At 37.9% G+C, this 62529-nt stretch overlaps 1 protein-coding gene and 1 non-coding gene across 2 annotated transcripts; both read right to left on the bottom strand.

Moving 5' to 3' along the window:
* Positions 1–9350: 9350 nt before the first annotated feature.
* Positions 9351–9457, bottom strand: LOC140521943 (U6 spliceosomal RNA). The gene has a single exon (XR_011973203.1). It is a non-coding gene; the product is annotated as a U6 spliceosomal RNA (small nuclear RNA).
* A 10852-nt stretch (positions 9458–20309) lies between these two features.
* LOC140524495 (pancreatic lipase-related protein 2-like) lies at positions 20310–48566 on the bottom strand. Its single transcript, XM_072639008.1, has 12 exons — positions 48518–48566; positions 44975–45129; positions 43117–43242; positions 39705–39839; positions 37908–38019; positions 34678–34797; positions 34437–34556; positions 30060–30178; positions 27135–27264; positions 26705–26816; positions 25126–25293; positions 20310–20589 (listed from the first exon to the last, which is right to left on the bottom strand). Exons 1-12 carry the CDS (start codon positions 48564–48566, stop codon positions 20526–20528), a joined length of 1410 nt encoding a protein of 469 aa, XP_072495109.1. The 3' UTR covers positions 20310–20525.
* Between the last annotated feature and the right edge of the window lie 13963 nt (positions 48567–62529).

Genomic DNA, 62529 nt, shown 5'->3' with positions numbered 1-62529 from the left:
CATCATATGCTGTAACTGTTAACTGTGTATAATGTTCTGGTTCTGTTCACTTTACTCAGCATCAGTTCATGCAGATGTTTCCAGGTTTCTCTGAAGTCAGCCATTTCTTATAGCACAATAATATTCCAGTCCATTCATATACCACAACTTGTTCAGCCATTCCCAAATTGAGGGGCATCCCCTCAATTTCCAATTCTTGGGCACTACAAAAGGAGCCTCCATAAATATTTTTTTGTACATGTGGGTCCTTTTCCCATTTGCATGGTCACTTTGGGGTACAGACCTAGATGTAGTATTGCTGGATCAAAGGGTATGCACAGTTGTATAGCCCTTTGAGCATAGTTCCAAATTGTTCTCCAGAATGGTTGGGTCAGTTCACAATTCCACCAGCAATATGTGAATATTCTAATTTTCCTACATCTTCTTCAGCGTTTATAATTTTCCTCTTTTGTCATGTTAGCCAATCTGATAGGTGTGATGTGTTACCTCAGGTTTGTTTTGATTTTCATTTCTCTAATCAATAGTGATTTACAGCATTTTTCCATATGACTACAAATAGATTAAATTTCTTCACCTGAAAACTGCGTCTTCCTATCCTTTGGTCATTTATCAGTTGGAGAATGATTTGTTTTCTTATAAATTTGACTCTGTTCTCTATATATTTTAGAAATGATGACTTTATCAAAGACGCTGGTTGTAAAAATTCCCTTTTTTCTGCTTCCCTCCTAATCTTGGTAACATTGGCTTTGTTTGTGCAAAAATGTCAATTTAATTTAATCAGAATTATCCATTTTCCATTTCATAATGCTCTCTGTCTCTTGTTTGATCATAAATTCTTCAGTTCTTCATACATCTGACAGGTAAACTATTCCTTACTCTCCCAGTTTGCTTATAATATCAGCTTTTATATCTACATCATGTGCCCATTTTGACTTTATTTTGGTAACATGGTATAAGATGTTGGTCTGAGCCTAGTTTCTGTAATGCTATATTTCAGTTTTCCCTGAAGTTTTTGTCAAATAGTGAGTTCTTATCCCAGAAATGGGAATCTTTGGGTTCATGAAACAGTGGATTTTTATGGTCATTGACTACTGTGTCTTGTGTACCTAACGTATTCCACTGATCCACTACTCTATTTAGGCAATACCGGGTAGTTTTGATGACTTGCTGCTTTAAAATACAGTTTAAGATCTGGTATTCCCTATCATTTGTTTTCATTTATTCCCTTGATATTCTGGACCTTTTGTTTTTCCAAATGAATTTTGTTATTTTTTTCTAGCTCTACAAAATAATTTTTGGTAGTTTCATTGATATGGCACTAAATAAGTAAATTGATTTGGGTGGAATTGTTATTTATATTATATTGACTCAACCTACCCATGAGCAATTAATATTTTTCCAGTTGTTTAGATCTGAATTTATTTGTGTTAAAAGTGTTTTGTAATTGTGTTCATATAATTTCTGGAATTGTCATGGCAGGTAGACTCCCAAATATTTTATAATGTCTACAGTAACTTTAAATGGAATTTCTCTACCTCTTGCTGTCGGACTTTGTTACTAATATATAGAAATGCTGATTATTTATGTGGGTTTATTTTATATCCTGCCACTTTGCTAAAGTTGTTTATTATTTCAAGTAGTTTATTGGCTTGATTCTCTAAGTATATCATCATCTCATCTGTAAAGAGTGATAGTTTTGGGGTTTTTTTTTTTGCCTATTCTTGTTCCTTCAATTTCTTTTTCTTCTCTTATTACTAAAGCTAACATATTGAATAGCAGTTGTGAGAGTGGACATCCTTGTTTCACCCCCAATCTTATTGGAAATGCTTCTAGTTTATCCCCATTACATATAATGCTTGCTGGTGGTTGTAGGTAGCTGCTATTTATCATTTTAAGGAAGAATCCATTTATTCCTATGTCCTCTAGTGTTTTTAATAGGAATGGATGTTGTATTTTGTTAAAAGCTTTTTCTCCAGCTATTGAGATAATCGTATGGTTTCTGTTAGTTTTGTTGTTGATAATGGTCATTTGTGCTGATAGTTTCCCTTATGTTAAACTAGCCCTGCATTCCTGGTATAAATCCTACCTGATCATAGTGCATTATTCTCATGGTAAGTTGCAAAAATCTTTTTTGCTAACCTTTTACTTAAAATTTTTGCATCTATATTCATTAGGAAATTGGTCTATAATTTTCTTTCTCTGTTTTGACTCTTCACAGTGTAGGTATCAGTATTGGTATCATAAAAAGAGTTTGGGTAGGACTCCTTCTTTGACGGTTTTCCCAAATAGTCTATGTAGTATTGGAATTAATTGTTCTTTAAATGTTTGATAGAATTTGTTTGTAAATCCATCTGGCCCTAGAGATTTTTCCTAGGGAGTTCATTGATAGCTTGTCCAATTTCTTTTTCTGAAATGGGTTAAGTTTTCTCTTCTGTTAATCTGAGCAGTTTATATTTTTGTAAATATTGATCCATTTCACTAAGATTTTCAAATCTATTATCATACAACTGGGCACAATAGTTCCTAATTTTAATTTCCTCTTCATTGGTGGTGAAAATCACCTTTTTCATTTTTGAAACTAGTATTTTGGTTTTCTTTTGTTAAAAATCAAATAAACCAAAGATTTATCTATTTTATTGATTTTTTTATAAAACCAGTTCTTAGTTTTATTTATTAGTTTTCTTAATTTCAATTTTATTCATTTCTCCTTTGGTTTTCAGTATTTCTAATTTGGTATTTAATGGGTGATTTTAAATTTGTTCTTTTTCTAGCTTTTTTAGTTGTATGCCCAATACATTGATCTCCTCTTTCTTTATTTTATTCATGTAAACATTCGGAGATATAAAATTTCCCTTAAGGACCACTTTCACTGCAATCCTATAAGTTTTGTTCTGTTATCTCATTATTGTCCTTCTCGGATGAAATTATTGATTGTTTCTATGATTTGTTATTTGACTTACTCATTCTTTAGGATTAGATTGTTTGGTTTCCAATTAATTTTTAGTCTTATCTTTCCATGGCCCTTGATTATACACAATTTTTATTACATTATGATCTGAAAAGGATGCCTTTCATATTTCTGCCTTTCCACATTGGATTATGAGGTTTTTATGCCCTAGAACATTGTCAGTTTTTGTGTATGTGCCAGACACTATGGAGAAAAGGGCACATTCTTTTTTATCCTTATTCAGTTTTCTCCAGAGGTCTACCATTTCTAACTTTTCTAAAATTATATTCATCTTCTTAATTTCTTTCTTGTTTATTTTGTGGTTAGATTTATCCAGTTCAGAGACCTCTTGGTTGAGGTTCCCCACTAGTATAGTTTTGCTATCAATTTTTTCCTGTATCCCCTTTAACTTCTCCTCTAAGAATTTGGGTGCTGTATCACTTCATGCATATATATTTAGAAATGATATTACTTTATTGTCTATGATGTCTTTTAGCAGGATATAATTCCCTTCCTTATATCTTTTAATTAGATCTATTTTTACTTTTGCTTTGTCTGAGATCAGGATTGCTACCCCTGCTTTTTTTACTTCATCTAAAGTACAGTATATTCTACTCTATTCTTTTACCTTTACCCTGTGTCTCTGTTTCAGATGTATTTCTTGCAAACAACATATTGTAGGACTATGTTTTTTAATCCATTCTGCTATTCCATATTCCATTTATGGGAAAGTTCATCCCATTCACATTCACAGTTATGATTACTGTCTGTGTCTTTCTCCCCATCCTATCCCCCACCCCTGTTTATGCTTTTCTTTCTCCCTTCTCCCTTTCCCTCAATAGAGTTTTGCTTTTGACCACTGCCTCCCTCAATCTGCCCTCCCTTCTATCTCCTACCTCCTTTTCCCCCCCTTTTCCCTCCTACAACCTATAGGGCAAGTTCGATTTCTATACTTAACTGAGTTCCCTCCTTGAGCCAAATCAAAAGAGAGTAAAGTTCAAACAATGGTCATCTCCCTCCCTTCTTTCCCTTTACTGTAATAAATGTTTTTGTGCCTCTTCATGTGATGTAATTTACCCTTTTCTGCCTCCTCCTTTCCTCTTCTCCCATTAAAATCCCTTTTGCCACTTAATTAGGTTTTTTTTTATCGTCACATCGAACTCACCTTAAACCCATCCTCTCTTTCTATGTGTATCCCTTCTAAATGTCAAAATAAACTTAGAGTTCTCAAGAGTTATAAGTATCATCTTCTCATGTAGGGATGTAAACAGTGTACCCTTATTGAATAACATGTTTTGTTTTGTTTTCCTTTCCTGTTTACCTTTTTATGCCTCTCTTGAGTCTTGTCTTTGAAGATAAATTTTCTGTTGAGCTCTGATCTTTTCATCAGGAAGGTCTGGAAGTCCCTTATTCATTGCATGTCCTTCTCCTCACCTGAAAGATTGTGCTCCTTTTTTCTGGGTAACTGATCCTTGATTGTAATTCAAGCTCCTTTGCCTCATGGCATATCATATTCCAAGCCCTCCAGTCTTCTAATGTAGAAGCTGCAAGAGTCTGCATAATCCTGACTGTGATTCTATGATATTTGAATTGTTTCATTCTGGCTGCTTGTAATATTTTCTCCTTAAACTTATAGTTCTTGAAGTTGGCTACAATATTTCTTGGCATTTTCAATTTGGGATCTCTTTTAGGAGGTGAGCAGTGAAGTTTTTTGATGATTATTTTACCTTATGGTTCTAGGATCTCATGGCAGTTTTCACTGATATAATTTCTTAAAAGATGATTTCCAGGGTCTTTTTTTTATCATGGATTTCAGGTAATCCAGTAATTCTTAAGTTATCTCTCCTGGATCTATTTTTCCAGGTCAGTTGTTTTTCCAATGAAGTATTTTACATTTTCTTCTATCTTTTTCATTCTTTTGATTTTGTTTGATTCTTTTTTTTTGTTTTGGTTTTGAGGCTTCATTATCCCTTTGTTTTTATCTTTTTTTAATATTAATTTTATTTATTTTCAGTGTTCTACAATCACTACCATATAACTTAGATTTTTTCCCCTACCTCCTTCCTCCCTCCCCAAGATGGCATAGAATTTTATATAGATTCTACACATACATTCCTAATAAATACATTTTCACTGTAGTCATGCTGTGTAGAAGAATTAAAATGAATTGGAGAAATCCTATAACAAACCAAAACATAATACAAAAGAAAATGATCTGCTACATTCTGCGATTGAATTCCATAGTTCTTTTTCTCTGGATGTGGAAGGCATTTTGCCTTAAAAGACCATTGGGAATTTTTTTAAGCCCTTGCATTGCAATGAAGTTCCAAGTCTACCAGAAAAAAGTCTTACACATTGTGGTCTTTGCTGTGCACAAAGTTTTCCTGGTTCTGCACCTTTCGCTCAGCATCAGATCATATAAGTCTTTCCAGGCCTTTCTGAAGTCTTCCTGTTCATCATTTCTTATAGCACAATCGTATTCCCTTATATTCATATACCATAATTTATTCAGCCATTCCCCAATTGGTGGGCATCCCCTTGATTTCCAGTTTTTGGCCACCACAAAGAGTGCTGTATAAATATTTTTGTACATGTGGGACCCTTTCCCATTTTTACAATCTCTTGGGGTTACAGTCCTAGTAGTGATATTGCCGGGTCAAAGGGTATGCACATTTTTGTAGCCCATTGGGCATAGTTCAAAATTGCTGTCCAGAATGGTTGGATCAGCTCACAGCTCCCCCCACAATGAATTAGTGTTCCAATTCTCCCACATCTTCTCCAACATTTATCATCTTTCTGTTCTATCATGTTTGCCAATCTGATAGGTGGGATGTGGTACCTCAGAGTTGTTTTGATTTGCATCTCTCTAATCAATAGTGATTTAGAGCATTTTTGCATATGACTATAGATATCTTTCATTTTTTTCCTCTGAAAACTGCCTGTTCATATCCTTTGACAATTTATTAATTGGGGAATGACTTGTATTTTTGTACGTTTGACTCAGTTCTCTATATATTTTAGAAATGAGGCCTTTATCACAGCCACTAGCTGCAAAGATTCTTTCCCAGTTTTCTGCATCCCTCCAAATCTTGGTTGCATTGGGTTTAGTTGTGCAAAAACTTTTCAGTTTAATGTAATCAAAATTATCCATTTTGCACTTCATAATGCTATCTCTTCTTTAGTTAAAAATTCTTCCCTTCTCCACAAATCTGATAAATACTATTCCTTGCTCCACCAATTTATCCATAGTATCAATCTTTATACCTAGATCATGTACCCATTTGGACTTTATTCTTGTGTACAGTGTCAGGCATTGTTCTATGCCTAGTTTCCACCATGCTGTTATCCAGTTTTCCCAGCAACTTTTGTCAAACAGTGAGTTTTTGTCCCAGAAGCTGGGGTCCTTGGGTTTATCAAACAGTAGTCTGTTATATTCATTGCCTACTGTGTCTTGAGTACCTAGCCTATACCACTTGTGTACCCTTCTGTTTCTTATCCAGTACCAAGTGGTTTTGATAATTGCTGCTTTATAATACCATTTAAGATCTAGTAGAGCTAAGCCACCTTCCCCAGTATTTGTTTCCATTAGTCCCCTTGATATTCTGAAACTTTTGTTCTTGCAGATGAATTTTGATATTATTTTTTCCAGCTCTAGAAAATAATTATGATAGTTTGATTGATATGGCACTAAATAAGTAAATGAATTTAGGTAGAATTGTCATTTTTATTATATTGGCTCAGCCTACCCATGAGCAACTGATGTTTTTCCACTTAGATCTGATTTTATTTGTGGGAAAAGTGTCTTGTAATTGTGTTCATATTGTCCCTGGGTTTGTTTTAGCAGGTAAACTCCCAAATATTTTACAGTGTCTACCCTAGCTCTAAATGAGATTTCTCTTTCTATCTCTTGCTATTGGGCTTTGTTACTAATATATAGAAATGCAGAAGATTTGTGCAGGTTTATTTTGTAACCTACAACTCTGCCAAAGTTGTTTATTTTTTACGTAGTTTTTTACTTGAATCTCTGGGATTCTCTAAGTATATTATCATATCATCTGCGAAGAGTGATAACTTAGTTTCTTCTTTGCTTATTCTAATCCCTTCAATTTCTTTATCTTCTCTAATTGCTACAGTTAACATTTCTAGTACCATATTGAATAATAGTGGTGATAATGGACGTCCTGATCTTATTGGAAATGCATCTAGCTTATCTCCATTGCATGTAATGTTTGCTGAAGGTTTTAGGTAGATATTGCTTACTACCTTATGAAGGTTTCCCTTTATTCCTATGCTCTCCAGTGTTTTTAATAGGAATGAGTGTTGTATTTTGTCAGAAGCTTTTTCTACATCTATTGAGATAATCATGTGGTTTCTGTTAGTTTTGTTGTTGATATGATCAATAATGCTAATAGTTTTCCTAATATTGAACCAGCCCTGCATTCCTGGTATGAATCCTATCTGATTATAATGTATTATTGTCATGATAAGTTGTATTCTTTTTGCTAAAATCTTATTTAAAATTTTTATGTCTATATATTCATTAGAGAGATTGGTCTATAATTTTCTTTCTCTGTTTTGTCTCTTCCCAGTTTAGGCATCAAAACCATATTTGTATCATAGAAAGAATTTTGGAAGACTCCTTCTTCCCCAATTTTTCCAAATAGTCTATATAGTATTGGAATTAACTGTTCTTTAAATGTCTGATAGAATTCACTTGTAAATCCATCCAGCCCTGGAGATTTTTTCCTAGGGACTTCATTGATGTCTTGTTCAATTTCTTTTTCTGAGATGGGTTTGTTTAGTATTCAACTTCTTCTTCTGTTAATCTGGGCAATTTATATTTTTTTTTAAATACTCAACCATCTCATTTAGGTTATCGAATTTATGGGCATAAAGTTGGGCAATGTAATTTCTAATTATTGCTTTAATTTCCTCCTCATTGGACGTGAGTTCACCCATTTCATTTTTGATATTGATAATTTGGTTTTCTTCCTTCTTTTTTTAATCAAATTGACCAACGATTTATCAATTTTATTAGTTTTTTCATAAAACTAGTTATTAGTTTCATTTATTAGTTTAATAGTTTTCTTAATTTCAATTTTATTAATCTCTCCTTTGGTTTTCAGTATTCCTAATTTGGTATGTACTTGGAGATTTTCAATTTGTTCTTTTTCTAGCTTTTTCAGCTGTATTCCTAGGTCATTGATCTCCTCTTTCTCTATTTTATTTATGTTGACATTCAAAGATATAAAACTTCCCCTAAGAACTGCTTTTACGGTAGCCCATAAGATTTGGTAGGTTGTCTCATTATTGTCATTCTCTTGAATGAAGTTTTTGATTGTTTCTATGCTTTATTGTTTAACCCACTCATTCTTTAGGATTAGATTATTTAGTTTCCAATTAATTTTTGGTTTATCTTTCCATGGCTTTTTATAACATATATTTTTTATTGCATTATGATCTGAGAAGGATACATTGACTATCTCTGCCTTTCTGTACTGGGATTATGAGGTTTTTATGCCCTAAAACATGGTCAGTTTTTGTATATGTGCCATGTATTGCTGAGAAAAAGGTATATTCCTTTCTATCCCCATTCAGTTTTCTCTAGAGATGTATCATATCTACCTTATCCAGAGATTTATTCACCTCCTTAACTTCTTTCTTGTTTATTTTGAGGTTAGATTTATCACGTTCGGAGAAGGCGAGGTTGAAGTCACCTACTAGTATAGTTTTGCTGTCTATTTCTTCCTACAACTCCTCTAACCTCTCCTCTAAGAATTTGGATGCTATACCACTTGGAGCATACATGTTTAGTAATGATATTGCTTCATTGCCTATGGTGCCTTTTAGCAGGATATAGTTTCCTTCCTTATCTCTTTTGATTAAATTTATTTCTGCTTTTGCTTTGTCTGAGATTAGGATTGCTTCCCCTGCTTTTCTTACATCAGCTGAAGCACAATATATTCTTCTCCAGCCTTTTACATTTACCCTGTGTGTATCCTCCCATTTCAAATGTGTTTCTTGTAAACAACATATTGTTTGATTAAGGCTTTTAATCCATTCTGCTATCCATCTCCTTTTAATGGGAGAGTTCATTCCATTCACATTCACAGTTATGATTACAATCTGTGTCTTTCCCTCCAACCTCTTTCCCACTGTTTGTGCTTTTAGTTTTATCTTCTCCCTTCCCCTCCTCAATAGAGTTTTCACTTTTGACCACCACCTCCTGCAGCCTTCCCTTCCTTCTTTCAGTCCCCCTCCCTTTTACTCCCCTTTACCCTTACTACTTCTTTCCCCCCTTTTATCTTCCCCTCCCCTCTCTTCCCTTTTCCTCTCCTACTGCCTATAGAGCTAGTTAAATTTATATGCTTAAGTTTATTGTTCCCTCCTTGAAGCAAATCAGAAAAATACGGAATGCTTCATGAATTTGCATATCATCCTTGCTCAGGGGCCATGCTAATCTTCTCTGTATCATTCCAATTTTAGTATATGTACTGCTGAAGCGAGCACTATTTGACTGATTCTTGATGTCTTATAGAGTCATTAGCTTCCACTTGCCCAATTCTGATTTTTAACAAATTGTTTTCTTCAGTTAGCTTTTGTACTTTCTTTTCCATTTGACCAATTCTACTTTTTAAGGAGTTGCTTTCTTCAGTGTACTTTCCCCCCATTTTGTCAATTGTATTTTTAAAGGAATTGTTAAGTTTTTCTTCCCTCTCTTATTTGACTTTTAAAGTCCTTTTTGAGTTCTTGTAAGAAGGCTCTTTGGGCTTGAGACCAGTTCATATTCCCCTTTGAGATTTTGGATGTGGGTATATTGACAATGTTGTCCTCTCCTGAATTTGTGTTTTTCTCTTTTCTGTCACCAAGATAGTTCTTTATGATCATTGTTTTTCTTTATTGCTTTTTGCTCACATAGTTTGCCTTTTCTCTGGATTTTAAAGTTCTCTGTTTTGGGGGCACAGGAGGCACTCTCCCAGGTTTTGTGTGCTAAGGACTAGGGGCCTAGTTACTGGTTTTGTGTGCTGGGACCTCAGGTGCTGGCAACTGGAGGCTGGTAGTTTACCTAGTGTTGAACTGGAGTTGCTGGTGGCTGATGTGTGCCTGGTATTGGTGCTTGTTTGCTTTTTCTACCACTCTATGGCTCAGGATCTCTTTCTGGTTTGCTGAGGAGGGGCTTGCTGTTGGCTTACTGGGATATCTCCCATCCTGTACTAGTCTCCTTCAGTCACGCCAAGTGGGACTTTTTTCCTTAATCCCCTTAGCCTCTTGAGCTAAAAGACTGCTGTATCTCATCTTTCTGCTGGCTCTACTATTTCAGGATTTTTTCCTGGGGCAATATTCTCTAAGTTTTTCAAGGTCAATAAGGGAAGGTGAGAGTGACTTACTGCTTACTGTGCCATCTTGGCTCCTGGAAGTTGAAATAGGTGATTTTCACATTTTCTCTCTGTGGGTGGATACCTCTAGAAGCAGCTGCTGCTGCTGCTGTTGCCACAGTCACTTCCAAAGCCTGCTTCTGGTTTGCCGAGGCCAGGGTTGTATTGGCATGCCCTGCCCTGGACTGTGCTTCTCTCTCATGTAGTTTTGACAGGCCACTCCTGCTGACCTTCTAAGTTGTCTGTGGTGTTGGTGGGCTGAGAAGTATGAAAACCACCATTGCTGCCAGTGATTCAGTCCCACAAGGTCTGCTCCAGCTTTGCTGGGGCCAGGTGTGCAGTGGCATGGTTTGCACTAGTCTGCCCTCTTCTCTCTGTCACATGCAACTGACCTTTCCTGTTGACCATGCACGTTGCCTTGGGATTGAAATCTGCCTCACTCTGTTTCTTTGTGCGTTCTGCCCCTCTAGAATTTGTTCAGAGTCACTTTTTAAAGATATTTGAAGGGGTTTGGGGGAGAGCTCAGGCAAGTCCCTGCTTTCACTCTGACAAATATAACTTTCAAATCACACCTGAGCCCCCACCCAGTGTTTCATCTTATTGCTTGCGGTAGCAGAGATACATGTGTCCATGATGAAAATTATTTTGCTGAAATATGAAGCAATATCAAAGAAGGAAAGTAGGTCAAGGAGTCAAACATTCTTTGTACCCACTAATCTATCAGTAAACATTGTGTCTACTATGTGCCAGGCACTGTGCTAAGCACTGGGGATACAAAAAAAAGGCAAAAGACTTTCCTTGTCTTCAAGGAGCTTAGATTTTAATACACAAAGGTATAGAAATCTCCTACATCTCCAGGGACATAAGCATCAAATTTCCCTTCTGTCCCTCTTAACTCTGAAACAGGATGACACTACTGCTTTGCACTCACAAGTAAATAAGTGCATGCTGAAAAATAACCAGCTGTTTTGGATGTGTGTGTTTATGTGTAAAGAAAAAGAGATATACATACATATATACATTCACTATCTCTCTCTCTCTCTCTCTCTCTCTCTCTCTCTCTCTCTCTCTCTCTCTATCTATCTATCTTGGTCCAGATAGGATGCAAGGATTTGTGACACCATGGCTGCCATGTTCATGGTCTCTCCTTAGCTATAGCCCTTCTCCATCTTCTGCTCCTATATTTGCCATAGTACTCATTCACTCTCAAAAATTCAGTGCTCAAATTTATCTGTGGATCTATCAATTTGGTTATTCCCTTCAATGATGCAAATCACAACCCACCCAAATTGTGCCAACCTTATCTTCCTTTCCCCTCCCACTCTGAGATTTCCTGCAGTATAGAGAATATAGTCACTAGCAACTGGACCTTAGAGCATAGCCTGCATCACCCTGCAAGCAGCAAGAAACCTCTGATACAAGACATAAGGGCAGTGTGGTATTGTAGAGAGAGCTGGACTTAGAAGTCAGGAAGGCCTCTGGCTTCAGATCCTGTCCCAAACAATAATTCTTTCATTTTGGTCAATGCATTTATTTAGCCTTTCTAGGTTTCAGTTTTATTCAATTCTAAAATGATTATTTGTAATCGATGGCCTTTCAGGTCCCCTCTCCTGGACCTATGAGTCTTGAAAGTCAAGAGTATAGCTTCTCTGAATGAGAAAGTTTAGTTTGTTCTATGAGAACTGCTCCAGTGGATTTGGAGTGTTAGCTTAGAAGATCTACTGAAAATGATGTGCAAAATCTCCTACTTCAAAGGGCCTGCAGCCATCACTAGGTAACTAGGAGTTGCATTGGATGCATTAGATAGACAAGTTTTAAGGTATCCTGTTTTGAAGTGCTGAGTTTATAGACATTTCAAAAGAAAAATGACATTTGGATTTGATATTCAGGCTCTATCCCAATACTACCTCAGTTAGCCATAACACATAGGAGTTTCAGGCTCCACACACAAAACCAAACCAAACCAAACCACAGAAGGGACAGTCTCATAAAGCTTGAAAACACTGCTCTCCTATTTGCTACTGAAATAAATTAAAGGAGGTACATGATTGAACTTCCCCTGAAGGGGATATGTCCTTCCTTGGATATGGCTGAGCACGTTTTTACAGCTTTTAAATTAGAAAGATTTTGTGCTTCAGAATTTAAACCATGCACTCAGGGCTGTCTTTGATGATGTCTGATACAGCTTCAGATCTCTCCTTTTTCTTCCCCCAAGAGCCAAAGGTGACAAGGGTAATAAAATCTGAATGCAGGTCTTTTAATCAGTTCTTCAATATCATCTAATTTCTCCCCCAGCTTCACAGTTATGATTATCAAGTTCACTGCAAATCTGCAACTTCTTTGTTTAAGCAGTTATGTATCTCAGCTCTTTTCCTTAATCTCCGTCTTTTATGTCCCTTACTAGCCTATAATTTCTGGAATGTTGGCTGTCAGAGAGGAAACCAAAGTAGGTGATTTTCCTGCGTTGCAAGCTATCATTATTAACACAAGCTGCATTAGTAATGGGCTGATTATTGCCACTAAAAACATTTCCATTATCTGATAAGACAAAATTACCTGTGCATCTGTAATGCTGTGGGAACTGACAGGACTTGTTTACAGAATTCCTGGCTCTATCTCTTGGTGAATTTCATGGTATTGTTGAAGGAGTCCTGGGTCTAAACTCTAAGGCTTGGATTTGAATCTCAGCTTTGCCTTTAACCTGCTGTTGTCTTTGGGTAATTCATCTCCTCTTTCAATGTCTTTTTTAAAAATATACATATATACATATAAATTTATTTTCGGTTTTCATCATTCACTTCCACAAAATTTTGAATTTCAAAATTTCTCCCTTTCTCCCCCCTAAGCCCCCCAAGGCAGCAAGTATTCTGATTGCCCTTTCCTCCAATCTGCCCTCTCTTCTATCACCTCCCCACACCCCATCCCCTTCCCTTCTATTTTCCTGTAAGGTAAGAGAGATTTCTATACCTCATTGCTTATGTATATAATATATATAAGATATACATATATATGATATATAATCTTGTTTCCTAGTTGCATGTAAAAACAACCTCTAATATTCATTTTTAAAGCTTTGAGTTCCACATTCTCTCCTTTACCCCCTCCCCACCCACCCTCATTAGGAAGGCAAGTAGTTCGATAAAGGTTATACATGCATGGTCATGCAAAATACCTCCATAACAATGATGTTGTGAAAGACTAGCTATATTTCCCTCTATCCTGTTCCACCCTCCATTTATTCAATTCTCTTCTCTGACCTGTCACTCTACCAAAATGTTTACTTCTAATTCCTCCTTCCCCCAATCTGCTGTCCCTTCTATTATCCCCACCTCTTCTCACCTTCCCCCCTGCTTTCCTGTAGGGTAAGATAAACTTCCATACCTAATTGAGTGTGTATGGTATTCCCTCCTGAAGCCAAATCTGATGAAAGGAAGGCTCACTTATTCCCTTTCACCTTCCCTTTCTTCCCCTCCATTGTAAAAACTTTTTCTTGTCTCTTTTATATGAGATGATTTACTACATTCTACCTTTCCCTTTCTCTTTCTCCTAGTACTTTCCTCTCAACCTTTAATTTTCCTTTTTAGATATCATCCCTTCATATTCAGTTCACCCTGTGCCCTTTGTCTCTGTCTCTCTGTCTCTGTCTGTGTGTGTGTCTCTCTCTACATATATATACATATATGTATCTATATACACACACATATACATATGTGTCTATATGTATCTATATCTATCTATCTATCTATCTATCTATCTATCTATCTATCTATCTATCTATCTATCTATCTATCTATACATATGTTCCCTCCAACTGTCCTAATACTGAGGAAGGTCTCATGAGTTACAAATATCATCTTTCCATGTAGGAATGTAAACAGTTCAACTTAAGTCCCTTAGGATTTCTTTTCTCTATTCAGCTCTGTTCTTTTCAGTAAGAATGCTTGGAAGTCCTCTATTTCATTGAAATTCCATTTTTTCCCCTGAAGTATTAAACTAGTTTTGCTGGATAGGTGATTCTTTCTTTTAATCCTATCTCCTTTGACCTCTGGAATATCATATTCCAAGCCCTCTGATCTCAGTGTAAAAACTGCAAAGTCCTGTGTTATCCTGATTGTGTTTCCACAATACTTGAATTATTTCTTTCTGGCTTCTTGTAATATTTTCTCCTTTAGCTGGGAACTCTGGAATTTGGCTACAATATTCCTAGAAGTTTTCCTTTTGAAATCTCTTTCAGAGATGATAGGTGGATTCTTTCCATTTCTATTTTAGCTTCTGTTTCTAGAATATCAGGCCATTTGGGTCTTCCCTCTCTCAGAGGCTTTGACCCTAAGCCTTTTCTCCCTTATCCTCAGGAGGGTCCCAGGCTTGTGTACAGCATAGTATGGGATTTAGGCTAGAAAGGACCTTCAGGATATTCAACACAGTCTTCATGCTAGTGAAAGGCATGGAGGCCCTAAGATATGAATTGACTTGCCCAGGGTCTCCCAGATTGTATGAAGCAAAGTTAGCATTTGAACTCATCTACCGATTCCAAATCTAGTATTCTTTTCACTATAGTACAGTATATCTATCTGCATTTTGGGAAACTTGGGATCCTAGTCAGAGGCTTGCTGGTTAATGTTTTTAACAACTGACTCTTCACTCCACCCCACTCTGAAAAGTACAAATGACACATATAAGTTTAATTTGTATTATTAACATTTTCTCAACACTATCTTAAGTCTAAACACTCAGTAAAATAACAGATGAAGTCCTGACTTATAGAGTTTGCTAATTTCTGAGAAATAAATGCTCATACTGCAGATTTAACAATCAACTTCTATTAGCTAGGATGAGCTGGTTTCAACACACCCCTAGTCCCAGACTTCTGACTCTAACTAGTTAAGTCTGCATCTTTGTTATGTGTCTTTGTGTTGGATAACTCAGGGTATCAATCTTGAGTGCCTGTATAGTCTGTGGGATGACTGAGGATGCCAATCCTTTGTGCTGGGTAATTCAAGGTCTCAATTCTGTGTGTGTCTCTATATATTGTATTACCCAAATTCCCAGTTCTTTGTGTATACATGGTTCATGGCACCAGCTGTGGGACTTTGTGTGTTACTTAGGGAGACCCAAAGCTCTGTTTCTATGTGTTGGCTAACTCTGGGTCTCAGTCCTGTGCATCTGTCTCCGGACCAGGTAATTCAGGGTCCTAATTCTATATGTATCTATGAGCTGGGTAATTTAGGTAACAGTTAAAGGTACTCAAGTTAAAGATTCAGAAGAATAAGAAACCATAGAATGAAAACAACAAAGATTTTCTATATTATCTCCAGGTGATACATTTGTCAAGTTACTATCTACATGAAAAGGTTGACCACAAATACACCAGTGAAAACTTGGAGGCACCACAACTACCCTTGTTCAAAATAGCACCAGCATTCTCCAAAACAGTTTAACAGGAATCATCTTTAACAGCTAAAGAATGAAAAGTAATGATCTCATGTTAGAAGGGGGAACAAAACTCTCTTAAATTAAGTGCTAGAGTGAAGATACAAAAGTCTCAAGTAATATTCCCTTTGGAGCACCTACGTGGCTCAGTGGATAGAATACCAGACCTGAAATGAAGAAGACCAATCTTGCTTTCATATCTGGCCTCAGACACTTACTGGTTGGGTGACCCTGGACAAGTCACTGTTTGCCTCAGTTTCCTCATCTATAAAATGAGCTGGAGAAGGAAACAGCAAACCACTGCAGTATCTTTGTCAAGAAAATCCCAAATGGGTCATGAAGAGTTGGACAAAACTCAAGAACAACAACAAATGGTTTTTGTATTAAAGTCAACCTAATTCACTAAAAAAGGTATATAGTAATTAGACAGAAACATGGCGCATTTGTCATTGCATTATGCTCTTAGTAAGGAGAGCTTTAACAAACTTATTCTCTATTGTCCAAAATAAGATGCATTGGGAAATTCAAGTTTGTTTTATAAATCGAGTTTTTGAAATAACTCAGCCCCCATTTCAGATATGTCACAGAAATAGAACATTGAAACGTTTAAAATTCAATCAAAGGTTTGTGGCAAGCGGCCTGATATTAAAATAGCAGGAAAATCATTTCAATATATGTTTTGAACATGATTTGTCCCAAATAGCATTCTAATAGATAACACTGATTATATGGTAGCCAACATAATTTATATATCCCCAACACTATGCTTTTGTCAGAGACATTGTTAAGGAATTTGACGCATATGCAAGAGAACAATATATGTCAAGCGAAATATATACCAATTAGCTTTAAATGGGGAGCTGCAATGAATGATATGCGCACATGCTGTACTTATAAGTAATCATATGCGGGCTTAAGTAGCTTGCGTTTCCAAACAAGAAGTCTTTTTATGTTGTCATTTTAAAACTCTCCTCTTTCTGAAGGTCAAGAATAAATAGCACCATTAGCATTAAAAGCGAGTAAAAAGGAAAGTCATTTGTTGTTCATTTAACATCCCATTTTTCTGAAATCGTTTTGTAAAGCTTTCATTTGTTCACTCTTCCCTCCCCGCCCCCGCCAGAGGTTCCCAAGACAAGGTAAAGACTGTTCTAGGTTCTGTTTATTAGAAGTGGATTTTTATTTTCTATTGTTAATTTTAACATCTTGATTCAATGGGATAAGTTGTTGAAATTATATGGCTTGCTGAGGTGACCATGGTGAAGGATAATACTAATAAATACAGCTGTCCAAATCATTGTTAGCACAGTTGGCTCCAGCAGCTGGTGCTAATGAGACCAAGGTTAAAAAGGTTCAGTTCCCATCTGGGCTGGTCTAACTTTACATCTACCAAACAACCATTTCAACAACAACCTGTCTGGCTGCCAGATGCTGCTTCTTCTTCATACTTTTGTTTATAAGGGGATCAGGTGAGACAAACACAAGGAACCTGAGGGCGCCTTGCCAACTCTGTACAGGAAAACAAAATCAACAACAACCACAAATGTCCTCCTGTAAGAAATTATGTCTATGTAAATGATAGCATGGGCTGGCTACGTAGGGATCATAGAACTGAGCTAGATGGCACCTCAAGGCTTATTGAGCTCAACCCTTTCATTTTACAGTTCAGAAAACAGAGAGACAGGGAGGTTAAACAACTTGTCCAAGTTAGGCAGGTGGTGGTAAAAGCAGAATTTGAACCTGGGTCTTCTGACTCCAGGGCCATTGCAGTAGACATAGGACATTTAGATGTAGACAAATTGATTAAGCAATCAAGAAGCATTTATTAAGCACCTGCCAAATGCCAGGCAGGTCCTGTGGCTGGTGCTGGGGATGCAAAGAGAAAAATGAAACATTTCCTGTCTTGAAAGAACTTGCCTTCTAGTGGGGGAGGGAACAAAACATCTACATAAAGTATATAAAAATTTACACAAAAATCCAAGATAATTTTTGGGGGGAGGGGGAGGTCCGAGTACACTAACAGTTTGGAAAATCAGGAAAGGACTGGTGGAGAAGGTGTCCCTTGAATAGAATTTTGAAGGAAACCAAAGAGACTAAGAGGTGGAGGTGAGGTGGCAGTGCATGCCAGGACAGTAAAAATCTCAAAACATTCTCTGGGTCACAGACCTTCCAGGGTACAGACAAAATGGGAAAGAGGCTCGGCCTCAGCCTTCCCCCGCCCCCAGAAAAACAAAATTGGAGTATGAATTCCAACATAAAAGTACTGTCATCTGTCAGAAAAGTAACCCATCCTGGGATAGGGCGTTGTGGATTACATGATTTCCTAATGCAGACCCTGTGGCCTCATCAGCAGTTTACTACCTCCCCCTGGAGGACTCTGGGGTTATATCTTTCCCAATCACATAAAAATTCTAAGCTATGCAAACTCATGCAATTACCTTTGCTTCTCTAAGACTGCAGGTTCCTCCCTTTGTGAAATAGAGGTTGTACCTGCTTCTCTCTCATCCTTCAGAGCTGCTGTATGGAAATGAATCACTTTTGGTCAAAGCAATTTCATGATACTATTTACTAAGTAGTGGAGAGACTGCAATCTGTGTGAATACAGCAAATTTCCACTCAGATGAAGTCATGAATCCTCTAATAATTAAAAAATGTTTTAGGTGAACGTTATCAAAATCAGGATATGTATCAGGGCAAATGCATAAATCAGTTTATTTTTAAAAAGTTGAATAAAATTAATTCAAGAAATCAGAATGAGCCACAGTGATCAACAGTACATTTGGCTTGCATTTCGAGTATAAAAACTAGTGTGAACTTGGAACCAGAAGACCATCCGTCTCTTCCATTTACCAACCAAGCTACCTCTCTGAACTTGTTTCTTCATTTATAAAAATAAAGATAATAATATTTTTACCTTCATGGGGGTAAGCTTTAAAATTATTTAAAACAGGAATTATTGAGAAACAAGTACATATAGTTTGTTCACATATATACTCCTATCCCCATGTGACCAGATCAACTGAGCTCTCACATCACATAATTAACTTCGACCTTCTTCTCTGTTCTTTTCCTTTCAAGGTAACTACCAAATGAGACCATTCAAGCTTTACTTTGGAGTGCTGAATACTCCTGCCCTCTCCAACATCCCTCCCCTATGACAACCCCTCTGTTGAAGCAACGTATTTACTCAGTAGGTGTTCATTGGCGAAAGGACAGTGCTGCCCTTTCTTAGTTTAAATGACAAGATGGGTATTGTTCATGAATTTGGGAAAAGGCCAGGTCAAAATTGCTGGGGAATCATTGAATCAGCCTGGAAACAATGGCCTTAGCAGCCATGTCTTATGAAATCTCATTAGGATAAGTGGGGGTCTGGGCAAACATTTAGCCTCATTGGCCTCTGAAAAGGAATAACCCAGGATCTGTTCTGTTGCATTTTGGGGCCAAAGTCCGATTTTGGTGTTAAAACTAATACTAGTATGAATATTAATGATGATGATATAATGATAACAATAGCTAAAGTTGATAGAATATTTTAAAGTTTGTAAAGCATATCTCATTTAAATCTTTTTCTTGTCTTTTTACATGCTCATACCCAAGATTTAAATATATATAATTTAATTTCATCAAGCCACCTTCCACAGCCCCACCCACACATCCCCACCACTCATCACGCTTCATCTTCCAGAATACCATAGCTCTTTAATCATCTGTCCAGCAGCTCGATTTGTGTCAGGAACAGACTCAGGTTGGCAGAAAATATTTTTTAAATCACCATGGACTGCAATAAGGTGCTTTGAGGATCTGGGCGAAGTCATAGCAGTGCAGAAACCTCTATTTATTTTGTAAATGAGCAAGTAGGCACAGAGTAATTTCCCCAATAAACTGTCTTTGCTCCTTCTCTAAATTATAGGTTATTATTGTTTCATTTAGTACTATGCAGTCCTCAATGGGCCTCAACTCCTAAGGTTTGGGAAAGGTTCTGGGATCTATTGTGGTCACTGTCCACCTCCTTTCATTGTACTTTCCTCCTCCTACAGCTTCGTTATTGTTTTCCCATCACTTTCCATATTGCATTATGAAAAAAACTCCCTGATGGATGTTGCATATGGATGTTTCTGACAGCATCCATTGCCAGAAATATTCATTTAAAAATTTAAAGATGATTAATTCTGTATAGCTGGGTATGTTACTAACATGTTTCACCAGTGTCCATCTCTTGTTAATTTTACATGTTTTGTGTATGTCACTTTTGTGTCCAATAAGGCCCTTTTCACATAAGGCAGCATGTTGCTACCTGCATAAACTCAGTACACAAGAACAGTCCTCAAAGGGATATGGCAAAGGAAAAAGAAACCTGAATGGTGTTAGTCATCCAGTGCAATGTTTGGATCAATTCAATGCAGTCAGAATTTATTAAACATCCATGTGCACTAGTCATTTTTTAGACACTAGAGATACAAAGACAAAAGTGAAACACTTTGTGCTCTCGTGAAACATATTCTGCAACATGCACATGGATGAAATAACAATATATACAAAGAAAAGGACTAATTCAATTCTTCCTTCATACAATAAGCGTTTATTAGGTACCTTCTATGTATGGAGCATTACGGAAGATAGTAGAATTTAGATGAGATGGTTGTTACCTTCAGGAAGCTTCCGATCAGGCTTGTAACCAGACCGATGGGAGGATAGACATCAATATCACATGAAAAGAGGATGCATTTTACAATTTTATCACAATAAAGACATAACAAGACCACCAGGATCCATTTCTAGCAAGGAGAAAGTGTTTGCAGAACATCTTCTTGAACGGTGTCACTACTACAGAAATGATACCTGGAAAGGGAAAAATGAAATTATCAGTGGGTAGCATACCTCTGTCAGCCTTTGTTATGTGCTTGGACTCATTTGTGTTTTGTGGATGTAGGAGGTGAGCACTAGAGGACAGTCAAAAGACCTCAGTTCAAAACTCATCACTAAGTGCCTTTGGGCAAGTCACCGCCTTCCAGGGCCCTCCTTTACTCCTCGGTAAAATGAGATGATTGGAAAAAACCCCATTCAATCAGATCCCATGAAATCCATGTTAACTGCCACCCAAGCCTTTCTATCCTTCCCTTTGGGGGAGGGAGGGTCAGATCTGTGATTCCATTGATGGAAGCAACTCTTGGGATGGAACCTCCTCCCAGTGATTCAGACAACTGTCACTCCTGGAAGTTGCAGGTGCCTGTTCAATTTACATCTATCTAATCCGTTACTGAAGAAGGAAAAACAAAATTCCTACTTCACGTTTTAGGTTCAGTCTCAAGCCAATAGTTGTATGCAGCAGGGATTGAGACAAGGCCTGTGATTTCATTGGAATGAGGTTAAAGAGGCTCCCTCCACCAATGCAGCGCTTGCCTCCTATTCTTTGTAATTTATGGTCTTAGAGAGTCACCTAGAGCAGTGGTGTCAAATTCAATTTGTACATAATGATCCCTGAAGGCTGCAAATCAACTTAGTTTTAAAATGTAATATTATCTGTGCTTTATTATATCTTAACCATTTTGTTGGGGGCAGCTAGATGGCACAGTGGATAGAGTGCTGGGCCTGGAGTAAGGGAAACTCATCTTCCTGAGTTCAAATCTGATCTCAGACACTTATTAGCTCTGTGACCCTGCACAAGTCACTTAACCTTGTTTGCTTCAGTTTCTCAATTGTAAAAATGAGCTGGAGAAGGAAATGGCAAACCACTCCAGTATCTATGCCAAGAAAATCCCAAAAGTGGGTCACGAAGAGTCAAACACTACTGAAAGTGACTGAACAACAACATATCTATTTTGTTAAATATTTGCAGATTACATTTTAATCTGCTTTGGGCCCCACTAGGGAGAGTTATGGGCTGGCCACGTGTTTAACTCCTCTGACCCAGAGTACTGAGATGTTGCACAAATTGTGCAGGGTCACACAGCCGTTATGTGTCAGATGTAAGGTTTGAACTCAGGTTGTCTTGGCCCTGAGGCTGGCTATGTATCTGTTACTGTTGTTGGGATTTAATCATTTTTCAGTCTGCCTGTTTGTGACCCATTTGGGGTTTTCTTGGCAGAAATGTCGGAGTGATTTGCCATCCTTTTCTCCAGTTCATTTTACAGATGAAGGTTAAGTGACTACCAAGGGTCACACAGCTGGTAAATGTCTGACCCTAGAGTTGAACTCAGAAAGATGGTTATTCCTGACTCCAGGCTGGGAACTCTATCCACTCTGCCACCAAACTGCCAGCTAATCTAAACATTAGGCTATACTATATTTCCTCTCATGCCAGTAGGGGGCTGCTCAAGTGAAGTGTTCCTTAAATGGTTATCCAGGACTGGAATTGCTCATTTTATTCACACATTAAGATCACCAGTCTTTTCCTGAGATTTATTTCCCACTTCTCTGAATTTTCAAAACCTAGAGGAGATCAGGAGTACTTCCAGGAAGTCATGTAGGAGGGAAATATAGGGTAAGATACGTGGCAACAGGTTCTTTCTCTCAGTGGAACAATTTTAAAGCCCCAGATTAGATGCAGTCTTGAGTTAGACCAAGGTGGGCTAAGATTGACCAATTGGTGGTAATTAATCCCCTGGGGATTAATCCACTGTAAATTAGTGAACTTCTGAGTTTAAAGTCCTTTTTTGTGTAATATAATACAGGCCTGCTGTGAGTGGAAATTATTTTTTTATGGGCAACTTCATTTACAAGTAAGTTTACAGGTGTATTAGTTTACAATTTACATTGTATTTAAAGGTAATTCATCTGTTTCTTTACATATAACCTCTCATATGATAATCTCCCACTTCCATGCCTTTGCATTTGTAGTCCTTCATGCCTGGAATGCACTCCCTCCTTACCTCTGATTCCTGGAATTCTTGGTTTCCTTCACTACTCAGATCAAGAACCACCTTTTGCATAAAGACTTGTTTGAGTCCCCCACCCTCTGCCCTGATTCAGTTGCTAGTGTCCCCCTTCCCCAAACCCCTCGGCATTCATTTTCTAAATATTCTTTAAATTGAACACCCAAAATTTACAAGTACTGTTTGGTCTTTCTCCCATTCCCCCATCCCTGTCCCCCAGAAAGAACAAAAGAAATACAAAATCCTCATATCAAATGTGCTTAGTCAAGCAAAACAAATTCCCACATTGGCTCTCTGTCTATCTATCTTAAGTGACTTGTCCAGGGTTACATAGCTAGGACTGTCTTAGGAAGACTCTGAGGATCACCTGGCAGGATAAGGTACCAGACACTGAAGTCCTTGCTCGAGCTGAACTGCCAAACATTCAAACTATGCAGAGAGGGCAACTCTCATGGCCTGGCCATGTTGTTCGAATGCAAAATGTGCGCTTGCCAAAAAAACTATTTTATGGAGAACTCGCATGGGGCAGGTGATCACATGGTGGTCAGAAGAAGCGATACAAAGACACTCTCAAGGTCTCTCTCAAGAACTTTGGATTTGACTGTGCAACATGGGAGACACTGGCACAGGACTGCTCAGCATGGCGTGCCCACATCAGAAAGGGTGCTGTGCTCTGAGCAAAGCAGAATTGAGACAGTACAAAGTAAAAGTAGGATGTGCAAACTTGGAGTATCCACCCCAAATATTTACCCAGACTATGTGCGCCCAACCTGTGATAGAGCATTCCGAGCTCATATTGGTCTGATCAGCCACAGTCGGACACACTGAAATTTCACTTTATCATGGTGGTGTCATTTGGTCCTCTTAGAAGACAGACAATAACCAACCAACCTATCTATCTATCTGTCTGTCTGTCTGTCTATCTATCATCTATCTATCTATCTATCTATCTATCTATCTATCTATCTATCTATCTATCTATCTATCTACCTTTCTGTCTGTCTGTCTATCCGTCTTTCCATCTATCTATGTGTGTGTTGTCTTTCCTGTAAAATGTAAGATCCTTGAAGGCAAGGTCTGTTTTACTCTTCCCTTTATATTTCCAGCACTCAATCCAGGACCTGGCACAAGGAAAGTACCTAATAAATGCTTGGTGATTGATTGAACTCTGAAAGGAAATCATAGCCATAGTTGATAATAAGCTTGGGATGCAGAAGAGATGGATTCTCTTCTGGGACACATCCTGGATGTGGGAGAGTGGACAAATCATTTAACCTCTTATTATCCCAGGCAGCTGTCAACAACTTAGTTATACACGTGTGGCCAATGAACATTAGTAGAAAGTTTCCACCCTAGGAGTTCTTAATGCTGATAATATCATAGGATCAGACAAATCTCTCCCCCAAACAAGAGTGTCTATAATTCAGACTTTCTCCAAAGTCAGACTTTACCCTTTCCTCATTATTCACTATTAGTCAAGTTTTACTATAGACATCTCCTCCCTGGTACTTGCACTGGGATTGACTAAACTCATAGAAACTAGCCTAAGACCTGATAAATAAAGCTACAGTTGAGTACCAAAAATTGGTCAACAAAGAAACTGCTCAGGGAAGATCCAGAGTCAGGACACCTGAAAAATTCTATTCTAATGACAGTTGTGTCACAGAACTTCTCTAGGACTCAATTTATCCATCCATAAAAGTGAAAGAATCAGATTAGATGACCTCTGAGGGTCCTTCTAGTTTTGAACCTATCCTTCAGGGAGAATGATGAATTATTTTCCTTCTCAAGACTTTATGTTTTCTTTATTTTCACCTCAAACTGCTATATCTTTCCAAAGTTAAGCCAAAGAGAATTGTTGTTTCCCAACGGAAGAATCTGATCATTCAGAGCCAGGCTTCTAACTCATATTATATTCTCTAATACTATGATCTTTTCACATTACAAATAAATTTGAATAATGAATAATAATATTGTTATGGCACCTGAAATTGGTGTCCTTGACTTCCCAGTGGTGCTTCCTAGACATTTTCTGTAGCATCTATCAGATGGTGTCTCATTCAGGTCCAACCTCATTACTATTCCTTTTTTATTCTACTATTTGTTGCTTTTAACCAACAGCTTCGGTTGAGCCACATGGTCTTAGTGAATTGTCTGTCATTTGATTTCCAAAAAAAAAAAGCAGTAACACAGACAAATACACATGGTCAGAGTTAACTTGAGTTGGGAGAGACATGAGTTTGAATCCTGGCTGTCATTTACTGAATAGCTGAGCAAATTAGTCAAACTCTGGATCTCAGTTCCCTCATCTGTAAAATGGGTCCAAAAATTATTGTATTACCTACCTCACAGGGTTGTTGTGATGAAAAAAATGTATAATTTAAACATTTAACTTAATAAACTTCATAAAAATTTAAATTAGTAAGTATTAATTAAATCAATCAATTAAGTAATTAATAAGTAATTTAAGTATTAATCATTTTTATATTCAAAATGTACATACTCTGTTCCATCTTCACCACTTTGCACTGTGACCTTTGAAGCACCTAATTTGTGCTGGAAGAGGGTGATCGTCTTGTTGTACCAGAGGAATTTCACCTGCTCCACTTTTCCCACATTGATGGCCACATCAATCTCCTTCTTATAATTTGCACCTGGCCTGAGGGAGCCCCTTAAAGTGGAGAAGCACAAAAAGGTCATGCCTATGAACTGCGCTATTAGTAAAACTGGAAATACACCGCTTCCCCAAACTCACTGGAAATGGCTAATCCTGCTGCAGTTATAAATTGGTTCCTGGATATATATTGAATAATTTTATAAGACCAGAAACATATTCACCTAGAACTCAGCTTGGAAAATGATGGGATGCTATTTTCCCTACTGCCTAAGTCTCTCCCTAGTAGTTGATAGCTGGTTGGAAGGGGTATTAACCCTCTAAAGAACCAACACCCAGTTATCACAGCCCAGAGACAGACTTATCTCTGCCTTACATTTTAAAATATGTGGCACAGATCATTCTGGAATCATTTTCATGACACCAAAACTGTGACCAGAAATTTTTTCAGAGTAGAATGTTGACTTCATATAAAAGCGAAAACATGAAATTGAATAAAAATGTAGCTATTTTTCTACTTAAAATATATGAATGCTTAATTTTAAGAAAAATCCAATATTCCTAAATGAGAACTTACAAAATAGGCAAGTTAGAAGGTATTCATTCTAAAGGGATCAACTCCAGGGCTCCCCTAGCATACACTAGGCAAGTCCCTTCTCTTTAGCAGGTTTTAGTTTCTTAATCTATAAAAGGAAGGGGTTGAAGTACAGCATGGGTTCTTTAAGTTTGTTTGTGTCACAAAACTCTTTAGTAGTCTGGTGAAGTTGTTGATGGTCCCCTTCTCAGAAAAAAAAATGTTAAAAACATTTTTAAAAATACAGAGGATTACAAAGGAAAATTATAAAACTTTTTAACATTTCAGTGATGCCTGATTGAGAACCCCTATACTAGATGAAGTCATAGTTTCTTTTCTTACAAGCATAATTAGATCAGGTGAAATGGAACCACTGAAAATTCAGAGGGTGGAGGTGGGTGGATAACTGGAGAGCCATCCAACTGGTGAAAGGGGAGGGGAAGGGGAGATGTGTGAATATAATTGAGATTGAATCAAAAATTTTAACCTTCTAGAAGATTTCAAAGAATTGGATAGCAATCATCCAGGGAATAGGAAGTGTGGAAGCCCTGCCAAGGAGGAAATAGCCAACACATTCTGAGGTTGGCACCTGGGAAAGATTCCTGTAGACTTCATATTGGGTGTTGCTTGTGGCTCTGTTCTTCTAGTTCTAACTGCCTACAATCATCAATTTTCTTCGTTGTTTCTCTGTCTCTACGACAAGCTGGGTTTGAATCGGATGACATCTTCCCTCTCTGAAATTCCATGGTTCCACTTTTTAAAATTGTTTAAAAATTAATTTACATATAAGCTTTCAAGAACATCTCTACAGGGTAAAGCAAAGTACTTAAAAATGGAAAAGAATGACTTAGTATGTAGAGAAGAATGACTATTTTACTTGAATATTAGACTTACTTGAAAATGTCGTATTGTCTTGAATTGCCATTACTTCCATACATAGCAATCCTGATATACCCACTCAGTTTTTCCCCGCCGGAGAGTGTGACTGACACTCTGTATCTCCAACCTACCCAAAGAAAACATATTAAGGTCACCTGTTTATCATCTTGAAAAGAGTACTTATATCATTTCTTATTTCTGGAGTTATATAGGGCTTTGCCCCTTAGTCAACAGACATTTATATATGTATGGATTTTCTACTGATTCATTATGACAAGACTTATAAGAGTTGGATCATAATGATGAACTTATTCATTTCATTACCTTTCCATTATCTCCAAGGGAAAGTCAAGTGAGTAATAAAGGGAGGTGGGATTGTGGCTTGGAAAAAAATAAATTTACTTTCAAGGATTATAAAAATAACAGTAAAAACAAAGAAACTCACGACTAAAGTTACCACTGTCCCCAGTATTCAGGAAAAATGTCTGCCCCAGTGCATTTGTTTTTCCCTTAAACTGGTCAGCATAGTGACCCATCCTTGGACATCCTTCAGCTGGACAAGGGAAACATCCATCCTAGTAGGTGAAAGGAAATTAATTAATTTGTCTATGAAATGTAGTTTGTTGAGTCATTTATTTCACATATTTGGTGATTACCTGCTCTATGTAGGGTAAGATGTGTATAGTACTTTTCCTAATAACAACCCTATGAGATAAGTAGTACAAGTAATATCATCCCCATTTTACAGGTGGGGAAACTGAAGCAAAGAGGAATTTACATGACTGGCCCAAGGTCACATAAAACAGAATTTAAATTCCCTTTTCTCTCTGGCATGCACTATGGACTAATGGCATGTCTAATATCACTGTCCTCATCTGTAAAATGGGAAAAATAGTAGTACCTATCTCATGGGGCTTGAGGGAGAATCAAATGAGATATAATATACATGATGAGATAATATATATAATATACATAAACATCTTACAAAACCTAAATGTCCACTATTATTATTTTTCCCACTGTTATTCAGCCCATTAAGGCTAGACTGTTTTCTGTTCTTCCTGTTCCTCCACACCTTCCTTCTCTCCCTCCACTTTGAGTTACATCTCCAGTTGACCTCCATAGTGTTTCCAACTAGATGATAAGCTCTATGAGAATAAGAATATACCTTATGCTTCCCTTACATCCTTCATAGTGCCTAGAACAGTGCTAGACCCAGTAGTCATTCTAGCAACACATCTATAAGCCCTTATAAAGTGCCAACTGTATTTCAGTACTATACTAGCTGCTTGGGATATAAATGCCATAAATACCTGTTGAGTCATTAGATAGATGACTTATATTAACTTTGATATGCACACACACACACACACACACACACACTCATACACTCAAAGTGGCTGAGTAGAATCACTCATGGTTTCGGAGAGTGAAATATAATCAGAATGATGGAGACTTGAAGTCATATAATATGGGAACAGTTGAATAAACCAGCACATTTATCTTGAAGAAAAAAAAAAACTTTAGGGTAGTTGCATGGTTCCTGCCCTAAAGTACATGAAAAGCCAAGAAGTGGAGGAGAGATTTGACAGATTCTGTTTAATTTCAAAGAGCAACACTGGAAAAAGTGAGTGGAATTTACAGGGAGGCATTTAAGGGTGAACAAGAAAGTATTTGTAAGGACTGATCAAAGCTGTCTAGAAATGGATTGTACTGCCACTGGAGAAGTTTTCTGTTACTGATGGATAGGCTGTTTGAGCACCTTTCAGGGGCAATGCTGAAGGGATTTTTGCATTGCATGAAAAGCTTAACTAGAAAGTCTCTAAAGTTAGTTCAATGATTTGGTGAAAGCCAAAGACATCTGGGAAATGGAAAAATGTGCCTTTTTTCATAGAGTTGTCTTTTCAGTCTTTTAGAAATAAATGTTAAAAATCAATTTTAGAGTTGACTCCCATCATGTTGTCAGAGATGACTTTGATAGAGTTGGTACCTCTGTGACCTTTGACTGGCTTCTTTTTTCTCTATCTGTCATAAAACCAGGAATTCTGATGCCCAGGGCAAAGTTAGTAGGAGTAGAGGGTGGTGGTAATATAAAGGGATAACCTGTCCTCTAGATATTTTGATCTCAGCTGAGAGAATAGCCAATAAGTCCTACTTCTCAAGCCCTGCAGAAGGGTAGAGGAAAGACAGAAGGTGAAAAGGCACATTGATGGGGGAAGGTGGGCCCTGTATGACCCTTAGGTATAGCAGACTCAAGATTATGAAGAATGGGAATGGTGGCCTAGGGGACCACATGAGGAGGAAGTAGACTCCATTGATGTCAGCACTCTGGGGCCAGGTTCCATTTGTTTAGCTATAGTTATGAGTCAGCAGAGGCAGCTGGGTAGCTCAGGAGATAGAGAGCTGAGCCTGGGCTCAGGAAGACTTGAATTTAAATCTAGACTCAGGCATTTACTGCTGTGTGGTCCTGGGCAAGTCGTTTAACCTCCGTTTGCCTTATTCACTAGAGAAGGAAATGGCAAACCACTCTAGTATCTTTGCCCAAGAAAACCCCATGGATAGTACTGGTGTGCTATGGTCCATGAGATCATGATGAGTCAGACACCACTGAACAATAAGACGTTAGAAGTCTACCACCTCCAACTTCATATTCATAGCCAATTTCCTTTGCTGCCACACTGGGACTGGGGAAGTTTGATCCTTCGTTATATGATGCTTTTTTGAGTTCTTGTCTTTATAATCATATGCTTTTGAAATTTTTCCATACCATTATTTTGCTTCCATCAGTCAAAATGATGGGGTCAGTGACTGCATTATAATTTAGAAATCTTTTGTTTTATTTTATTTTTTGTTGTTGAGACTTGTGTTGAACTGTGATTTCATTAAAGAGGGAATGCTCTCCACCAGTGATGAAGCCTGTAAGTCATTCTGTATTTCATAGTCTTAGAATTAAATGACAAGATCATGGTCTCATAGCTCCTATATATGTCAAAAATAGCCCTTGAACCTAGGTCTTTCAAAACTGGATCTATATCCCAATTTTTATAGGAAACCTTTCCCGACTCCTCTTAATTCCATTGTCTTCTTTCTCTTATTTCCTATTTTTCCTTGTTTTGGATATGTTGTGTATGTTTTCTCCTCCATTAGACTGTTAACTCCTTGTGGGCAGGGGCTGTCTTTTGTTTTTTAGCACTTAGCATAATGCCTAGCAAGTAGTTTATTATATTATTAAATAAATATAATAAATATTCATTAATTGTTTAATCTAAATCCAACTCATAATTGTTTCTGTTCTTTGGTAGAACAAAATGATGATCGGTGAAGGTGGTGTGTCTTAGTGTGTCCCAAAATGTGAGGATAGATCACTTACTGAGTTGAAAACCTCATAGGAAGTACAGGGATAACCAAGAAAGCCATCAGGTTGGAGGATGCTTTCAGCGTAATATTTATAGCTTCGCAAGTGATTGCAAGCTGCAAAATCACGTGTCCCTGGGGAGACAAACTTCAATTAAACTCAGCAAGAATGCACTTTCATTTTCCCATTAAAGAATTTGCCCAAGGTAGTTAGAGGTCGATATTTCGTTTGTTTTTGTACTTTGAATTATTTACACAATTCCTAGGTCAGTGTCAGGATTTTTATATATGTTATAATAATTGTAAATTATAAGATTTTTTCTAATTCCTTTACATTCAAGTGTATTTTCAGAATTCTTCACCATTGCTTAAGGGACCTGTAACTATTTCTAGAGCCTCCCATCACTTGAATTCAAGCTGTGCCTGCTCAAAGCTAAAATCACCACTTGAAAAGTAAAAACAGCCATCAAATGGGTTGTTTTGTCTACATGACAGCAAACAACTGGTTTGATTGATTTTTCCACCACTAAATGGACTGATTTGACCAATATTTTGATATTCTGTACATACAACTGCAGTTTAGGAAATTCATTCATTCAACAAATATTATCAACCATCTATTATGGAGAGAGCTTCAGAAGAGATAAGCAGATGTGGGAAGTGAACAGCTAATTAAAAGGATGATATCTAAGAATGGGACTTAAATGTCTCAACTATAGCTAAAAATAGAGACATGGCAGGCTCACGGCCAGAGATGGAGAATACCTAGAAGGGTCTGAGAATATGATTCCTTGGAATCATGTAAATATAATAAAAAAGGGTTTAATCTGAAAAGGAAGGAGGAGGAAGGAGAGGAGGAAAATGAGGAAGAAGAGAGAAAACTGCCTCTCTCTTTTACTAAGTGTGTGAGTGTGTGTGTATGTGTGTTGTGTGTTACTAAATCAGTTATCATAGAGGGTAAAGAAAATATAGGAAGAAACATAACATTAAACATGCTGAGCAGTTCAGTCATTCATAAATTTTCAAGAATCCAAGGAAGGAGTCAGGATGAAACTTATAGCCTCAAATGTCTATACACAAATAAACAAAGTACAGGTAACTAATAGGTTGAACTAGATATCCTAACATAAGAAAACAACTTTGACATCATAATTATTACTGAAATTGTGTAGAATAGGACATCACTGAAATCTAGCTCAGGAAGGACATGCCTTATTAAATTATATAGGTAAAAACCCAGTGATACAGATAAACATGGGGTGGGGCAGAGTTTTATTGTAAGGAAATCCAGAACCTAGACAGAGGAGAGTTGGTGGAATCTTCAGGGTCCTTGGGTTATAGGTTACACCTGCTAGCCCTATTGTGGCATGAATCTGGACTGCTTGTTTAAAATACTTATAAGTTCCAGGTCCAGAGGAAGGTAGTTGCCCAATAGCCTAGAAACTTCCAGAGCTTTTCCTCTTTTTGTACCTCAGGACATAAAACAAAGCCATTTAAGAACAGAATCACTGTAATTACCGCCGTAGGGTTTTTTTGTTTTTGTTTTCCTGTCACTTTCCCTAATCAAATTCCCGTTATTAAAATTATTTTATAATTCCACTTGTCTCTTAGAATGCTAGAGCTAGAAGAGATCTTAGAAATTGTGAAAAAGACAGACACCTTAGAGTTTAAATAGTTAGATCCCCTCATTTTACAAAAAGGGAGACTGAGGGGAAAGGAGATCCAAAGAAACAAAATAATCTGTCAAAGGACAACCTAATAGAAAGCAACATGGTCAGGTTATAAGAATTTGCATCACAGGTATGAAACAAGAGAGGCATATTTAGATGGCAGTTGATCTGAAAAAGATACAGGACTTCGAGTGGGATTTGAGTTCAAAATGAGTTAATAGTGAGTCCATAGGCGTCAATATCATCCAAAGAAGGTGGGGAGCTCTTAAGCTACATTGTCAAGCCAAGGGTTAAAAGCATTCAGGGCATACATCCAGGTCACGTTTATTGTGCTCTGCTGGCCTGATCACATTTCTGGGCACAATATTTTAAGAAGGCCCCTGGCTAGATTTTTGAATACCTGAGGAAAGTTATCATTTCTTCAACCTTTTCTCCCTAAGTCTTCTTCGCTCTGAACATCTTCAGTTTGTCCCTTCAATTCTCATATGATATGTTCTTAAAGTCCTTCACCATTCTGTTGGTCTCCTTTGGACTCACTCTAACTTGCCAAAGCCCATCTTAAAAGATGAAAGAGGAATTAAGCTAGATCTGTTTGACCTTAGAGGGCAGAGTTAAAAGTGATGGGTAGAAGTTACAGAGGCAGGTTTAGGTTTGCTGTCAGAAGCACTTCCTAACATCTCTAGCTATTCTGCAGTGGAGTGGACTGCTCTAAGAGGTGGTGGGTTTCCCTGATTGGAGATCTATAAGAAAAGGCTGGATGACCACTGGTCAACAGGGTTGCAGAAGGAATTCTTAATCAGGCTCAGGGTTGACTTTATGGATCTTGAGCTTCCAACCTTGAGATCCCACTAACCTGAGAATCTAGGTCTTCCAACTCTACCTTTAGGGGATCTTTCTGACTCATTCCTTTGAAAGAAGCTGCCAAATAGTTATTTATCCTGGATGCAGGCCACACCTGGGAAACATCCCAGATACTTAAATGGGATTTCTTTTTCATCATCTAAGAAAGGATACTTAAACACCATCCATTTTCACAGAAAAACCAAGCCCTCTGCAGCTCCAGCTGCACAATAACTCCTAGTAGGATGATCTGACCACCACTGTCATCGCTTACTGCACAACAGAACCCACTTTATGCTTAATTGTTTCTTTAATCCAAAATTGCTGCCCAAGCATCGAACAAGAGGGAGAAAGTGGATTAGATTATTCCCTGGTGCCCAGAACTAGTGATTCGGAGCCTCACACAATAGACCCAGACTTTAGTTTTAATGTTCTTGCCCACTTGAAATTACTTCTGTAATTAAGGCCACGTTAATTTCTATTATGTATGCCCTGTTCATCATCTCTCCAGAGTTAGAGACCATTGTTGTCATTCAACTTTCCTTTCAGAAAGGGCTAAGTAGTTATTTATTTTCTAATTCACATAATCACCTGGTATTAATCACCTGGTATAATGTTAAATAGCCTCATTTGGAGGAGGAAAGGGCAAGGTACTGTATGTATTCAGTCAGTAATACTTTTTGTGTATTTGGCCCAATCTTGAGATTTTAACAATAGGAGGCATTCCCAGAGAAGAAACTTCATCTACCATTGAAGATTAGCATGTAATGTACCAACAGTAGCCCAGAGCCCTGAGAGGACTAAGTAACTTACCTAGAGTTATAAACACAGTGAGTATGTATTAGTGGCAAGACTTGAATTCATGCTTTCCTGACTCTAAAGATAACCCTTTATCTACTACACCACATTTTCTCACAGAGTGAGATATTACAATGTGACCTGGACCAAATGAGATGTTGATAAAGGGGGGCAAAAATATAACAAATCAATCCCAAGCTCACTGGCTCCCTTCTAGCTTTCTTCCTGAGGGATTCTATTATTTAGTAGACCACAGCTCATCTAGGGGAAAACATTAGCTTTTCTTCTGTTCTAGTAATATGTAAACACCTTGAGGGTAAAGCCTGTTGTTTTTTTTTGTCTTTGCATCCCCATCAACTACCACTGTGCTTTGCCCATAGTAGATACTTGTTTAATGCTTATGGAACTGAACTGAATTACTGATGTGTCAGAAATTGCACAATGACCCAAGTAGGGATGCCACAGAGAGGGGAAAGATAGGAGAAAGGGGAAAGGGAAGAGGGAGGGAGGGAAGCGGAGAGAGAAAGAGAGAGAGAGAGAGAGAGAGAGAGAGAGAGAGAGAGAGAGAGAGAGAGAGAGAGAGAGAGAGAGAGAGAGAGAGAGGAAAAATGAGAATACGTAGCCTTCCCAAACAATAGTTCTCCTTATTACAAGACCACCCAAGACCCACAGACTCACTTGTGCCTACGTATTCACCCAGAGGTAAGATTGGTCCTGCTTTAGAGTGCATGTGTTCAGTCAAATGTAAATGCAATGGTAGGGGAAAAAATGATTCAGTTGAATTCAAATCTGAGCCCTGCCACTTCTTAACTGGGGGACCATTGGTAAGTGACTTCATCTCTCGAGGCTTCACTTTCCTAATCTGTAAATGAGAAAGTTATACTAGACAAAGGTTAAACTAAGGTCCCTTTAATAGCTCCTTATCCATCATCCAGTAGAATCTATCTATGGCACACTCTCAGGATGAGACATAATATTTATCTGTGCCAGGAGAGAATTCTAGCTGCCATTAAGGGCAGCCCCACACATTTTTGACATCTTCCAAAATGAGGAAGTCGTCATCTTCATTTGCTTAATATACATACCTTCCCATATTCCATTTATATCAATAATGGTTGAAAGAATATTTTTCTGACATCCAGGCATTTGTTTTCCACCATTTGGAAAGAAATCCAGATGTCCCACAGTTTGCCTCATTCCAAAACCTAAAACATTCAAAATGAGTCAATAGATGTGAAGTTACTATCAGGTTCTGACTCCCAGACCCCTTCCCAGGAGTTTAGCTATAGCTGGTCCCAATTATAGGACTCAAGTTGAGACACTCACCCAGGTTTGGAATCATAGGAGCAGAATCTGTGTGAATTGCATCAACAAATATGGCATCGCTGGCATCCAATCGGACTTCTTCTGGAGTATTCTGGAAATAAGGCTCAGCTGGATCTAAGCCTAGAGGGAAAAAGTCATAAACAGCTGTTCTCTACTTGAAGAAAATCAGAGATTCCACCATCCATTCACATTCACAAAACAGGCAGGTCACTATGTAATGTTTAACACTGTGAAAGTACTCCACTTTTAGAAAGGGTACTTCTAAATAGCAAAAGTTCTTCTAGGACATTTAAGTGTTTGTTTATAGATGACAGATTTAAAGCCGGAACTGTATATAGAAGTCATCTGCTCCCAAGCTTCCATTTGGTAGATGAGAAAGAAATCTAAGGTTGAGAGGCTGTTTGCCCATCATGCAGGGAGTAAGCAGTAAAGTGAAGATTCAAACCAGGGACCTTGTTTGGCCAAATCCAGGGCTCTTCTCACAGTATCACACAGTGACAAATAAGAGCAGTAAGGGACTCTAAATGTTATCTAGTTCAATTCTCCTTATTTTGTCACTAAGGAAAATTAAGCCTGGGAAACAGAAGTAACTTGCCCAAGGTCCCCTAGGGAGTTCTTCGCAAAGCCAGAATTAGAACCTGGGAGTCCTCAGTTTCCACTTTACCACTTGGTTTCTCTACTTGAGTTCTCTGAAAGAAGAACTGGTTTAGAGAAACTTAAATTGTTAAGAGGTGCCACCAACTTAGTAGCAATTAGACATAAAGAGAGCATTTCTGAAATATCTGTGAACAGCTCCTCACTCTGCCCTCCCCTTGTTTTTTTTTTTCAGTCTCAGCCAGATCAATAGAAACAGGAAGTATCATAAATGTTTGATTGACTTGTCTATCATCAATTGATGACTCTTCCCCTAAAATATGGCTACAACAACTAGAATATTTTTCCTGCCTTTTATTTTTTTCAATTTTTTTCAGAGGCAGAGATGTTTAGTTAAAAAAATGAAATCCACAGTAAGAATATGAATATGTTTAAAACTTGACAAAGAAGCAGATATGTAAATTGCTTGTGTGAAGATTTTTCTTGTGGGCCCCTAAAATTGCTGAATCACATCTATGTCTTGTGTACTATGTTATTTATTAGTATTCAATTCACAAATACGAACTCTTTAAGGAGACTTCACAAAATATTTCTTGTGCTTTTTGGATGGTCAGGAAATATGTATATATATACATATATATAAGTATCATATATAGTTACTGTTGTTAAAAGTAATGTTAGAGGAGAAGATAAGTTTTTTCTAGCATCTCTTTCTTTTATTTTTTTTTGTAGCAACTATATATAGCTATGCATGCAATATTTTGTACCTGTAGTCTCACATCTTCAAGGAATGGAGAAAGGTACTTCTTTCATCTCGGAGGCTGTAATTTTATGACACTTTCCTTCGCTATAGTGTTCTTTTCTTTAGATTTTTGAAGTCATCTCTATTTCTCTAGTTCTGTTTCACTGTATATCAGTTCATATAAGGATACAGGGCTTCCCATGCTCCTCTGAGTTTCTTCCCCCCTTCCCCCACTTAATAGTGTTTTATTCTTTCAAATTATATGTAAAGAGAATTCTCAACATTCAGTTTTATAAGATTTTGAGTGGCCAATTTTTTTCTCCTTCCTCTCACCCCCCTCCCCAAGAAGATTAGCAATCTGATATAGACTATACATGCACAATCATTTTAAATATATTTCCATATTAGTCATGTTGTGAAAGAAAAATCAGAACAAAAGGGAAAAATCACAAGAAAGAAAAAAAGAGAGAAAAGAGTATACTTCAACCAGTATTCAGACTCCAAAGTTCTTTCTCTGGATGTGAATAGCATTTTCCATTATGAGTCTTTTGAAATTATCTTAGATCATTGGATTGCTATATCAGTGTGGGTCATCACACAATATTGCTATTACTGTGTATAATGTTTTCCTGGTTCTGCTCACTCCATGCAGCATCAGTTGATGTAAGTTTTTCCAGGTTTTTCTGAAATCTGCCTGCTCATCGTTTCTTATAGCACAATAGTATTCCGTTACATTCATTTACCCTAACTTGTTCAACCATTCCCCAATCGATGGGCATCCCTTCCATTTCCAATTCTTTCCCATCACAAAAGAAGCCACTATAATATTTTTGCACATGTGCGTCCTTTTCTCATTTTTATGATCTCTTTGGGATACAGACCTAGAAGTGATATTGCTAGGTCAAAGGGTATGCATAGTTTTATAGCCTTTTGGGCATAATTTCAAATTGCTCTCCAGAATGGTTGGACTAGTTCACAACTCCACCAATATATTAGTGTTCCAATTTTCCCACATCTTCTCCAACATTTATCATTTTCCTGTTTTGTTCATATTAGCCAATGTGATAGATGTGAGGTGGTACCTCAGGGTTGTTTTAATTTGCAGTTTTAGAGTATTTTTTTCATATACCTACAGATAGATTTAATTTCTTCATCTGAAAACTGCCTGTTCATGTCCTTTGATCATTTATCTATTGGGAAATGACTTGTATTTTATAAATTTGACTCAGTTCTCTCTATAGTTTGGAAATGAGGTCTTTATCAGGGACGCTGACTGGAACAATTGTTTCTTAGCTTTCTTATTTCCTTCTGATCTTTATTTGCCTTTTATTTTATTTTTTGCGAAAAAGAAGTAAATGATAAATCAACACATGCATCAGGTGTTTGGTCTTTTTAAAATATAGCTTCCAGGATAGCTTATAGGCTCAGTGTAGATTCAGTCCAGCCTTCTACTTCTCCTGTACTCCCAACCACAGACTGGCAAAACGATGCCTCCAGTGATGACCTGAGACACTATGAGATTCTAAATTACCTTCTGAATCCTTAAGATACAATGAATCACATTAGAGATGTTTTCTTTTTGAAATCTTCTCTTCCTCCTCCCCATTTCCTGTCCCAGCATCAGGCTCCACCACAGCTAATATTAGAGAAGTTTTCCTGATCACTGGACTGAGTTCAAAATCCTGTCCCTTACTTGAAGTGTGACCCTGGATAAGTCATTTAAGTTTTCTTAACATCAGTTTCTTAATCTGTAAAATGGGAATACCGATAGCATTAACTTTCACAGAGCTGTTGTGAGGATCAGGCAAGAGAATCTTTGTAAAGAACTTCACAAACCCCAAAGCCCTAGACAAGCTTGTCATCAATTGTTGTCCTCACCCTGTCTTCAGCATACCTGTGATCCTGCCGATTTGACCTTGGAGTCTCTTCCCAGCCTCCCCAGCAGCATGAGCTCCCAGGCTGTGACCAATGAGGTGAACATTAGAAGGAGAGTATCCAAACTCTGTCTGGGAGAAGGAAGAGCTTCTTTAAAGGGCAGCACTGTCTCTCTGGCATCCATTCTGAGCCCTAACTAGGACTTGGCAACTAGAGTTTTGCATGAAAGTACCAAGAAGTAGGGGGGCAGGGAATGCTCCTTTGGGCTGCCTTATATACCTCACAGCTCTCTTCTAGCCTCAGACAGAACTGTTCCCTAACTCCATTCTAGTTCTAGGCTGCCACTCCCAACGGTCCCAATGTCATCAAGTCAAGTGGGTCTCAAGACTCTCTGGGTGTTCCCTAACTGAGGGCACATGGCCTATGTAGCACCACCAGGGGCCAAGAGACCAGTGTCATGCAGGCTGGCCAGGATTCTAATCAATTATATCAGGTACCAGTCCCCCTCCCCCCCAGAATTCACCAAGCATATTTTAAAAAGCAGTTTGGGTGCTTTATCTCTTTTTCTCCACTCACCCTCCACATTCAACCTCCACCCCATTCCCCACCCTCTGGAAGATCACAGCCTCCTCATGTTACCCTGCAATGCTGGTTGCAGCAGAGTACCCACCCACAGTTTGAAACAAATACGAGGGAATACGTTAACAAGAAACTGTATTCAACTTCAATCTTAAGGACTGCTAGTGGCCTATCAGGATTGGTTCCCTGGGCAGTCACAATCACCCTTTGTACTGGAGTCTACCCTAGACTTTGGGTGTTGTTAGTGGAGGAAAAAAGGAACCAGATGGGGCTGACACTAGGGATGGGGGATGGGAAAAAAGGGAGAAAATCAACTCTACCTAGTCGAACTCATAAAATCAGTCTGTTTTGTATACAAGAATGCTGTTCCAGCTATCTGGAAATGCTAATACTGAGAACCAGTGGTAGATTAGATCTACAGGACGGCTCTTCCAAAATACTCCCATCATTTTTCTAATAACTGAAACATTAGCTGTCTTCTGGATATCTTATACTAGCTTTATAGTACTACTATCTTTAAATGTACTTCATAAATGTTAGTTATAGTTACAATACAAACACTGTATGGTACACAAGTCTGTAACTTGTTAGCATGCCCGAAGAAAGACAAATCCCAAGGACTTTTGTTAGGAGTCTTGTTTTATTTGTGCTGTGGAACTAAGGAGACTTGAGTTAACTCTTACACTCTCAATGGAGGTTGAAGGGAAGAATTGATGGAGCAGACTTGGGCAGATTTTTTGTTAATTTTACCCCCTAGGGAGATTGATCTGGGATTCAATGATGGGCATGAAGGACATAAAAATAGTTTTATAGTTTTAGGATTTGGGGAGGCAATTCCAATGACCCCAAGGAATTTCTTTAATCACTACTTTAATCTCCTTGCCAGTGACTTTTACCTTTCTAAATTTTACCTCCTTGGGGACCAATTTTTTTCAAATTTATTAATTCATTTGTTTTCAGTTTTCAACATTCACTTTCATAAGTTTTTAATTTTCTCCTTCTTCCCTCCCCAAGAGGGCATGCAATCTTATATGGGCTTATATTAGGGACCATTTTTACTCAGGATTGTTGGATATGTTTTTATTCAAGGAACTTCATCTAAATCCTCTGGCACTGAGTGAACCATCACACCAGATATGGAATGGTGACCATGACCACTTGGGAAGGTTGACTCCAGACACCATATCAGTTTTAAGAACAAGTATGTCCTATGTGCAGCCCAAAGAAGGCAACTTACTGATAGTACGTTGATCAGATAGGCCACTTCAGCCCCTACTACCCGGATGTTGTTGGCTGCTTGTGTGTACCTCGTTCGAGAGCCCTTTTTCCAGTCAACACAGAAGCAGTTCACTTTTTCCACCTGCAACATTTTCTGGGGAAAACATAGAGCAGCATAGAAATCAACCAAAAAAGCTGTCCAGTAGAAGTATACAATGTACATTGAGTCATAGGCATGTAATGAGCAGATTACCCTAACATCTTATCCTTTGACAGAGCCAGACTGGGGTAGTGTTTGTTTTTCAACAGCATTCATTCTTTTAAAAAAAATTTCCCCCTAAATATTTTTCTTGCTTCAAGGGAACAACTAAACAGTAGAGATGTTCATACTCAAACTTTTGATCCAGCTTTGTTTAGGCAATAATTCTCTTTTCACACATATTTAGGATACTTGGGAATTTCAGATCAGGTCATAAACAGATGTAAATCTGAGAGAACTTCAACACTATGACCTAGGTTGAGAGATTTATGATGACTGAGTAGGAAGCAAGTAATAGACTCATAGAATGTTAGAGATATAAGAACCTCAGAGACCAGCTCTTTCAATTCCTTCATTTTACAGATGAGGAAACAGAGGTTCAAACAGGAGGAAGCACTCAAGATTTCATAGTATTATGGAGCTGGGCTACATTCAAGAAATCATCCAGCCAATCTGTCTCATTTCACAAATAGAGAAATTTAGGTCCATAGCCATGAGAGATTTGCCCAAGTTTACTCAGCCAGTCAGTCAAAGCAAGGACAAAACCCTTGAGAGAATGTCATAGATTGGTAGAGGATGGAAGGTAATTTCCCTCAGAGCAGGGACTTACTGATTCATTTCTGGTTCTGGGTCACAAGAACCTGGCATAGTAGCTGGCATAAAGCAAGTACTTAATAAATACCTCTGGATAGGTTGTTGATTGACCTCATATCTCTTATCATGTCCCTAAATCTGTTCTCTTTCTATCGAACTAAACTGCCCTTCTTGAAAGGAAGTTGCCAACTAGGCAGTTGAAGTCTCAGGTCAGAACTCAACTCATTTTTTAAAAGTCTACTGTTTCCCTGCTAATATTATTAACTACTTTCTATGTGTGGTGCTTGCTCTAACATTTCTGTGACACGTTATAATCAGTTGGGACAAAAAGGGAGGCTTTTATATCATTAGGCACAGTCACAGACAGTAGTAAAATTAAAAATTCTGAAGCAAATGTAAGATTTCAAAGTGATGCCATACCATTACTCCCCTTCTCATTATCTTTTGTAATCACCAAAACAAACAAACCAAAAAATCCCAAACAATTCTCAGGCTCTTTGGCTGAGTTTATGCCTATGAGGAGAAAGAAAGGAGGCAACTGCCAGAAACTTTCCTTGCCTCTGACTTCAGTTTGCTCAACATTGACCTTTAACTTTCTTTCCTAAAGACCAGAGCTGTAAGGCCCAGATAAATAAGCCATAATGATGTTTGCTTCCAAATGAGAGGTGGTTTAGCTGAAATGGATCTAGTTTGTCATTGTGAAAGTTTTGTAGAGTTTTTTGAGACCTGAGAATGCTTTGAAAAATATCTCTGATTGAATTACAATATTCTACACATAAGGATCATTCTAATTATACCTCATAATCACACATTAAGAAAAAGTCTATTATCTGGAGGTCCACAGTCTGGTGCTGAGTGTTTGTATGATCAGCTAGTCTACCTTTAGACTTCAATTCAATTCAGTTCTACATATATATGAAGTACCTGCTGTGTTACAGGCACCATGTAAGGTATTGGGACATAACAGCCTAGTACCAGTTTTACATTTGAACACTTCCCATCTTGTTTTCCATTGGCATAGACTTTGAGAATGCAGCATCATACCACGTCAAGATGGGCACTAGCATCAGACTTTACTGGAAGCTTGCCTATCTAGCGTTTGTCACAGGTCAGCTCACTTGATTTTCATGCCAACTCTAAGAGGAAGGTAGCACAAATATTACTATCTCCACTTAGTAAAGGAAACTGGTTCAGAGAGGTCAGAAAATCATGGATTTAGAACTGAAAATTACCTTAGAGGTCACCTATCCTGGTCTGCTCATCTTTCAGATGAGTAAATGAGGCCAAGAGAAGGCAAGTCACTCATCCAAGGTCATATAGCTAATAGGCAGCACATTGGGGGTTCAAATATATGTATTCTTACTTCAAACATAGAACTCTTTGTACCCTCTTGTAACATACTCTTTATATTAATCTCCTTTGCCTGGGAGAATGCACTATCATGTCAAAAAGTACAAAGGAAATTTTGGTCATATGGATCATTACTAAGTTATTGGGGAATGAGAATGGTAAGGTAAAAGAAAAAAGAATTTTTAAAAAGTTGATATTAAGGAAGAATCGGCAGGAGGAACTGCTTCTAACCATTGCCAAATGAGTACAGAGCAATTACCCTTGTTCTCTTTAGAAAGTAAAGTGAAGGAGATTTATATCTCATTGAGGGGAAGGTCCAGAGTTAGCATGGCACTTGGAATCAGAGGATCTGAGTCATTTCACCCTGATGAGCCTTGGTGTCCCTCATCAGCAAAATCTGAGAGTCAGACAACTTGATGTTTCTAAGTTACTTTTCACCTCTAATACCTGGGAGGAGTTTGTACTGGTAAACTGGAGCAATTAAAGAGGAATTTTAAGATTTGTTTATGCTTTGAACTGAAGGATTTGGGATTAGCCCTACACCTATTATACAATCATTAGGTAATAAATTCCTTAAGGGCAAGGATTGTCTTTTTGTCTCTTTTTGGAGTACTAAGTGTAGTGACTGACACATAGTAGGTGCTTAATATTTGTCTATTGATTGAATGACTGACTCTTCAGTAAAGTAGCTGGTGCAAAAATGTTCTTCCATCACTGTGGCTGTTATTTGGGTGACCAGTAAATCTCTGAATTCATCAAGGACCACATCCGGTAGTCTATGCCCCAAAACAAGATATAGCAATTATGATCCTATTCACTCTGTAGTCTCTTTACAATTTGTGGCCTGTGATATGGATGACTTCTCTCACCACTGAGCTGTCCAGATTGGTCTGGGACAAATTTCTTCAGTCTTACAGTTACACAGTGGCTGCTTGGTCGAGTCACTTTGAAGACTACAAGATACGTAAGAGATAATAAATTGTGAGAAATGAGGAATTAATTTTCCTCCATTATCCTGACATATTGCCATTAGTTATATAAAGCATTATTATACAGGGACAAAAGTTTTTCAAAGAATATTTCATTTGTCAATCCCAGGGCTATCAAAGTAGTGTTTCTGAGCCATACTCTAACAGATGTTTGATCCTATACCTTGGAAGCTGATGGAAGCTCTGCTGCTTCAAGTCTTTAAAATAAAAACCAATAGCACCATATTTCTGCCTCCTACCTTGCATATGTCTGTCAACCAGAACTCTTCCCCCTTGTCTAGGAAACCGTGAATGATGAAATGAGTCTTCCGATCTGTTTTGAAATTTGAAGCCTCAATGGTAGATGGATCATCTGAAAGGATAGTCTGTTTTAAATGAAAGGGAGTAGAAATTAAACATTGCTTTTCCTAAATCTGTACCTGATCAATCTTGCAGATTAGTTCATAGACCTAACAAAACTAAAGACATGAATTCAATTCCTGGGATGGGCAGTTTATTGTAAGCTGTCCCTGGTCACAGACTACACAACTCATCCTGAAAATCTATCTTTGGAATGCAAACCCTTAGTTACAAGGGAGACTTGGCAAAATTTAGTAGATGTTTCCATGTAACCTCATTCCACTGTTGGAAAAATAATCAAAAATCAGGAAGAAGAGTGGGGATATAAAGAGTAATGATACCACATTAAGCTTTTCAAACTTAGTAGAAAAGAACTACTATCCACGGGGATAAAAATAAAGGATCTATGAGACCCAGGTTAAAATGTAAAAGGTAAAGTCATCTTCTGAGCTTTGATGTGAGAGCTTAGAAAGATGGATACTGTGGTCATGTAGATGGATGAGAAGGTGGATGGGTACCTCGATATTACGGAGAAATTCATATCCATTGCATTCAAAACTCCTAATCTAACCATGAAACCTTTGTTATTGCATCCCATTTTTGGTTTTAAGGGTCAGTTGATGCTGTTAAACATGTGAGAAGCTATACAAGAAGCTCATATGTACTACGTTTTCTCCAACTCAAGAGGAGAGAATAACATAATACAAAGGACAACTTTCTGTCTTATACTAAACTATTACCTCATGTCTCTACCATATGACCCTCAAGTTCCACCTGGGCACATTTTTGCTTCTTCTATTTTATAAACATTAAAAAACTAGGTCAGGCCCCATTGAGAAAAAGCCAAGAACAGAAACACTGGCTATACAAATGTGGCCATCTTCCATTTACAAGGAGAAGTATTGTTATTGCTATTTTATTAACGCCCTCAACAATCTGACTACCAACAATCTTTCCATGCTTATTTCATGTTATTCTTCTTCATGTACTATACATTTGAGCTAGCTTTTATGGCAGTGATTCCCCAAACTCATCTCTATTTCTTGTATCTCTTATCTCTTATCATGCTAGGTATACACTTCTTTCTCATTTCAGAATCCCTAATTCCTTCAAGGCTCAGTTTGGGTACCACCTTCTTTTTGAACCTTTTTTTATATACCCTCAGTTGTCATGATCTTTCTTTCCTTAAATTATCTAAAATTTATGGCTCTGTTTTACATGTTATGTCACCCATGTGGAATGTAAGTTCATTTAAAGCAAGGATTGTTTTTGTCTATCAAAAATGCCTTGCATGTAGTAGGACTTAATAAGTTTTGGTTTGATTTAACTATACATGCATAAGTTATATTTCACTCAATAGCCCATAATAAAATGGGCAAATGACAGGCTCCATGTCCAACGTATTTATAGAGTGAAAGTAAATCTTCTTGAAATAACAATTTAAATTCCCTGAATACATGTATGGGTTTGTTAATAGAACATTTACTAGTCCGAAATTAGAGTTGGAAGGGACATCAGAGACCATTTACTCCAATTTCTTCATTTTACAAATGAGGAAACTGAAGTCCAGAAAAAGAAAATTATTACCCAACATCACAAAGTACCAAAACTAGGATAAGATTCTATGTCCACTAGTGCCGTGCTCAGGGCTCTTTCCACAATACCATGGTTACTGTGATAAATTTCGGTATTATAATACCACTATCACTTTGACATCAAAGAGAAAAAAATCTCTTTATTTCCATAAATTAATCTTACTTGGAAGGTGTTTGGATTTTCATTAGTGTAGAGAAGGAATCGGGTATTTATATCCTCAGGAGACCAGGGAAGTGCTTTAAGAGGTCTCTGGAGTGTTCCAGACCATGGTTTGTCATTCGAAAAACAGCCAAGCCTTTTAAAACATATGTCTTTCCCTGTGGTATGGGAATGAAAAACAACACATTACTAATTGACATTTATATAACATCTTAAAGTTTGCACTCTACACATTCTATGTGCAGTATCTCATTGGAGCTTCACAATACCCTGTGTGACAGTCACTACAGATACAGTATTTTCATTTTATACACAAGGAAAGGAAGACTCATAGAGGTTTAGTGATTTGCTTATTGTCATACAACTAGTAAGAGTACAAAGCAGGTTTTGAACCCAGGTCTTACTGCTCCCAAGACTAGCATGCTATATACCATACATTGCTTTTCAATTTCAGGTGTTGAGAAGGAGAAGATAATGTTATTATAGTCATCGCCTTGATAAATGGTATCTTTAAAAATAACTAAGGTCAACCCAGAAATAATTCAGTATTTTGGTCTTGAACTTTGACAAATTGTTTATTGTTAGGGTGCTAAAATGGACCTTTCATTTTATTTGAAGTTGATTGAAGATTAGTGAAATTTTCTGTTTGCAATTTAATCAAGGATTATTTTTACAATTATAATAATAACTCACATTTAAATAGTTGACTCAACAAACATTTATTAAGTATCTACCATGTGCCAAACATCATGTGAAGTGGATATGTTATTATTTACAAAGTTTTTTTCTTCATAGTATCTCTGTGAAGTAGGACATGCAAGTATTACGATTCCCATTTTAAAATGAGAAAACTGAGGCTCAGAGAACTAAAGAAATTTGCTCATAACCACCACAAAAGCATTTATTAAGTGTTTATTGCATAGCAGGCATTGTTGTTGGTTTGTCCTTAGTTCTCTAAGAGGACCATGACATCGGGAAGGTGATGCCATGACTTGCTTGTGAATTGGATTTAAGTGAGGCAGGACTGTGCAAAGTCACCAGCCTCACTCTCTCCTTCAGAGCCATCTGGGTCCATTGGGAAGATATAGATCAGGATAATTGCAGATTGCCCTGGATGATACCAGTCACAATCAACTAATTAGAAGATGATCTTTTTCAGACCTATAATAACAATAGCATATACATATACATGTGTATATATATATATGTGCATGTATATATATACAAACATATATATGTTTATATTTCACTTTCATATGTAATATCTCACTTGATCCACATAATAACCCTGTGATGTAGGTGCTATTACTATTCCCATTTTACAAATGAGAGAACTCAGGTCAAGAAAAGTTAAACAATTTGCCCAGGATTGCATAGCTCAAATATCTGAGACAGAATTTAAACTCAGATCATCCTTACTCCAAGTTCACACTCTTTCTAATTTGCTACCACCCTAATTTTATATAGAGGAATGTCTTAATTTTTTAAAAAAATTATACAATTTTCAAAAACTGGTTCATAGACTTGGAGTTGGAAAAGACATTAAAACTCTCCTCCTCTAAGTAGCCTTCCATAATTAATTTTATTTAAAGAATATTTATCGAGTACCTATCATGTGTGAAACACTGTTCTAGGTGTTGGCGATTCAAATTTATAAGAGCAAGAACCATTTCCCAATTGAAAAATGATCAAAGGATATGAACAGGAAATTGTCAAGGGAAGAAACTCAAGCTATCTATAACCTATGAAAAAAAATGCTCCAAATCACCATTAACTAGAGAAGTGTAAATTAAAACAATTCTTAGATTGCACCTTACACCTATCAGATTGGAAAATGTGACAAAAAAAGAAAAATGAAAACACGGGAGAGACTAAGAGGAAAATAAGCCTATTAATGTACTGTTGAAGGACCTGTGAATGGGTACAACCATTCTACCAAACTAATTTGGAATTTTTAAAAAGTGTCACTAAGTAGTGCATGCGTTCTTTGATGCAGCTGTCCCACTGCCAGGTCAATGCCCCAAAGAAGCTAAAGAAATGAGAAAAAATGTGCAAAATGAGCAAAAATATTCATAATAGTTCTTTTTTGGTAGCAAAAAATTTGGAAACTAGAGATGCTCATCATGTGAAGAATGGTTGAATAAATTCCAATGTATCAATATGATGGGCTACTACTATATTATGGGACCGCTAGGTGTGCTGGATCCAGTCAGGAAGACTCATCTTCCTGATTTCAAACGTAGCTTCAGACTCTTACTAGCTGTGTGACTCTGGGCAAGTTACTTAATGCTGGAAAACTACTCCAGTATCTTTGCCAAGAAAACCCCAACTTGGGTGATGAAAAGTTGGACACAACTGAAACAATTAAAAAACAACAACTATTTGTACTTTAAGAAATTAGGAAATAGACGATTTCAAATACTCACAGAATGACGTATATGAACTGATGCAAAACAAAGTAAGCGGCATCAGAAGAACAATTTATACTATGACATCAGTATTATAAAAATTAAAAATTCTGAAGAATTTTATAAGCTGATGAAGAATGAAATGAGCAGAATAGCAGGATAACAAGTTTTACTATAACAATTATAAAGACAACTTTAAAAGTCATAAGAACTAGGGCCAATGCTATGACCATCTGTAGTTCCAGGGGATTGATGAAGAAACATGCTATCTATTTCCTGACAGAGAAATGATAGATTATGGATGCAAAATAAGACATATATATTTTTGTATACATCTAAGAGAGACCATATATCCAGCAAAAAGAAAAGGGGATGGAGACAGAACCTTTGAGCATTTAAGAGGCAGGTTTACATTTTTGGAGGAAAAGGAGGTAAAGAAAGCAGAAACAGTCAAAGAGGTAAATGAAGAACCAGGAAAATCAGATATTATCGCACACCCTAAAGGAAGGGTTTTTTGGAGGGGATAGTCAATGAGGATGAGGACTGAGAAAAGGACATTTGATTTATTAGTTATTTAATTAATCTATTATTCATGTGATTAATCAATTATTCAAACCATACCATATTAATATCCACCCTTTCCAACGGTGTTTGAGGTTGGCCCTTCTTTCTTTACCAAATGAAACTCTGTTTAAATTTTGAGTCCTCAGCATTTTTGTTTCTGAGTGGACAGGACATTGTCCTAACACCCACAGCTTTGTTCTTTATTTCTGATCTTTACCCCTTTGAACAAAATTGTTAAGTCCATAAAATTTGAATCGATCTTTATATGTCTATGAAATGCCCAGGATGAACCCAAGAGAATGATCAATGCTCAGGGTTATTACTGTAACTCCAAGTGAAGGTAGGCATTGGCTCTTGAAGGAGCATGTTAAGAATGACATTTTCTACTGGATACTAAGGATGTTCCTTTTTTCTCTCTGAGTATCTGACTTTTATGTAGATCATTTGTAATTCTAGTGATAGTCATGGAACCTTTTACTGAAAGTACCTTTCTGAAATGCAGTATAGATATGTCACCCTAAATAATTCAAATATGATTAAGTTCTACTAAAAGAGATATAAACGTTATGCTTACCTCTCACTGTGGCCAGCAGGAGAAGTGTAATTGTCCAAAGATGCAGCATCTAAATGAATTAAAACATTTTTGCACATATACATGAGTCTTACAAGAATAAGATGGACCCTAGAGCAAGTCTAGCTTACTCTATGGTCTCTGAAGTAATATTTCTGATATTTGAAAATTGTGTTAGAAATAATTGTGATATAAGATCAGTACATAATAATACAATATTACATAAAACAGAATCATAAAATGTTAGAACTTGAAGGATTGTAGACTTAGAGCTAAAAGGGGGCATTAGACAATTTAATTCAATCTTCTCACTTTACAAATGAGGGAACTAAAGCATGGGGACAAGGTCAGATAAGTATCTAATGTCAGAACCAGAAATAGAACCAAGATCACCAGACTTCCAGCTTTCTTCCACTATACAATGTCTTCCCCTTCCTATACCACCCAGTTTCCCTGTAGGAGATATAATTCCAGTTTCTAAGCTTAAGCAAGTTCCCTGGACACCCTGAAAGCTGCAACTTACTGTGTAGTCCCAACTGGTTCCACCCACGACTGCACATCTGATCATGTCTTTTATAACCGTGCTTTTATCCTTTGAACTTTCAAGGAAAAGGATGTGGAAAGATAGAAAGGGACACATATGTACTTTAACCTTCAATTATCATAAACACATAAAAGTTGATTGCCACAGTAAGCAGAGCTGTTTATAGAAGGAGGTTCCATGAAAGGAAATCTGGAGGTCTGGGTGAAAAATGACTTATTTAATTTGAGTGGACTCTCTCATTTGCTGAGAGATATGTTTCTCAGGGTGATATTGTAGAATGGTCATGCATAGCCCATGCTATGAACCTAGTTAGAACTCTAATAGGAGCTCTTCCTTGTTGCTCTCTAACTATACTAGATTTGCAAGAATGGGAAGATATCTATGGTCTTTAGTTGTGCATATATTTGGAAGGTCATAGGATTACAGATCTAGAACTTCAGGGGACCTCTACTCCAACCACTTCATTTTATAGATGAGGAAACTGAGGTCTTGGTAGGTTAGGTGACTTGAGGGGGAGACCCAGGTTGTTAAATATCTGAGCTAGGATTTGAATTCAGGTTCTTTGAAGCCCTGGTCAGTGATTTCCTCACTATACCATACTGGGGGTGTAGGGGCTAGCAGGAAAGCCTAGCACCTCAGATGTAAGGACTTGCTAAGTCCTTTTCAGGGCTGCTTATCCACTTCTGGTGACTACCTTCATCCAACTCTCATTTGCATCTCCAAGAAGCTATAGCATGCACAGCAGCCACACCGTGGTAAAACCATCTGGGCAGATGGACTCCACCTGATGAGGGTAACTGGCAAACCTCAAACCTGTCAGTGAGTTAGGGAGATGTTTGTCCCAAGTATGTGAAGACAATGCCCTGCATAAAGGGTGTATGAGAACAATTTGTTCCAACAGCCATGAAGGCAGCTAAGGAAGGAAGCACTGTGGGTTGCTTAGAACTTGGTCAGACATCGAAGACACCATGGTCATCCACTGTATCCTGAACCGTCGTTGGTTGTCTTGACTTTTTGTCCTGCCACTGGACTTTGATGACTCTGGAGGAGAGAGTGAGGCTGACAACTTTGTGCAACTCTGCCTCACTTAAATCCACTTCACACATGAGTCAAGACATCTCCTCATGATGTCACAGTTCTTCTTGTGAACAAGGACAAGCAAACAGCAACCAAATATGTCACACTGACTCCTGATGGATAAATCTACATCAGTTTAATGATTTTAGACTCATCGAAACTTGTGCACTAAGGAAAGCATGGACACTATCCAAACATGCTTTTATTTAGAGAAATTTCCATTTATTTTTGGTTCAGAGCTGGTGCTACTAATATGCTGAGAAGGAAGAAGTGTTTCTGAGGTCACTGCCAATGGGAAGAGACTGACCTTTTGAAATGTGAATCAGCCTTTGGCCTTTTAGCCATTTGAGTTGGCAGTACTTTTATTTTCTTGGAGAATTTCAAACACAGAAGCAGTTAATACTCCAGGAAATTCTCTTCTGACAAATACCAGGGGTCCCTAAGAGAGACCACAGTGTCTGAGTAGAGAGAAAATATGTGATATGATACTTATGGGTAGGATTTTCCCATACTGTATTTGCATTGTTTGGGGGAAAAATGCAAGAGTTTGAGAACTGGTGCCTTTAGGGAAAAATATTTTCAAATTGTTAAAATGAGGAGAAAAAGCTTTGGAAATGTGCTATTTACCACCTTTACTTCATCTCCAGTAATTTAAGTATCGCAGAGACCTTGAGCTTAAAGAATCCACTGTCAAATGCCCTGATTAACGTTACAGTAGTGGCTGAGGTCTAAGCTAACTCTTGAATGACTCCACTTTGAAAGGCCCAAAGGAAAGGAGTCAGTTTGAAAGCAAATCATGGATCCATCAATCCATTGGAAAGTAGGTATAAGCAGGTTACCTAATGGATAGAGAGGATGTCCCAAGTTTGAATCCTGACTTAGAAAGTTACTACTTGTGTGAAAGGATAAGCCACTTAACTTCTCACTTTCCTCCTCTATAAATGAAGGAATTGGACTCAGTGGTAATATGGTCCCTTTCAGCTTTATATCTAGGATTCTATGAGGTTAAAAGACCTAAGTATTGTTAGCTATAGGTGTCTTCTACTTGTCATGGATTTGTGAGAAACAAAACTGTGATGATCTATATTTACACCTGGAATAAATTCATTTGGGGAGGGATGAGAATAGAGGACAGTCTTAACATGGGTGAAGTCATACCAGGACATAGGGTAGCCTAACTCCTAAAGTTGTGGCCACTTGACTTTACAGAGCTTGGGGAGAGTTGGAGGAATGGGGAAATAGACCTCAGGAAAGGGGCCTCAGCAGGGGATGGATCCTGAGTATGGTACCCTGGTTGTGATATACACTACTAGAAAACCACAAGGCAAATCTTGGGGGAAGTGGTGGATATGAAAAGGAAATGCTACTACCCCACTTCCAGAAAACTGGGACAAAGCCCTGAACTTTAGTTGTGGAGGCTAGAGGTAGTTAGGTGGGGCAGTGGATAGAATGCTGGACCTGGAGTCAGGAAGACCTGAGTTCAAATCCAGCCTCAGATACTTACTAGTTGGGTGACCCTGGGAAAGTCACTTAGCCTGTGTCTGCCTGAGTGTCCTCAACTATAAAATGGAGATGATAAAAGCACCTACCTCCTCGAGTTATTGTGACAATTAAATGAGGTAATATTTGTAAAGCAGTTAGCACAGTGTCTGGCACATATTAGGTGCTTAACAAGTGCTTTCTTCCTCTAATGAGAAGAATCAACTAACTAATCAACTTGTGACATATCTTCCTTCTTTCTTTCCTTCCTTCCTTGCTTGCTTCCTTCCTTCCCTTTTTTCTTTCCTTCCTTCCTCCCTCTTTCTTTCTTTTTTCTTTCTCTTTGTTTCTTTGCTTCTTCCTTCCTTCCTTCCTTCTTTCCTTCCTTCCTTCCTTCCTTCCTTCCTCCTTCCTTCCTCTGGTGAATAAAATCGACTGGCTATTCTTCAACTTATGACATATCTCTCCCTGCTCTGTCAGTTATTTAATTACTCATTGGAAACTGATACAAGAAGTCCCATTATCCCCCATAATGCTTTGCAAATGAGGCAGGAGGTATAGCCCAAGCTGGTTCATCTTGACTCATTTGCCATTACAATTAGGGAAGAGTTTGAAGATAATAATTAAAGAGGTTTTTTAAATTATTTATGAATTTCAAATGTCTATGCTTTCCATGATCTCCAAAGATGAGCTCTAAGTACAACTCTATGTGCCATGCAGTCAGGGAATGCAGGAAATCATTCTTCTTTGGATTAATGAAAATTCCAGTGAACACATATTAAATAAAACATCTCTAACAGATGAAATCAATATAGATAGTATAACTTTTTGCCTATAAATACTCCAGAATTTGTGACTAAAAACATTTATTTTGTTAATTTGCTAAGGTCGATAAAGCAGGAGATATATGAAAAATTCAGTCAATAAATATTTATTAAGTACCCATACCAAGACACCATGCCCGCTGCTGGGAATATGAAGAAAGATAAAAGACAGTCCTTGCTCTCAAAGGGCTCATAATCTAATGGAGTAGGTGATATGCAAATAACTATGTACAAACAAGCTATCTATGGGATAAATTGGAAATAATCAACAGAGAGAACTAGAATTAATGGAAGTCAAAGAAAGAATTCCTGTAGGATTTTAGCTATGACTTAAAGGAAGCCAGGAGGTGGAAATGGAGAGGGAGAGCATTCTATGTGTGTGGGACAACCAGGGAAAATGCCTGGAGTTTGGAGATCTTGTTCAAGGTACAGCAATGAGGCCAATGTTTGGGGATTATCTGTAAGGAGAGGTGAGATGTAAGGTATAAGAATACTGGAAAGGTGGGAGTAGGGAAGGTTATGTAATAGACTTGAAGTCAACAAAGGACAAATCAACTTGAAAAAAGCCTAAACAAATACTTCTGGGGAAAAAAGATTCAGAATAACAGATGTTTTTTTGGATGGTAGATGGGTTCTAGAGATAATAAGCTACACATTAAAAAGGAATTGGCAATGTGATGTGGTGGCAAACAAAGCCAGTGCTACTTACATTTGAAAATGTCATGGGAGAAGACCAGTCACTGAGACTTATATAACTGATCAAATTTCAGAGTTGTTACCTAGATCTGAAGAGGAAGAAACAAATGTACAAGGAGTTCAGAAAACAACCAGTGTAACCCACTGGGGTTTCATTATGAATGAGGGGAATGAAGGTGTGGTGTTGACAGCAAGGTCTGATCTATGCTAACAGGTCTAATGGGGCAGGCACTTCAGGGAGATTTCTTTGAACTTCCTGCTAGTGATTCCTTTCCTCCCATGTGGACACTGAAACACCCTCTCCCCACCCATGTGAGAGGGAATCCAGAACTCCCACTGCTTTCTGATCCTCAGGTCCACTTGCTCCTTCCCAAAGGTCATGAGCTATGTCCCTTTGTCCTCTACCCCCTACCTGTGGGAAGATATGACCTCTCATCAGTTGGGTGTGAAGAGTCAATTGAAATCCTTTTGATAATATGAAGGAACCCTAGAACTTACCATTTTCAAGCACAACTTTGGGATGGTCAGATGTTTCTATTCTCCTTGCAGCTGAACTCTCCTATGTGTTTGGTCTCTCCCAACTAGAAGGCAGGCTCCCTGATACAGGAACTCTTTGCTTTTTTGTTTTTTTCTCAGGTTTTCACATAGTGCCGGGTACAAGAAAACACTTAGTACATTTAATTTGTTCAATTGGGATATTCAGAGTAGCAGAGTCCAAACATATATAGCTTTAGGAGGCAAAGCCTCCTCCACATTGCCACTGAAAATCCGAATTGACAGAGGACCAGGAGTGTCGATATTCTTTGTTATGCTTATTCTGTGCTTTTAAATTTTTCCTGGATTCATTCTCCCACTGATCCAATGAGATAAATTGCTATATCCCTTCTCTTATAGCCACCTCCTGCCCTCATGCCAGAACATTCACAGAAGCTTAGATCTAGCATAATTACAGTCGTGGTACTTGATAAATACTGCAGAGCAGCTAAGCGATCTCAACATCCTACATGTTATTTGTCCATTCTTGTCTTGGTAGCTAGGTGATGCATTGGATGGAGTGGTGAAGATGAAGTCTAGGAAACCTGAACTCAAAATCCAGCCTCAGACATATACTAGCTGTGTGACCTTGAGCATGTCACTTTATCTCTGTTTGCCTCAATTTTGTCATCTGAAAAACAAGGATAAATAATAATAGGGTTGTTGTAAGGATCAAATAAGTGAGATAATAATTGTAAAGTGCTTAGCACTGTGTCTGACACATAAGTCTATGTAAATGTTAGTTATAATAATAATAATAGTCTTTATTTAGCATTTGGCTTCACTCCTTTGAACTTTTCTATTACACCCCCAGCAAACGCATCATCAATAACCTCATTATTTTGCAAAATCAAATCAGCCTTGTTATCTACATCTCATCAGAAACCCCCAAACCTCCATTTAAGGACAGGCATCTCTTTATTTCCCACCTGGCTTCAATCCTTTGACTTCTCCATCATGTCCCTTTGCTGAGTACCTCCCCTCACCTCACCCCTTTTAGTTTCTTTTTGTGCACTGTACCCCACCTCTTTAGACTGTAAACTCCTTGAGGGTACGGGTTATCTTTCTTTTTCACATTTGTATCCCCTATGCTTCGTATGGAACCTGGGATATTGTAGGCACTTAAAAATGTTTATTAATTGACTGACTCTGTGCCTGAATCCCCTTTGAAACAACTTTGGATGTTATACAGTGTGGGAAGCATTGACCTAATTGCTTCTAAACCCCAGAACCCATTCACAGTAATGGTCTGATATCACTCTTGCCTCAGGATGAGCTAGTACTTGCCCTTGAGACTTGAATTACAATTACTTGTGTATGTCTTGTAGCCGGTAAGATTGGCAAGGACTCTGACTTTCCCCCTAATTTTTGTATTCTATTCATCTAGCTCAGTGCTTTTAACTTCATAGGTGCTTAATAAATTGAAATTAATTCAGACTCAGCTGCAGCAAAGTCACAGTCCTTTCTCCCCAAACAGTCTAGCACAATACTGATCTTTGTAACTTACTCAGAGTGCTTTTGTATGGTGAGTAAAGCAATGTTGACATGGTACAACATCCATAATGGCTTCTTGTCATCATGGTCATAGTAATATGAATTGCTCATGTTTATATTATACTTATAGTTAACAAAACACTGGATGCATTATTTCATTTGGAAGATAGGAGCTAAGAGAATATTTTCATTGGATTCCTCCTTTGTAAAATTAGAGGGTAGATTAATTTCTGAGGGTAATTTCTGAGATCTCTTCTAGATTTAAATCTATGATCCCAAGATTCTGTGAAATGTCCAAGTGGCAAGTAAGGAAGTATTGCTCCTGACTAGAAGTGTTCATGGAGAAGAGGCTGGAGATATGGGAACTAGCCCTGCAGGGCTCTATCGCTCATTATTTATGTGACCCTGGGGAAACCACTCAATCTTAATGAGTATTTATTGAGCATTCACCTTGTACCCAAGGTGGAAGTGAGAATTAGGGAAAACAGTACAGGTGAACTTTAAGAAAGGTAGTAAGATGAGTGCAAGACAATCTTCTTCAGCACCTAGGATAATACCAAAATTCTTTGGGATGATCTAACTCTGCTACTTTCTACTGGTGTAGACTTTGGACAAGTCACCCAGTCCCTCAGGGTCTCAGGTAAGTGAGATTTGATGATCTTGGAAGCCCCTTTTAGCCCTTAATCTCTAATACTCTAATCACTCTCCAGGGTGGAAAAAGTAATAGAAAGTCCATGGTTGGGGATATAGCATTCCATTTAAAAGTTTGATCCTAACACTACATAACCTTTTCGGGCAAAATTGGAATTGTGCAAAAGTTTGCTGTGGTTCTTGTGGTGGAGTCACACTTACTATACAGTCCATAGAAACAATTGCTATCCATCTTTGGAGAGCCTCTTTCCTTTGCTCCCCCCACTCTCCCACACCCACCCTGATTATTATGCTTACTTACTTGCCAACCTCCTTTTAATGTGACTCCCCCTGCACTCATTCCCTACATATGTCTAGAAAGAAGAGAGCTTGAGAGGTCACTAAACATAGTTCCTACAATCCTAACAACTAAACAAGTAACCTCTGAGAGAGAGAAAATACACAGCTTATTGGATAGTGAAGGTCCCTGGGTGACGTTCATTCCACAGAGTTCATTGTTGTCTTAAGGTGAGTGCCTATAATGTGTGTGTGTGTGTGTGTGTGTGTGTGTGTGTGTGTGTGTGTGTGTGTGCGCGATGTATATACACACTGTGCACAGGCCCTTCAAGATAACAGTGTAACTTGAGACAATTCTTTCACAAGCTCATTTTCCTAGCCCCTAAGTACAATTTAAGGAAATGGGCCAAAGTGGTACATGATTCAATTCTAAGATTAAATATAGTTATCCTTATTCTTTCCTTTGGGCAAAGAGATTTATCTGAGATGCTGTGGACATCTTCTCTGTTATTTTCCCTTTTCCCCAGTATTTCTAGCCCCATAGGTCTTTACTGCTGTTGTTAAGGTTGTTGGTTTTTGTCCTTCATTTTCAAAGAGAACGGATGGCATCATAGGGTAATGACTTGTGCATGGACTGGATTTAAGGGATGTAGAGTTGCACCAAGTCATCAGCCTCATTCTGTCTTCCAGAGTCATCTAAGTCTATTGTTAGGACAAAAGTCAGAACAACTGGCAATGATCGGGATGAAAAGGATGATCTTGGCATCTTCAATGTCTGATCAAGTTCTAAATGCTTTATGGCTATTGGAACAAATTGACAAATCGTTTTCATTTGCTTAGTCTACTAAAGGAGTTCTTCACATGTTTGGGGTAGACGTCCCCCTAATACACCAATGGATTTGAGGCTTATCAGTTACCCTCAACTTAGTTTAGTCCATCTCCCAAGATACTTTTACCAGGGTGTAACCACTTTGCATGCTACAGCTTCTTGGAGCCACAGGTGAGAGCTGAGTTACTAACTGGACACCAAAGGTAGATGAGCAGCCTTAAAAGGGCTTAGCAAGCCCTCACTAGAGGTGCTAGTCCTCCATTAGCACCCCTTAATCCCTCATACATCCCCACTGCAGGGTTTTACATGTAGCAGTCACTTAATGTTAGATATGGAACTCTCAAATAACCCTCACCAGATCATGTCATATCGAAATGACTTTATCATAATCAATTTAGTTTTTACCAGAAATCATTGCCAGCTTCTAACCCCTTCTTTTCTCCTACCATGTTCCTTGAGGGAATTGGTTCAGGCTAAGATGTGGCTTCTAACATCTTTATAACTGTCTCTTGTTGTTCAGCCACCTTTCCCAATGCCAGCTCTCCCACAGGACTCAGCCCCTCTACCAATACTCCTATGCTCCCAGCTGTCTTTCTTTAGCATGAGGCAGCTAGGTGGCATGGTGAATAGAGACTTGTTCAAAGGCACCCAAGGAGTAAGGATCAGAGTTGGCATTTGAATCAGGTCCTATGATATTTCTACTTTACTGTCTTTGGGGGGAAGAAGATTGAATCAGTTAAGTGAGGTTCATCAAGGCCTCTTAACCTGGGATCCAACCCCACTCCTCACCAAGGATACTGTGGATAGATTTTTGGGACAAGGAGGTGTCTCTGAACATGGATGCAGGAAAATGCATCTTTATTTTCATTAACTTCCAGCTGAAATTTACAATTTCCTTTGATTACAATTGTAGAAAACAAACCACAATAGTATTAGAGATTACCAGACTGCCTAAAGCATTGAAGAAATAATAAAGGTTGAGAACTTTTGAGTTAGATAGAACTTCTGAAGGAAGATGTACACCAGGAATGGTGTACTTACTTCCAAGACACATTTTATTTAAGATAATTTCCATTCATTTTTAGAGTTTACAACTACTTCTGCACCTCAGTTCACTGATAAGAAAGGAAGAATGTAATTTTTAAGTCACTGTGACTGGGAGGAGACTGGCCTTATCAGTCTCCGCCCTTTTGTCACTCTCAGAAGACATTAGTGCAGCTTGTATTTTTTTTTTAAATTTCAATCACATAGATTAATGAATCTAAATTGACACATAGTGTTGGGAAAGCATAGAGCTAATCAGTGCAATATGTCTCTTCCCTTCCACAATAGCTGTAAGTAGTTCAAATTTCCCTTTGACATGTTGTAGAAAAAATTAAAAAGCAAACAAACTTCCCTTTAAAGATAAACCAAAGAACCACAGTATGTCTCACATGTTTTTCGCTTTATTTTGTAAAGCGTTTTGCAGATGCACTCTTGAGTTACTCTTAAATACCCAATTCAGTAAAGAATTTCCTTTTTAATTGATCAATGCAAACTTAAGTTGGCTGAAGTAACCTATCAAAGTGCCATAATGCTCTGGTACTAAGAAAGTGACCTTTCAACAAAACTACTGAAATTACAAAAAGAAAGAATTTTAATCACATTAATAACTTACACTTTGTGAAGCTCACTTCTGGCAAAGACCAGCGATCTATTAGAGAAACAAGTGAACCCAGGTAGAGGGAAAATATTTGACACAATTCCTAAGGTGCAGAATTTCTCTGTGTCTAAACACCACTGAGATTTTTTGGAAAATTCAAAATGTTTGGAACTGATAATATGTGTGGAGATGGGGAAAGGGACATGCTATATATCATGTATGATGGATCTCTAGTATTTTAAGCATCTCTAAGACATTGGTTTTAAAGAATCCATTGTCAAATGCATTAATCTCTCCATGTGGTTGGTGAGGTCTAAGCTAAATCATAAATGGCTTTACTGAAAACACCAAAAAGAAAGAAGTCAATTTGAAGACAAATCATGGGTGCCATTGACCCTTGGAAGTACAGATGGAGCACAGTTGCCCAATGGAACAGTGCACTTAGAGTCAGGAAGTCTTGAGTTTGAATCCTGTCTCAGACACTTGCTAGTTATAGGACCCTGCCTGTTACAATCTGTGCCTCAGTTGTTGTTAATCTTGCCCTCATCCATAGACATTCCACTTCCATATTCAAGAAGTAAGTTTCCTTTGTCTGGTCACTATTTTTATTATCTATGCCTTTATCCCCGCTTTGGTCATACTCTCTTCCCTTCCTGATTTCAACTTCTCATTTAACCAGATAAATTTTACTCTGTCCTGTACTGTGAAATTCCTTTGTCCTATCAACAATTATATTCTGCCAACCCCGCTGACCCTAAATTATTCCCACCATCCACCTCCTTCACTCATGCTCAGGTGCTACTGAATGGAACAGAAGGAAATCATTAAATCATGCTGATTAAGCACTCTATAAATTTATGTTAGCTAATATCAACTAGTCCCTCATTGTAGCAAGGCAATCCTTTTCCTGCTGTTTAATTGATATTTTATTCCACTCACCATAGCAACTGTTCTAAAGCTCTTTTCTGCTTAAGCTACTCATGACTCCACCCACCCACCCTCTCCACTGAAGACCTCACCTCATATTTTACAAATCTCAAATTTAACATGTTCAAAACAGAATTATTTATTTTCCTCAAAACCCATTCTCTCCTGAATCTACCTATTCTTACTAAGGATACCACTGTCACTCTAAATATTGAGGTTCACAACCTCAGTATCATCCTCAACTCCTCTCTCGTCCCACATATTCATCCAATCAGATGCCAATCTTGTAGTTTCTTTTTTTCTGGAACATCTCTCAAATGTGTCCCTTTCTCTTCATTCACAGACACTCCCCCTTAGTTTAGACCCTCAACACCTCTTGCCTGAACTATTGCAATAGCCTTCTAATAGGACTTTGTGCCTCAAGTCTCTCCCAGTCTACCACATCCTCCACATGTTGCTAAAGTGATTTTTGTGAAACATAGATCTGATTATTACATGCTACTCAATAAACTCCAATGGCTTTCTCTTGCCTCTAGGGTCAATTAAAAATCCCTCCTGCTTTTTTTGACATTTAAAGCTTTTTACAACCTGGCCTCTTCTTACCTTCCAGGTCTTCCAATCTATTCCTCCTCCTATACGCACCATGGTCCAGCCTTATTGACCCACTTGAAGTTTCACATGCAGGAAGATCTTTCATCTCCACATATTTGCACTGGTTGTCCCCCATGTTGGGAATTCTCCTTCTCTTAACTTCAGTCTCTTAGAAGGGCTGGCATCCTTTAAGACATCTCTTCCAGGACACCTTTCCTGACTTCTCCTCCTCAAATTATCCCCTACCTCTGAAAGCCTTCCCCTTTAAGATTCCTTAGAATCCTGTATATAGTTATTTGTGCAAATTTTGTACATTAGGATGTAAACTCCTCTAGGGGAAGGCATTTGTGCTTTTCCCCCTTAATATGCCCAGTGTTTAATATAGTGCGGTCTGACGCCAAGTATTTTAATAAATGTTTGTGGATTGATAAGCGAGCCCAGAGTATTTTGAAAGACTGATTTTCCCAGTTACCTTTTCTTTGCCTATTCTTAGTAATCTTCTGCATTTCTAAAGCTCCCTTTTATAATTTTTTGTAGTAGTGCTACTGGGACTGCTGGGTAGGTGATTCAGGGCATGACAGTATAGGTCATGGACAGCCCAGTACTGCCACCTTTGAGTTGACTGTGTGTGAGGCAGCTTTGCTTAGTGTTTACAGCACTAAACTTAGCATCAGGAGAACCTGGATTTGAATCTTGCCTGGGATACCTACTGGCTGTGTGACCTTGGGCAAGTCATTCAAGCTCCCTCTACCTTATTTTCCTTATTTGTAAAATGGGAACAATAATAGCACTTGCCTCACAAGAGTTGTTGTGAGGATCACATGAAATAATACATGTAAAGTGCTTTGCAAGCTTTAAAAGAGCAGTATAAATGTTAGCTATCATTTTAAATACAATCATCATTATAATCTCTAAATAACTTCCAACTTGATAAACTCAAGGTCCTCTTGTCCTCCCAATCCCAACCCAATCTACCAAAAGTCCAGTATATTTTTTCGGTATATTTTCCTGGTCTCAAGCCTTCCTTCTCTTCCTATATTCTATAGGTTCATTAAGTTATATAGTCTCTTCTGTTAAGTCCAGTGGATTTTTAGTCAAAAGGTGCCCTGCTAATGTGTCCTTTAAATGCTTGCTTAAATCCCTTTCAAAATCCTTCCTCCCAGGCCCAGTGGTCCTTGGTTGGCAGAATGCATCGATATAGGCTTATTTTTTGTCAATCAGCGTTACTGTGGCCCATTTATGATGGGAATACCTGAAAATGAAACCTTTGCCTTTCTTTCCTCATAATTCTCCAGCAGGGGGCTCTCCTCCTCTATCTGAGGAATTGGTCATTCCAGGGTACTCCTCATTTCTCTATCAAAAACCGCTTGTTAATAATATAGCACAAAAGTTCACATTTGTGTGTAAAATTCCAGCTCACAATGGCCCCAAAAGTCCAATAGCATCTTACTACTTCCCTTTAAAGATGGGTGGTGATTCTGTCATGGGCTAGGACAGGGGAGGAGCTACTTCAGCTAGCAATGTTAATGTTAAGAGGCTGTCATTTTGAAAGCATGACTATGGTGGCCACAGTTTGTAATTCATGGATTCAATCTTGAAGTTTCTAAATGTTTGCTCTAAATCCTTCAGAATTATAGGCACAAGTACACTGGGATATGCTGAACAATTGCCAAACTGGAGAAAAAAGTGTGTGTGTGTGGGGAGAGTTGCACGTGACACAATTTTAAGTTTAATTTACATCAGTGACATTTTCTCCATTACCTCCTAATTTGTAGCATTTGCCATTTCTGAGATGTTAAAAGCTCACGCTGAAAATTTAACAATCAACTTTCTTGAAGCTTGGTACAATCTGGTTTGAGCTCCCCACTGGTTATAGGGAAGGAAAGGCTAGTTTTTATTGTATAAGTAGAACTGTAATGTCTGCACATCTGAAACAATTCTTATGGTGACAGGACAGTGTCCCAGAATAAGTGTTATGTTAAAAAGTGCAGGCTGGATCTGATCAGTCTTATCATCATAAACTCATTCCCTAAGAGATAATTGATCTTCTTCCATGGGGGAAGGTACCAAGCAAAGCCAGGACACACAAGACGCTGGGGAAGGGAAACAGAGAAGTAACACATTGTCCCCTCTCCCCACAAAGCATACTAGACACTCAGATTCATGCCTCCATCAGTCAGGAAAAACTAGAAAAGCTATTGTTATTATTACTACTCTAGAAAATGTTGCAATGTCTTTTATGAGTCTAAAAGACTCATCTAGGTCTGACCGTCCAAAGGCTAACAAAGTTGTGGCCAGTCTTATTATGTACCAGCAAACAGTAACTGTCCTTGATGTTAAATAACTATTTACATGCCACAAATCGTTGTTGCAGAATCATTTCAGTTGTGTTGGACTTTCCATGACTTCATTTGGGGTTTTCTTGGCAAAGATACTGGAGTTGTTTGCCAT

The sequence above is a fragment of the Notamacropus eugenii genome, chromosome 1 (assembly GCF_028372415.1).
Source record: "Notamacropus eugenii isolate mMacEug1 chromosome 1, mMacEug1.pri_v2, whole genome shotgun sequence".
Lineage (NCBI taxonomy): Eukaryota > Metazoa > Chordata > Mammalia > Diprotodontia > Macropodidae > Notamacropus > Notamacropus eugenii.
This window is presented reverse-complemented; position numbering and strand designations above follow the sequence as displayed.

What these genes read in the sequence shown, in the direction of transcription:
- LOC140524495 (XM_072639008.1), bottom strand. Translation starts at nt 48,566, where the DNA reads ATGCTGCATCTTTGGACAATTACACTTCTCCTGCTGGCCACAGTGAGA. An exon ending in AAAATCCAAACACCTTCCAA is followed by an intron (nt 43,243 to 44,974) that starts GTAAGATTAATT and finishes CATTTAAAACAG; the next exon opens with ACTATCCTTTCAGATGATCC. An exon ending in CCTATGAGGTTTTCAACTCA is followed by an intron (nt 27,265 to 30,059) that starts GTAAGTGATCTA and finishes TTCACCTACTAG; the next exon opens with GATGGATGTTTCCCTTGTCC.